The following is a 72089-nucleotide window of genomic DNA, read 5'->3' as shown; positions in this document are numbered from 1 at the left end:
TTTAGCACAGTGTAGCTTTCACCTGTTAGTTGTCTCATCATCAGGTTCTGCTTGTGTGACAGTCTTGCCTGGGCAGCCTCTGCGCAATAAGAATATAACATAAAAATAAGGATTTTGTTGCATGAAAAATTAATTAGCTCTGCATAAAACACAAGATAACAGATTAACTACAAGTCAAAAATAAAGTCAAAATAAAATAACACATTTAATGCCAAATGAGTAATAAGTTACCCAACAAGTTTACAAAGGGATAAATCCACAGAAAATGGTTATGTGTTTTTAATAACTTTAACAGATATTTCTCTAATAGTTTTAAATGTGAACTCACCCAGTGTGTCTCTCATCCGCTCTGCTGTGGGTGATCCTTATTCCACAGATCAAATACCATCACGCCCCCAACAGATGGCGCTGTCCATATTCATGTATTAATTTAACTTTTTTACACTCAGGTGCATGTAACAGTCACGACCTGTAAGGTGTGGGACTGTGGGCATGGTGTTGAGGCATAGACGCAGAGGGGGATGATGTGTAAACAAAGTCTTTTAATAATAAAACCATGAACAAACATGAACAAAGGAAGTTGGCTTTACATTGGAGTGTGCTATAAACAGAACTTAAAACACTTAAACATACACAGACTAGGGATTACACAATCTAGTACAATACAGACAAGGGATACAAACCAGACAAGACTAGACGCACTAAACAGACTAGAGGACTAAACATGTAAGGGGCTAAATGCACACAAGACAGGCTTGGCTAGGCCTACTAGCTGTTATGCACATTTGCTGCTAAGCTAACTAGTAGCTAAAAAGACTAATTGCTTACCAGGCTAGTAGCCAGAGACCCAAGGGGCGAACAGACTAGGCACACAGCAGACTAGTTATGAAACAGGCTAAGAACTCTAAAGGTTAGTGGCTAAACAGGTTAGTACCTAAACAGACAATGATCTAATCAGACGAGAAGACTAGACAGACTCGAAGACTAGACAGACTAAGATCTAAGCAGTTAAGTAGTGCACTGATTAGTATTTATATAGACTAAGAACTGGGTCAATATATAATTGTGGGAGATTTTGAGTTTGAGTAATTCTGGGAAAAAATATATTTATTTACAAAATATTATTATCTTCCCTGATAAATCATCCCTGAAATATTTTGTTTTTAGTCATTGCCAAGCTCAGGCATAATTGATTTCAGATATTTAGTTTTAAAAACAAGAAGTTTACTCATTATTTGGTCAACTATGTTACGGACAAAACCTATAAGTTTTAACTTTAAGTAAATGTCAGACATTTAAAAAAATCATTACTCTTGGAACAATATGTGTCTATTTACCTATCTTTTCAATTAAAATACCCAATTAATTAAGAAAATACACATTTTGTTCAATTGAAACCCCAAATTTCAAGTACTGAAGTAACCGGTCTGTATATTTTGTTTCCAAACTGCTTGATTCATGATAATTTTCTTGATGAAATTATGCTGAGGTATATATTTGACAGCTACTCAGTTTCTAAATATTTACTTGGAGATTAGGGAACCATTGAAATACATATATTTTTTAAAAAACATAATGGTAACTTAATTGACAGCCCAGTATCATAGTTGACAAAAGTAACATAGTTGACTGGACATGACAAAGTAGGGTGATGTATTTAACAAAAACAATCCTAAACTGTATCAATTATTATATGTTAGCTAATCTTTTACTGCATTTAATCAAGACCTGTTGAATATTTCATGACATAAAGGAGAAATACAGACACACATCAGTTTACAAGGATCAATCACAACTTTATTAACAAGCACATATATCATAAGCAAGAGATCCTAACATAGAAAACAACAACAACAAAAAGTATCAAAAACAGCACTTACACAAAAATTCCACCATGTAAACATTTTGAAAATCTTGTTTGTGGAATGAAATACAGTAGTGCATTGTATTGAACAAAAAATTATAGTGCACTGCAATAAGTAACGATAACCAATTAGTGTTTTATTCTGTTGGTTAACAGAATAAGTGTGCTGCATTGGATCAAAATTTTAATTGTGCAAACTGTTGTATCTCAAAAACATTCATATGTTAGAACCCAAGTAAAACATTGGCATACCCTCCAACTTCCAGGCACCCATGAAACCGGTGGAGACAGAACACACTCCCCATTTTCTAACCCAAGAACATGGCCAATTATGGTTTGTTTTTCAATGACTTTGTCAAGCTCAATCAAGTAATCTTTGAGTGTGTGTGTGTGTGTTTGTTTGTGTGCTTGTGTGTGTGTGTGTGTGTGTGCGCGCGCATGTCCTTAGCCATGAAGATATGATTTGGCAATATCTTCCCACACATCTCTTTTTATTTCAACATGACGTGCTGTCACGTGCTGTGGGGCAGGAATCAACCTGAGCACATCCTCAAATGGATACCAGAGCGCATCCTCTCGCATTGGCCAGTAGTAACGATTGTGTCCCACTCTGTGCATGCACTTAACATGAACATGTGTCTCACTCACTTCAACAATGTTTCCAGGGTAAACCTCATCGTCATATCTGATGACACACCACTGACCAACAATGTCATCTCTATCCCACTGTACTTCAAGGTCTGGTTGTTCTTGGTGCAATGCAGGAACAGCAGAGTTGACTTTGAAGTCGAAGGCCTGAGCTTGGTAACACTGACATTGCAGAATCTGCCTTGTTGAACACAGGCAGCTCACATCACGGTATGTCAGTTTCCCTGGTTCTTGCGTGATGACCTGGTGAATCCGCATAGTGCATGGTACAGTGGGGAGTCGTTGTGGCATCTGCTGTATGGCCTTTTCCACTGTAGCCTCTTCAATGTAGAAGATCTTGACAGCTGTATTGGTGTTTACCAATGCATTGAAAAGATGTTTAGCAGTGGAAATGTCTTCACCTTGGCTCACCAATCTGTCAGCTGTTCTCTTCAGAAGGCCTCCTACCCCATCGGGGGCACCCTTTCCGTGACTGGCCTCAAAAAAGTTCCAAGTGCCCGCAGTGAAGCCCTGGTTGTACAATTCAGTTGTCAACATGTAAAAGTTGACCTTCTGCCTGTATTGTGAGCAGGGACCATCACTGAAAAAGTGGATAATTGACACTGTTGGGCATGTTTCCTTGAGATGGTTAAGTACTGGGGAGAGGTGTGCCCATATGGCAGGTGGACCCTTTTCTTTGCATGGCGAAATTGTTGTGAAGCACAATGAATGTCAACTATGTTACTCTTAGTCAACTAAGTTACCTTTGCAGAGTAACATAGGTGACTGGTAACCTAGTTGACATTTTTGCTGTTTTTAGGGATAAAATCAAAATGGTTGCCTAGCACCAGACACCACATGGCATTTTACAGAGAGGTTCTTCTAAATATTATATGTACAACTGAGTAAAATTGAAATTCAAAGTTATTTATGAATTCATTGTAGTAACATTGTTGACATATGATAAGTACACATTTGCCCCAAGCACTACTTTAGGTAAAATAACTGAAAATGTGGAGGGAGAACATACCTTGGAGTCTTGCTAGTTTTCTCTTCAGGAGGAAATGACATCATGTGGAGCAGGTCATGTGATTTGGAAAACACACTCTTCCTTGAGGGGTGTATTTGCTACGGGTAACTTAGATGACAGCGACTTCTCGGACACATATTCAATTTGTCAATTTCTATTGAAAATGTGACATATTGCCCAAAAAGACACATTGTTCAAAATTACCTCAACTTAATGTAAATAATATAATTAAAACTGTTTTTGAATAAGTTTTTAAAATGTTTTTTTAGGTAATGAGATTGTGGTTGCAATTCATTTCGGACGGTTATTTAGTTGACATTTTAGGGATATCTAGTAAATTTTTATAAATAAATGATTATTTCCATAATAATTAACTATGGAATTTGTAAAGACAAGCTCATGAAGAACACTGAAGACTTTTAAAATTTTATTTTAATAAGCATGTTTGCGAGATAAATCTCATGGACATGAAATCTCCCTCAATTATATATTGACCCAACTACACATGAAAAGGAGGTTACTCACACATGAGGGTAAACAAAAAAGGCTAATTCTCCTAGAGGCTAATCCTGCTAGGAGACACAGAGACATACTGAATTACAGTAAGACAAATATAAACTTAACTGAAAGCTCCAGAAACCAAAAGGCCAACTATAATTAAACGAACTAAAACAAAACCCACTTAACAGAACTGAAATTAATGCTCAACCTAGTTTCCCAGAACAACCAGCTATTTATAACGAGAGTAATGAGCTACCTCGTTCAGGTGAGCACCCACATCATCTGACCGAGGTGCCTTCTGGGAAACTGAGTCTACCAACAAAAACTACAAACTAAACACAATGCCCTCTAGTGGTGAATGCTCACAGGACCCCGCCCTACTACATGGAATTATTTCCGCAATAGACTTGGGTAGAAGGGGATACTGTATAAAGTGTGTAGGACCTGAAATTTGACTTTGGGGTGATCACCATCACTTCAATTTTTTTAATTAACCCATATATCATATTTGGTTTGGGCCCACAACATGTCAGGAAAATTAGCTATTGGATCATCTGAAACAACCTGTACTAGGTTATCCTGAATGTCAGAGTCAAACTTAATATCCAGGATCATTTCCACAGATCTTTCAGGAGGAACTAACCAATTAAATCATACTATATGCGCCCACTCTTGGGCTGAAACGAACCATTGGGTCTGTGGTGGGTTCCCAATCCCACCTTTTTGCCACTCCAAGGACCAAGTAACCAAGGACCATGTGGACACTGACTCGTACTCAGTGTCTGCCCCTCCCTTACGTATGTGTGCTGTGCAGTGCAGCGCTTCAGGGGCATATAAGCAGTGCAAAACGGGTTGGTAAGAGGATGTGCTTAGTCTGTGAGAATCCGATTCACTGCTCCTATAGCATCACACAGCTTCCATGCAAAGACACAAGTTAGGCTGCTTGGGTCATATTATATACAGCAGTAATCAGAGTAATCTGGATTAGGAGGTGTAGAAAACGTAATGACTGATCTGCCTGCTTCTAAATCAACCAGAAAGGAGACAGGTAGCCTATTTACATAGAGAGTTAGAGTAGGCATTTTAGCATATGTATCTGAAGTATACATCATATACATACTCTTTATACTTCTGTTCTAAAAAGGCTATTTCCGTTTCAATGTGATCTATATCAGTAACAGGATAGGGTGAAGTTACCTTAAGCTAACCCCCAATTAAGCGAAGCCCCTTTTCCTCAATCTCTATTTTGTTTTTCATTCATTGGCCTCTCGTTGGGGCAGTCTCTGGCCCAATGATTGCTGGAGTCACACAGGTAGCATCCATTCTGTCCTCCCCATCCACGTCTTCTGCCATGCGCACTGGAGCAGGGCCTTTTGTCGGCGTTTACAATCCAGCTGACCAGTTTCACTAGAGCTGCCTACATCAAGGCGATCCGATCTCTCAGACCGTGAACTTTCTCATGCAGTCCCTTGTGCCCTCCAGCGGCTGCTGCTGACTCCAGCATTTGGCGTAGCAGGGGGCTCCTCTGGCTGTCTCGCGTCATATATGGAAAAAGCTGGCTGTTGAGAAGGTACTTGTTGTGATTGGTGCTGCTGCTCTGTGGGTAGTGGTGGTGCCGTATGTGGTAGTGGTGCTGTCAGTGTGGGAGGAAACACCTACCACTGAGCCACCAGTGCCCTCACTTTGGTATAATATGGTTACTGTATAATATTTCCAGCTGTGTGACCCTCAAGCGTGCGTTCTTGGAATTGAGACACAGCATGACCAACTTTCTGGATTCTTCACTTCTGAAGCGAGGGGACCTCCAATTAAAGCTGCCAGTATGTTATGGTAAGTTAATATGAATTTTTACCTAAATTTTAAATGCTGTAGGTGTGGTTGGAGCTTATTTTCAAGTTCAAGTAGGCTTTATTGTCACTTCAACTATATACAGTTAATACAGTGAAACGAAACAACGTTGCTCCAGGACCAAGGTGCTACATGCAACATAAACTTACAACATACATTAACAGAGAAGCTAAACTAGCTAACTAAGAGGCCTAGTTAGCTGGCTAGCAGAGACAAGACAGATAGTCCTAACATAAATTACAACATAAATTAACAAAAACTAACTAAAACTAACTAACTAAGAAAGTCTATCTACAGGTTTTACAGACAACAGACAACATAAAGTGCACGTGCAAATGTGCAAACGAGCAACAACAAAGTGACAGTGCGACGACATATCAAAACATAAAATATGGTGTTGAAAATAGGGTAGTAAACATAGCAGCAAGAATTGAGATTAGTGCAAAAAGTAATGAATATTGTGCAAAAGAGATAAATAGTAAAGCATTTACAGATTTGTGTGTACGATAGTTTGGTGGTGTAGGTCAGTGTGTCTGCGCTTGTGTTGATTAGTCAGTCCAGTCTCAATGTTTTGATGTATTGATGTTTTGATGTAGTTGAGTTAAGCTGAGTGATAATGTTTGTGTGTGTGTGTATGTGTGTGTGTGTGTGTGTGTGTGTGTGTGTTTATCAGTTCAGTCCCTTTTTGTTGAGGAGATGGATGGCTTGTGGAAAAAAGCTGTTGCACAGTCTGGATGTGTGTGCCCGAATGCTTCGGTACATTTTTCCAGATGGCAGGAGTGTGAAGTGTGTGTGAGAGGGGTGTGTCCGATCAGCCACAATGCTGGTGGCTTTGCGGATGCAGCGTGTGGTGTAGATGTCTTCAATAGAGGGAAGAGAGACCCCGATGATCTTCTCCGCTGTCCTCACTATCCGCTGTAGGGATTTGCGGTCCGATATGGCACAATTCCCAAAGCAGACAGTGATGCAGCCGCTCAGGATGCTCTCGATAGTCCCTCTATAGAAGGTGGTCAGGATCGGTGGTGGAAGCTGGGCCTTTCTCAGTCTTCTCAAAAAGAAGAGACGCTGTTGGGCTTTTTTTGTGCAGGGAGCTGGTGTTGAGGGACCAGTTGAGGTCCTTCTCCAGGTGGACACCCAGGAATTTGGTGTTTTCGACAATCTCCACAGAGAAGCCGTTGATGCTCAGCGGAGAATGGTCGCCTCGTGTCCTCCTGAAGTCAACAACCATCTCCTTTGTCTTGTCAACATTCACAGACAGGTTGTTGTTGTTACACCAGTCCGTTAGCCTCTGCACTTCCTCTCTGTACGCTGACTCGTCGTTCTTGCTAATGAGACCCACCACGGTCGTGTCATCAGCGAACTTAATGATGTGATTTGAACTGTGTGTTGCTACACAGTCGTGAGTCAGCAGTGTGAACAGCAGGGGACTGAGCACACAGCCTTGTGGGGCCCCAGTGCTTAGTGTGGTGGTGCTGGAGGTGCAGTTCCCGATCCGTACTGACTGAGGCCTTCCGGTCAGAAAGTCTAGGATCCAGTTGCAGAGGGAGGTGTTCAGGCCCAACAGGCTCAGCTTCCCGATCAGTCGTTGGGGGATGATAGTGTTGAATGCTGAGCTGAAATCTATGTACAGCATTTGAACGTATGTGTCCTTCTTGTCCAAGTGTGTGAGGGCAAGATGGAGTGTAGTGGAGATGGCATCGTCCATTGAGCGGTTAGGACGGTACGCAAATTGCAGTGGGTCCAGTGAGGAGGGCAGCAGGGTCTTGATGTGTCTCATGAACCACTCGAAGCACTTTATGATGGTGGGTGTAAGTGCAACGGGACGGTAGTCATTGAGACAGGACACAGTAGACTTCTTGGGCACGGGGACGATGGTGGTGGCTTTGAAGCACGTGGGAACGACGGCGCTGCTCAGAGAGATGTTGAAGATGTCGGTGAGAACATCTGCCAGCTGTTCAGCACATTCTCTGAGCACTCTGCCTGGGATGTTGTCTGGTCCAGCAGCTTTACGTGGGTTGACTCTGCGTAGAGTTTTCCTCACCTCAGCTGTAGTGAGACACAGCACCTGGTCGTTCGGAGGAGGGGTGGACTTCCTCGCCGCCACGTCGTTCTGCCTGTCGAACCGAGCGTAGAAGTTGTTCAGCGCATCTGGGAGGGAGCCGTCACCGTCACAGGCAGGTGATGTCGTCCTGTAGTGAGTGATGGCTTGTAAGCCCTGCCACATGCGCCGTGTGTCGCCGCTGTCCCTGAAGTGATTGTGGATTCTCTGGGCGTGTGCGCGCTTTGCCTCTCTGATGGCCCGAGATAGTTTGGCCCTTGCTGTTCTGAAGGCCACCTTGTCTCCCGCTCTGAAGGCACAGTCTCGGGTCCTCAGAAGTGCACGCACTTCCGCAGTAATCCACGGTTTCTGGTTGGGTCATGAGATGATGTTCTTGGAGACAGTGACGTCATCGGTGCACTTGTTAATGTAGCTGGTCACTGATGACGTGTACTCCTTCAAGTCAGTGAAGTCACTGTAAGTTGCAGCCTCCCTAAACATGTTCCAGTCAGTGCTCTCGAAACAGTCCTGAAGAGCAGAGATGGCTCCTGCTGGCCAGGTTTTCACCTGCTTTAGAACCGGTTTTAAGCGCCTGACGAGTGGTCTGTATGCTGGAATTAGCATAACAGAGATGTGGTCTGAGTAGCCGAGGTGGGGGCGGGGCTCTGCCCGATATGCGCTGGGGATGTTTGTGTAAACAAGATCCAGCGTGCTTTTCCCTCTCGTTGCAAAGTCCACATACTGATGGAATCTAGGAAGCACTGACTTGAGATTTGAAATCTCCAGCAACAATAAACAGTCCATCCGGGTGTGTATTTTGCAGTTCACTAATCTTTGTATACAGTTCCCATAGCGCTTCCTTAGTATTAGCGCTAGGTGCAATGTATACTCAGATAATAAAAACAGTGGTGAATTCCCGTGGTAAATAGAAAAGGTCTGCATCCAACAGTCACAAACTCCACTAGCAATAAGCAATAACTAGAAACTAGCACAGAGTTCTTGCACCATTTCGTGTTGATGTAAACACACAAGCCGCCACCGCGAGTCTTACTGCACAGAGCTGCATTTCTGTCGACGCGAAACGAGGCTAGCCCGTCTAGCTGAATAGCGGCGTCCGGTACTCTGTCGTTGAGCCATGTTTTCGTGAAAACAAAGACACAGCAGTCTCTAACCTCACACTGTGTAGTCTGCTGTAGTTGAATGTAGTCCAGTTTATTGTCCAGGGAGCAGACATTGGATAGGATGATGGATGGGAGAGCTGGCCGGCTAGGGTTTGTTTTTAGCCTAGCACAGACTCCCGCCCGCTTGCCGCGCTTCCGCTTCCTTGCGCACCGCTTCCGATGTCCCCTTCTCCGGCCGCCGGCATCAGGCAACGCCGAGGCTTTGAGGCCTGGTTCGCGCAGCAAGCCGAGGTCGCGTAGCTTTTCCCGCAGCTCATCGTGGATGTCGTTACCCGAGTTATTTAGGAACAAAAGTGTCTGTCTGTTGTATGTACGGACACCAGTCGCGACGTTATCCATACACGGAGAAAAATAAACGCGTTACACACAAATCGTAAACAACGTAGCATTATTTTGGCTCCGGAGCGGCCGCTGCGTGCTACTGCCACGCCGCCATCTTGGACCCAATCCAGTTACAACAAGCACAGCCATTTTTATTTTGTATTTTTATTTGCTTTTAAGTCACACTTTGATATTGGGGTGTGGGGAGTTCATGTTATTATATTCTGTGCCAATAGTCGGCTATACTGTATTTTATGAGAAAAGTGGGTTTGTAGCACACATACATAAAAAAACTAAATTTACTAAATGTAATCTTAAATGTAATTTTAGGTAAATTACTAGTAATCTTAACTAAAGTTGTGTGTGGAACGTCTGTTGGCATATTTTGTAATATTTTATAGTTGTCAGAAGAAGCAATCGGGGTGTGTTTATTGACAGTCTAAATTTGTCTTCTGTTTCTGTATGTTTTTTAAAAAATGTTGCGTTATTATTACCCAGCTGTTGGTTTATTCTTTGGTAAACTTTCTGGTTTCTTTACTTCTGACTGGATCAGGCATAGAGCACTCAGTATTTTATGGTAACTTAATGTGAACTTTTATCTATTATTTTAGTAAGGTAGGAGCAAGCATATTTTATTGTTTAAATTAAATGCTTTGATATGGTGGTGTGGAATTAATATTTTTTTTCATGCTGTTTTTTATATAAAAAAAAATGAGAATGTGTCATCGTTAAGTCTACATCTGCATTCTTATGAAATATTTATTATAATTTGTAAAATCATTACTTAGGATGTATATCTAGTAATTGTTAAGAATTTGAAAAGGGGTGAATGTTTTATATTATATCCAGATGTAGTGCCATATCCTGTTATCCCTCACAAGTTAAATAGTGAGGTAAATTAGTCAGAAATTCATGTTCATATGTATTTTTTTGCATATTGACAAGAGAAAAAAACGTCTTTTGTATTAAATACATATGTAGCTGTACGTCCATAACAAAACTGCTTGATGTAAATGTTAGTTATATTGCAACAGTGTGAACTTCCAGATGAATAAAGTATCTATCTATCTATCTATCTATCTATCTATCTATCTATCTATCTATCTATCTACAGTGAAACCTCGGATTACGAGCATAATTCATTCCGGAAGCGGGCTCGTATTCCAAAACAATTGTAAATCAAAGCACATTTTCCCATAAGAAATAATGGAAATTAAATTTATTTGTTCCACAGCCCAAAAAAATAAATACATAAAAATAATTAACACAAAATTTAAATTAAAAATAAAACAAATTAACCTGCACGTTACCTTAAAAAGAGTAAAAATTTAAATCCCGACAGACAAGTGTTTCTATTTATGCACACAGGCGCTGTGTGTGTGTGTGTTTTTCTCTCTCATGCGCTGCTGAGAGTGTGTTATGTGTGTGTGCGAGCGTAATTTGACACCGTGCCAGTTGTGTGTGAGTGAAGCACCCCCTCTCTGTTTCTCTCTCAAACACACACACACACACACACACACACATTAAAGGCAAGAGAGAGACTCCCTCTGCCCTCCGGACCTGTCTGACCCATCCTGGTGCCCCGCTTCTGGCTAAAGATCTCGTCACATGAATGCCCCGTGTGTCTCTCTGGGATGCGTCTGGTGTCTGGGAATGATTCTCTCTACCTAGAAAATGGTTCTGGCCTTGACTGGTGTTGGCAACTGTTTCTCTGGGGACTTGACAGTTCGATAGTTCATGACTGGAACTTCTTACAAGTCTACCTGGGTCTTCAATAACTACCTGGACTCCATATTAACATCAATTAACATCAGCTATTATAGCTGAACTGCCTCCCACCCTACACACTGTATACATGCAGATCATTTACTGCTTTCTGTTTCACCCAAATGAGGATGGGTTCCCTGTTGAGTCTGGTTCCTCTCAAGGTTTCTTCCTATTACCATCTCAGGGAGTTTTTCCTTGCCACTGTCGCCCTCGGCTTGCTCACCAGGGACAAACTGACCATTTTGATTCATACAAATTCACATTTCATACAAACCTAAATAATTCTTTTGACTATGTAAAGCTGCTTTGCGGCAATGAAAATTGCTAAAAGCGCTATACAAATAAAATTGAATTGAAATTGAATTGAGAGAGAGAGAGAGAGAGAAAACCGGCACGGTGTCAAATTACGCACGCGCACACACATAACACACACACTCAAACACTGACACACACTAACGACGAGAGGGTAAAAACACGCAAGAGAAAAAAAAACACACACACATAACACACACACATTCCAGCGCAAGAGAAAGAAAACACACACAGACATAACACACACACTCAAACACTGACACACAGTAAAGGCGAGAGAGAAAGAGAGCGTGTGTGTGTGTGTGACCGGCGCAGTGTCAAATTATCCGCGCACACACATAACACACACACTCTGCAGCGCAAGAGGAAGAAAAACACACACACACACGGATGTTGATTATACCAGTAAGAGACGAGCATTAAGACCCAGCAGGGAAGATGAATACCCGCAGCGCCAGAGAGCAAAAAACCGTTGGCTCAGTTGTGATGACGCGACGCTCTGTGTCAAAACAAAAAGCGCATGCGCTACACATGATACTCGGTGCTCGTAAACCACGACAACGCTTGTTTTTGAAGTTAAAATTATTAAAAATCTTTGCTCGTCTTGCGGAACACTCGTAAACCGCGTTACTCGTAATCCTCGTAAACTCGTATCTATCTATCTATCTATCTAAAATATCTTATCATTTTGTGCCTTGGGGATGAGACAAGAGGGACCTGACAGTTCTTTAGTTGGAGGCAATGCTATTAATACAGTCTCTTTGGTAGAGGATGTTGATATTTGTTTTAAAGTTTTTTTTTTGTCTTTAATGAAACGATGAAACTGCGAGTTTCTCCAGCATACTGTAGATCAGATTGAAGGACATGTAAAATATTAAAAGTACTGTAAAAGATTCCCAGAGCACACCGGCAGAAATTTGTTTTCCATTAGTTTATATAAAACAAATATTTTGCATTTTGTAAGTATTATTTTTTACGTCTGTGAGGCAAGTATACATGGAGGTTCATTTTCTGACGTGCTCAATTGCAAAAAGGCACTTGGTACATCAATAAAACTGCAGCAATCATAAAGCTATAGTTTTTCAAGTACATGTGGATTGAGGAATTAGTTTTCTTAGTAACCCATCTGTTATTGCTTTATCTGGTGGTTCAGCCATGGACTGATTCTTCTGATCCTGATCCAGGTTTATAGAACTTCCTAATCTGTGGTGCTCAGATGATCTGAAAAGATGCACAGGTGATCACTGCACTTACATCACTATGGAAGCTTTAGATATATTTTCTAAATGCTCATATCTTAATTTTTAGACGTTATATAAAAGGAATATACTTATGACATTACAGCTCTGGAAAAAAATAAGAGACCACTGCAGCATAATTAGTTTTTTTTTCTTACCAGTGCATGTATTGGCGGAAAAAAAACAGGTTTGTTTCATTTTTTGTGAACTGCTGACAATATTTCTCCTAAATTCAAAATATAGTTTTACGACAACATAAAAAAACCTAGATCATGCAGTACTGTATATGCAGAGCTTTAATAACTCAAATAAAACAAAATGCAAATAATTTGTGAACAAATTGTGTTAATGCTTTGGCTAAATAACATTTTTTTTTATTATTATTTGGTGTAATAAAGCCGATTTGCAATTACAACTTTTGGCATCTTCACCAGTTTTTTAACTTTATACCACTCTTTTTGCAAAAAAAAAAAAAAAAGCAAACAGCTCAACCTTTCTGACTATCCACCATGCTCTTGATGACATTCCAGAATTTTCCAGAGTAAATTGCAGTGCTCCCTTATTTTTCCCAGAGCTGTAATATAATTGGATATGTTCTCTGGTAATGTGTTAATTTTTCCTGTCAATAAGTATGAAATCTTACTCTGTTATTCTCTGTTTCCTGTAAAGTCTGGGGAAAATATAAAGTGCTCCCACTAACAGTGACAGCAGGATAATGATTTCAAAAAGCCACACAGACACAAACACCATGAAACCTGAGAGAGAGAGAGAGAGAGACAGAGAGAGTGTGAGAGAGAGAAAGCAAATTAAGAAGAACATTTTAAACATGGTGGGTCAAACGCCGAGTCGTTTCAGTGGCTTTGTTCACAAATTATATGTTTACAGTAGTTTTTTTGTGTTCTCAGCACATTTGTTCCCTGCCATCAGTTTAAATTAGAATGAGAACTAAAATATTTTTAGCTTGTCAAATTTTGGTTCCCTGGCCAAGAAAACACCCCAGAACATAATCTTATTGACAACTTATGGTCTATCCATCTCTTGAGGACAAGAATTGTCCCTCATTGTGGACAAGAATGGGCTGACATCAGTCAGGATGTGGCCCTGACGTTGATTGACAGCATGCCAGGGCGAGCTGCAAAGGTTCGTCTTTATTCCACTAATGCAGAACTCACACCATACACATTAGGTAGTTGTTGTTGTAGTTTACTTGTAGTTTAGAATCAATTTACATTTATATGTGCATGTGTGCAGTCAAACTGTAAACACAATTTTTCACATCACCTATTGCACTAAGCATTTTCACATGTGATAATGTGGATTTTTTCTGGAACAATCTTTATGTAACAAACTTGAATTAAACTTTAATCATCAATCAAATGTAATTTTACTTTTAGTAAAAGTATTTCAAGAAGTAACATTATAACATACAGTCTATGTCTACACAAACAGCAAAACACAAGCATACCGTATAATATTGTTTGTTCACAAATAGTAATCTAGATAGCATTATATTAGAAACATCAAATTACTTAAGCAACAAAAACATTTCTCACCATGCTGGGAATATGTAGTTCAAATTATATTTTCAAATTTAAAGTTCAAGGTACAGCTAAACAACATGGCCTTTTTCTTTTAGCACTCTCTACTTTTCTCTGCCTTTCTCTGCCTACTGAAACAATATTCTTAAAAGTGCAGCATCTAACAAAAGGTCAACACTGCAAATATTGACTCTTTGCAGAAACTCAATAAAAGCCTTTAACACTAATAAAATGCTTGTAATTATACTTCAGTATACCATATTAATATCTGACAAAAACATCTAAAAACACTGAAGTAGTATATTCAGGGTTGCAGGGGGCCTGTAGCCTATCCCAGGAGGCTTAGGGCACAAGGCGGGGTACACCCTGGACATGGTCACACTCTATTGCAGGCCAGACACACATACACTCACTTACACACTACGGGCAATTTAGGAGCGCCAATTAGCCCACCCCTCATATTTTTGGACTGTGGGAGGAAACCGGAGTCCCCGGTGGAAACCCACCAAGCACGGAGAGAACATGCAAACTCCATGCACACAGAGACTGGCCAGGAATTGAACCCGGACCCTGGAGGTGCAGGCGAGAGTGCTAACCACCGTGCCGCCTGTGTATCCTTGTCATAATATCAAATTAGTATCATTAGTAAAAATCCATTCATATGGGAGTACTTTGCGAATGTCATAGTATTATTGCTCTATTTAAAATCTGATTTTATTCATTAGGAGAAAAATGCAGGAACACAGTCTTACCTCCACTCAATGTTGCAAAAGATGATACAGTAGTAGACTCTAAACATAAAATAAAAAAATAAAAGATAATATTTTAGTTATTTGTATGCGCTGGATAATAATGTTGTGAATATAAAATCAATGTATAATTAGTTGTGTAGTAGCTTTTGACTGGCATTGTTTTTATTTTATTTATTTAAAAAATAATGATTATAATTTACTTATTAAAAAAATAACATTTTTTAAACAAGTTTTATTTAAATTACACTTAATACAATAAAATGATATTATTTATTTAAATGTTTTTTTTTTTTTCCAGCCCTGCATGTTTTACAATTACCCCTACATGCATCACTGCTGATTACCTGTATCACCTGTGTTCAGTTACTAATTCACCTCGTCTTTCCCCATTCCACCCTCACCCTCAGATAGTATCTTCCAGCTTCTGATTGACTGGACACATCTGATCCAGGTAATCAGCAGTGAGTAGTGCAGGGCTGCAGCTCTTGAGGACCAAGCTTGGCCACCCCTGCTATACATGATGTATTTATTCATTAATCATTTAAGAACCAACTATTTAAGGACATTCACTCTCATTCAAGGGTCTTATTGTCCGCTTATATGGTGGACAATTTGGAAAATGGCAATCAGCCTAAAAAGCATGTCTTTGAACAGTGGGCGGAAACTTGAGTATCAAGAAGAAAACCACTAAGCACGAGAAAACATGGTAAGTCCATGGACACAAACCCAGTGGAGGCATGAAAGTGTCCTGTTCTGCTGATGGAGACAACCTTCACTTTAACTGTACTTCTGACCTCTCTCACCTTGATGTATTTAGAGTCTTAACTTTCTTTTTTTCTCTTTTTTTCATTCAATCATTCACACTTAGTAAGAGTTAAAAAGGTTGTTTCTGTTTGTGTGTTCACAAATTGCTGCATAGTCTTTTATTTTTAAAATCATTATTTATAAAAGACAGACTCACCAGGACATGGAAGGAGTTCAGTGGTAATGTGATGACGGCTGATATGATTTTCTACATAGCAGGTGACTTTTCCATGATAGTCTTTATCCAATATAAGAGTGCTGGTCCCATTCTCCAGGTGAGAGAGGTTGTTTAAATCAGAAGTCCAGCTGAAGTGGAGGTTGTCTCCATCAGCAGAACAGGACACTTTCATGACTCCAGGGGACACGCAGCTGTAAGACACTTTCACTGAGGACACCTGAGCTGTGGATTAGAGATAAATACCTTAAAATGATTTACTACAGAGGCCCTTAAGATCTAAACACATCATCAAACCAAAAATGCAACAACAAATCAGAAACACAACAACATTTATAATGATAGTGTGTGCAAATAAGTCATTTTAATATACTTATTGATATTTATTTTAACCACATATATAAACAGTAAATACCACAACAGGTAAAGAAGAACCAATAGATTATATTGTATTTTAAAACTGTTTATCAAAATTGGCCTTTTCTATTTTATTTATTTTTTTGGCCTTCACAAAATATAAAACCACAAATCTCCATTCCTATGTGAAATGCATTTAGTAAATGTTACATGTTCATTCCTTTTAGTAATTTAAACAGTAATGTAGAGAATTTTCCATAAATGGTAATTATTTTTGGGTTTACATGAAACATGACAAATATTTTTATGATTGAATATTCAATATATATATATATATATATTTGTAAAAGGTATTAATCTAAGAGCTTCTTTAAAGACAAAAGATTTCAGCTTAACATAATCAAAAAGTCAATTGTGGCTTTGTTCATATTTAATTGGATAAAGCTTCATTTCTATAAACAAATGTAATTTGTTAAGATATAAAAAAAAAAGCAAATGTTAAGGGAAAGACATTTGTGGGGGAGTTCCATGTGTAAGACTGGTTATATTATAAGAATCTAACTTGTAACTGTTGTTGCGTGCTGTGTGATGTGATTAGAGGGTGTGTGGTCCTACCTTCAATGTTCATCTGGAGAGTATAAGCGCCTTTACTTTTGCCACCTGCATCAAAGGTCTCTAACCTGTATGTTCCAGAGTCTCTCCTCTCTACACTGGTTAGTATCAGAGTTTTATTATCATTAACAAACTGCCATCTTTGAATATTTGGTGATGGTGGATTACTTTGAGTTTTTCTATATTTTAAAAGTGAACGATGACCAAATGTCTTGTCTGTGATCGATATGTCAAATCCATCCTCCAGGGATATTTGCAGATGTAGTTGTTTTCCCAGAAATGCATAACACTGATTACTCCCAGTAAATCTACAGACAACAGGGTCCTGAAATAGCAAACCTGCAGAAGAAAAAAATAATAAATCAGAAACATTCTTTGTATTATTACACACTGATATTGTAACATACTGTACAGTGCTTCGGATTGTGAGTATTTTGGTTTTGAGTGTCACATGATCACAACTGAGGCAATGGTTCTTCTCTCTCACGCGCTGTGGTTGCACATGCACTGTTCACTATATCACTGTGACCATGTGTGTGCATTTGTAAAGCATCTTTTATTTTGTGTGTGTGAAAGTCATCCTTTCACACACATTCTTTAACATGCATCTGTACTGTTTATTATAACACGTGTGAAGTTCCCTGTTAAAGGTCCTCTTTCTCTCTCTTTGCCAGACTGCATTGATTCCGTTAGTGTGTACGCATACGTGCACCCTCAGAGTGTGTGCCTCTTCTTGCCTTTACACATACACACACACACAAACACACTTAAACAGAAACACTGCTCTGCCGCAATTCTTTTCAAAGGTATTGTGTAGGTGAATTTTTTTTTTTTTTACTTTACAGCAGTGATTCCGTTAGTGTGTGCGCTCAAGTGTCATTAGAGAGGTTCCTTGTTAAGTTTTTTCCGATAAAGCAGTGTTTCCATTAGTGTGTGTGTGTGTATGTGTGTGAAAGTTGTCCCACACAGTAGCCCCCTCAAATAAGAGAGGAGGGAGGGCTACACTGTAAGACGAGAGGAGGGAATGAGTCATTCCTCCTCTCGTCTTACTTTACTGTAGCTTCACACACGCACACACACAAACAAACACAATAACAGAAACATTTATCTGTCAGAATTTATTTTTACTTTTTTCAAAGGTAAAGTGCAAGTTAATTTATGTTATTTCGACTTTATATTTTGTATTAATTATTTTTATTATATATAAAAAACGCAACTGGACCCTAGACAGTCTCACCCTCAGCACTAGAGTTCCTCAGGAATGCATTTTGTTCCCTCTCCTATATTCCCTTTTCACCCATGACACACAGCTCACAGATGACATCATTGTGGTGGGCTTGATCAGAGGTAACGATAAGTCGGGGTAGCAGGGTATGAGAACAACTTATAACTCAACACTAAAAAGACAAAGGTGGTCATTGTGGATTTCAGACGAGCTGGCAATCATACTCACACTCTAATTTACATCTCTGAGGACCTCATCTGATTTCTGAACTCTCTTTTCTTTATTTTTTTAAAGCACAACAGCATCGGTACTTTCTGAGAAGACTTAAAAAGTGTGATAAAGCCCTGCAGGGGGTGGAGAAAACTGTCCAACGAATTACTGGTATCCCACAACCCCCACCTTTGACAACATTTACAAGAAACAAGTCTGCAAAGGGGAGGAGGCATTAAGATACCTCTCACCCCAATCACTTACTCTAGTGACTATTCACTCATCTTCCATCGGGCAGGCGGTACAGATGACTCACAGCCCACACCCACAGACTGATTAACAACTTTTTCCATTTGGCTATTACTGAACTGAACAGCTGATCGTGCAGTGTTAACTAATACACCACTCAACTTATTTTGTCGATATTGCACTGCTTCATCCAGTATGCATCTTTGCACCATCCATAACTTATGCTTATCATTGCTCTAATGTATATTCCACCTATTTTTATTCTGTATACACGGTATCATTCAGATTTTATTTCTGAGCATCTTCTAGACCTATTTACTGCTGCACAATGTTTGCATAGTTAAACTGCATTATTCTCTCTCTATTTTATATATATATATATATATATATATATATATACAACTGGTATTCTTTGGTATAATACAGTTATAGTATAATATATCACGGCCGTGTGATGCATCCTGTACTCTGTGTTCCAGACTCTTTGGTGGAGGCTGTTGATGTTTATTTTATTTATTTATTTTTTTTGTCTTTGATGTTAACTACACAAAGCAGTGTCTTCCCACCTCATCTGTTAAATTTTTGAGAACAACAGTTTTTTCAGCCCACATTTAATCAATAATATTAAAAAAGTTTCACTGTTCTTAAACTTTTTTTTAGAAGTAAATTAACAATGGTTAAAATAGTAAAAATAATAGTTTAATGGTTTAAATAGTTAAAATATTAAGATGGGCAAAGTTTGATGTCATGTGGGCATTATAAGATTTGTATTGAAAACTTCTAAATAAAAAGTGGCAGCTGGCACGCCTAAAAATAGATGCAAGATTATTTTTATAGTCTAAATAAAAATGCGTTTTTAATTGTGGGCTATTGCTGTTTACTTACAATATTTGTTTAAATTTAATTTAAATGAGGTTTGGGCTCGGGGTGTTGAGCCAGCAACTGGCGTAATTCTCCTCTTTAATCTCCTATTTAGTCTAATCAACCAAATGCATAAAGTTTTTCAGAGCGCAGAGAAATTTTGTTGTACTTGTGTTACTGTTATTTTGTTGTTGTAATTGTGTTACTGTGTGTGAATGTCAGACAACATTCAAATGCAAATAATTCACCCTCCCCCGGTGTAAATCAGCAGTAAAATGCACCCCTCCACACTTTAAGACCCTCTTGGATCTGGTGTCTCTCTGAAGACCTGCAGTGCTTCACGCCTTTTCTTAAAGTTGTGTAAATTTCAAATCTTCTGGATTCTAGATTCTTAAATTGACATTGTTACCATTTTTAATCCATGGAATGAAAGAAATTAAGATTTTCCTTCCTGTTGCTGTCACAGATAAAGTATTTTTGTTCAGAATATTTTTTGGTCACATTTTAAAATACATTTTTTGTTTGTTATAAATGGTCTGTAATACTTAACTTTGTATTTGGAATCGTTCATTTGATTTATATGATATGAAAATTGTGCCACCTACAGGAGAAAATAAGTAGCGCTACACTGACCAGTCATGTGTTTTTATTAGCTGTGTATACACAAAAGACATGAGGTTGCGAGTGTGTCGAGAGTGCAAGATAAAGAAAAGTGTTGTTTAAAATGTATCTCTTAATGTATCCTGAATCCTGATTGGAAGGCACACGGTATGTTTGTTTATATTTTGATTAGCATGCCTTTGTAATGTACAGTACGGTAAATTTTCTGATTAATAATTTGTGATTAATTGAACTGCGTCATGGCGCATTCACTTCACAATCTGTCATTTTGATTGTAATGATGTTTATTTTCATATTATAGTTTTTTCACAGTGGCCATTTGATGTTTGTAAAGTTAACTGTCCTCACTTTTGAGAAGATGACATTAAAATTTGAAAGCATCGAAGGCATTGAATATATGGGCACAGGACCTTTTCAAAAAATTAGCATATTGTGATAAAGTTCATTATTTTCTGTAATGTACTGATAAACATTAGACTTTCATATATTTTAGATTCATTACACACAACTGAAGTAGTTCAAGCCTTTTATTGTTTTAATATTGTTGATTTTGGCATACAGCTCATAAAAAAACCCAAAATTCCTATCTCAAAAAATTAGCATATCATGAAAAGGTTCTCTAAACAAGCTATTAACCTAATCATCTGAATCAACTAATTAACTCTAAACACCTGCAAAAGATTCCTGAGGCTTTTAAAAACTCCCAGCCTGGTTCATTACTCAAAACCGCAATCATGGGTAAGACTGCCGACCTGACTGCTGTCCAGAAGGCCATCATTGACACCCTCAAGCAAGAGGGTAAGACACAGAAAGAAATTTCTGAATGAATAGGCTGTTCCCAGAGTGCTGTATCAAGGCACCTCTGTGGGAAGGAAAAAGTGCGGCAGAAAACGCTGCACAACGAGAAGAGGTGACCGGACCCTGAGGAAGATTGTGGAGAAGGACCGATTCCAGACCTTGGTGGACCTGCGGAAGCAGTGGACTGAGTCTGAAGTAGAAACATCCAGAGCCACCGTGTACAGGCGTGTGCAGGAAATGGGCTACAGGTGCCGTATTCCCCAGGTCAAGCCACTTTTGAACCAGAAACAGCGGCAGAAGTGCCTGACCTGAGCTACAGAGAAGCAGCACTGGACTGTTGCTCAGTGGTCCAAAGTACTTTTTTCAGGTGAAAGCAAATTTTGCATGTCATTCGGAAATCAAGGTGCCAGAGTCTGGAGGTAGACTGGGGAGAGGGAAATGCCAAAATGCCTGAAGTCCAGTGTCAAGTACCCACAGTCAGTGCTGGTCTGGGGTGCCATGTCAGCTGCTGGTGTTGGTCCACTGTGTTTTATCAAGGGCAGGGTCAATGCAGCTAGCTATCAGGAGATTTTGGAGCACTTCATGCTTCCATCTGCTGAAAAAAATTATGGAGATAAAATTTCCAGCATGACCTGGCACCTGCTCACAGTGCCAAAACCACTGGTAAATGGTTTACTGACCATGGTATTACTGTGCTCAATTGGCCTGCCAACTCTCCTGACCTGAACCCCATAGAGAATCTGTGGGATATTGCGAAAAGAAAGTTGAGAGACACAAGACCCAACACTCTGGATGAGCTTAAGGCCGCTATCGAAGCATCCTGGGCCTCCATAACACCTTAGCAGTGCCACAGGCTGATTGCCTCCATGCCACGCCGCATTGAAGCAGTCATTTCCGCAAAAGGATTTCCGACCAAGTATTGAGTGCATAACTGAACATAATTATTTGAAGGTTAACTTTTTTTGTATTAAAAACACATTTCTTTTATTGGTCGGAAGAATTTTGGGTTTTCATGAGCTGTATGCCAAAATCATCAATATTAAAACAATTAAAAGGCTTGAACTACTTCAGTTGTGTGTAATAAATCTAAAATATATGAAAGTCTAATGTTTATTAGTACATTACAGAAAATAATGAACTTTATCACAATATGCTAATTTTTTTAAAAGGACCTGTGTATATATATATATATATATATATATATATATATAATAAGGTGCGAACACCTTCACTCCTGCGCCGATCCCGCCTTCGCTTCCCCGCTGCCGAAAAGGAAAAGGCCGCAAGGAGGATTGCATTAAGGCCCCCGATCCCAGCCAACAGACGTCAGCGAGAATCAGCCTGAGGCCGCGCCCAGAGAGAGCTAGGAGGGGCCAGGCCAGCTATTGACAGTGGGAGAAGAATCGTTGAGAGAGTGTGCAGGAGCGCTGCCTCCGCATGCTCCATTCTGCCACTCCGCCCACTGCCACCTTTCGCCAGCTGCGGTTCTTCATGCCAGCTGGGCACTGCCCCCTGTACCTGCATGTGCACAAGCACACGTGTTTCCTTTCCTTTCTTTCCATCCTCCCTCCTTTAACCCTTTCCTTCCCTATTTTTGCTAAATAAATTATCCTTTTACCTATTAAACCTCGCCTCGTGTCCGTGCTTCATGGTGCCGCCCATGCACATAGGGTTGAACCCGTTACAACATATATACAGCTCTGGAAAAAAAAATCAGGAGACCACTGCAAAATAATAAATTTAAAGGAAATGACAACATCACAACATATTAAAATAACCCATGATCATGCAGAATTCGCAGAGCTTTAGAAACTCAAATGAAATGGAAATAATTTGCAATTACAGCTTTCATGCTTTTTGGCATGCAACACAGCGGTTTTTCACATTGCTGTTGTGTGACTTTATATCACTCTTTTTGCAAAAAGGCAGCAACACAGCTCAGCTTTGCTTGGTAGTTTATGATCATCAGTTTGTGACATTCCAGAAGTTCTCTGGAGTAAATTGCAGAGGATCACATCTATAATTGTACAGTTTACTTTATATTTACATTGGAACAAATCTGGATGGTTGCCAGAGATTAGTTATTCTTCAACAAAAGAAGATCAGGGTTGTGGAGGAGTGCCTTTGTTTACAACCCTGACTTCCTTTTGCGGTTGCTCTCATTCTGTGTGTTGGAAACCGCAAGCACTCTGCGCCTTTTGATCTCGTGCAGCCGCTCTCACCCTGCGCATTGAATAAGCTCTGTAAGCCCACAGGCGCTCTACCTGCTCAACTGTCCATCCCTAATTGAAGTATTCTATATTTTGCTTTATTTCTACTTTATCTGCTTCCAGCGCACTTCTCATTAAAAACATTAAATTCAATGTTAGAATTCTTTTGTATAAAAAAGGGGTTATTTCTACTCTTTTGCTCTCTTCCCCATAGAGCTGATATTAACATGTTAAATCTTTCCTGCTGCTATCTTTCAGTCTCCTCTTGCATCTGTTCTTAAAGCTGTGAATGCTCCCACGCTCACCTTTTAATTCTCTTTCTATGTCTGCCTCTCTCTCCCCCTATTTACAATGGTTTATTGTACTTGTAGTAACATATGTCAATGGCACTTTCTTGGTCAAAGATATAAAAACCCCATCTTTTGTTGTTAATAAAGAGAGACCTTTCTGACAGACAACGTACGTGTGTAGTGAGTCTCTCCTGGCACCAGAAAAGCTTACCGAAGCACAGTGGACAGACCGAGCAACTCGCTTCTTCTACTACACAACTACGTAAAAACTTTACACTCAAACTAATCTGTTATGTCTTTTGTGTCCTCCACCCTGCCCGACACAGGCACCCCCGTGATAATTAGTTTAGAGTTTCTCTAAAAATAAATAAACAAAATTACCCTCCAGCCTCTTGTCCACATTTTATTTGCATACTGTAAATATGTAAATATATATGTTTTATTGAGTTTTTGTTCACATAGTCTTTGTCTTTAAGTTCTGTTAATGCCAAGGGGCTTAGAAATAACGTGAAGACAAAAGCTTTATTTTTGTTTTTAAAGGAGCACGAGAATTATTTTATTCATCTAAGGAAGATAAAAATCTTTGGAAATTACAGTGTGGTATTAATGTATGGCTGGTGTCGGTAGGGACTTTTATATTAACCCTGAAGAAGTTCTTCAAGCAATCAATAGCTTAAAAAATAATAAATCATCAAGACACGATGGTATTACTGCAGAGTTCTATAAAATGTTTGCACAACATTTATCTCCTTTTTTGACAGAAGTCTTAAAGAAAGGTATATAAAAATAGATCTGGCATCATCTGATACCTAAACCAAAAAGAGATTTACTCTCTATTGAGAATTGCCGTCCTATAACTCTCCTTAGTAATATTTATAAAATGTTGGCCTTACTTTTTGCTAAACGAGTCCAAGATATCTTGCTTTCAATGATTTATGAAAAATCGACACATGGTAACCAATATTAGGCTTATTTTAGATTTATTAGATTATTGTGACCTCTTTGACACTGACAGTTTTATTTTATTTTTAAATTATTTCCACAAAGCATTTGATTCTGTGAGCAGTTTTATTCTGAGAGCACTGGAAAAATGTAGCTTTGTGCCCTTTTTCTGCAAAAGTTAGAACTTTTTATAATAATAATAATAATAATAATAATAGCAGTTCTATTACAGTAAAATATGGAACTTCTCCTTTGTTTAATTTATCTCATGGCATCAAACAGGGATGCCTAATCTTTCTTTACCTTTTCCTGATTGCTTCCCAGTTTCTGGAAGTTTCTTCATATATTCCCAAATATATGGCAAAGTGGTTTAAGTGGCATTAGGGTGGCAGAAACACATTTTAATTTCAGTCACCTGGCTGATGATATCGCTCTGTTTTTGCAAGACGCATCTCAAATTCTTCTAGCTTTAGATTTGATTGATTCATTTTCAAAAGCTTCTGGTTTATAGTTAAATATAAATAAGTGAGTTAATGGCAATAAAAACTGCACAACTTCATTTATTTGCAATCAGGCGACATACTTAGGAGTTGTTAACCAAAGACTGCAAAACAAGATGCCCTTCAATATTTCATCCAATATTGAAAAACCTCAAAAGAGAGTGAATTTATGGCTTCAGAGAGATGTATCTCAAAAGGGAAGGATTTTGCTCTCTAAGACTGAAGGTCTCTTCAGACTCACAGATGCAGCGCTCTCTTTATACTGTATGTTGATGGTTCTACCTTAAACATTGATGATGTTATTGGTTTTGTGTGGAGGAACAGGGTTCATTACATCAAAAAATCTGTTTTAATGAATGCAGGAAAGTGGTGGCATGAACTTCATAAACTTCACAACTTTGATTCATGCATTTAAAATAAATTGCCAGAGGCTGTAATTGGAGAAAGCCTCATTAGTGTGAATAAATGTAATTTTTTAAGATATGTGTTGTTGTTTTTTTAAGGGAATGTTATAGATAAGACATTTGAGAGGCATTGTCCTACCGTCAATGTTTAGCTGGAGAGAATAACTGCCTTTACTCTTCCCGTTTGATTCAAAGATGTCCAGAGTGTATGTTCCAGAGTCTCTCCTCTCTACACTGGTTAGTATCAGAGTTTTATTATCATTAACAAACTGCCATCCTGGGATATTTGGTGTTGGTGGGTTACTTTGGGTTTTTCTATATTTTATAATGACACGGTTGGTAAATGTCTTGTCTGTGATCTTTAGGTCAAACCCATCCTCCAGGGGTATTTGCAGGTGCAGTTGTTGTCTCAGAGCTACATAACACTGATTACTCTCAGTAAATCTACAGACAACAGGATCCTGAAACAGCAAACCTGCAGAAGAGGAAGATATCATGAACATTCTTAATAATATTATTACATAACTGATAGGATTATTATTATTATTATGACTACTACAGAACGCTGGATTAAGTACTGTATTACAGGAAGAAAATCAAAATGGAAATAATTGCAACTAGAACAAATCTGATGCTGTGTGTTCTCATTTTAATTATGTACTTATTTGCTTAATTTAATTGTGAAAATGAAAGAAAAATACAACACTGATGACAGCACAGGTGTTATCTTGAATAAAAATAAATACGATATATAAAAGATTATATATATATATATATATATATATATATATATATATATATATATATATATATATATAAAACTACATTTTTTTTCCATTTCATTAGGCATAGACCTTACATAAATTAAAAAGATAAAACCTACCCATGGCGGCTTGTGTAAAAATCATTAGGATTTCTAAGAAGACCTGGATTCTCATTTTAGACCATTTCTCTCTCTCTCTGAAAGTGAGCTCTTGGTCATGAGTGATGAGAAACTACAAAAGCAAGATTATGCTCTTTTCTTTGTGAATAGAGGAAGTTGATGTTAAAACCTCAAACTTCCTGTATACAGCTTACTAGACAAAAAGAAAGAGAGGTTTGGTAGTCACCAATGACCATGTTCTACAGTGTGTAATATATATATATATATATATATATATATATATATATATATATATATATATAACACATAATTTACACACAACGTCTGTTTTTACAGTGTTTTTATTTTGATATTAATTTCATACTTTTGCATATTTCTCATATTCTGCCTTAATTCTATGTTGATATTTATCTTTCTTATATATACCTATTCTTTTGTATACCTATATTTCTTTCTTTTTTTTATTCAATTTTTATGCTTATTTTCTACTTTTTTAGTCGCATTCATTAGGGGGACAGCAAAGGAAGAATTTCATTGTACAGGGGGCAACATGTTTCTTTATTGTGCATATGACAATAAAACTTGAATATCTGCAATAAGGTAACTTCCCTGATAAAAGAATGAAAGGGGATAGACTATGTAAACAATCAGCTATTAATGGACTAGTATTCAATAATTTGGCAACTACATGCAGGGGGAAAGCTAAAAAATAAAATAAAAAATTAGGATGTCATCACAATTCTGCATGATTAAAAATAGGCCTGATTTAAAGATCATCCTAAAGAATTCTTCCCAGCATTGTTGAACTCCACCCAGTCCTGCCCACCTCTGCTATTCTTGGGTACAACAGTGTGAATTGGGATTACGATTTGGCAAATTAGTTATCATGCAATACAAAGCATTACAGAGAAAAGGAATCCCGTGACTTGCCGCGGCTGCGCACGGCAAGCTGTGAAAATGCCCTTCATTACCTGTAGGGGGCAAGCCGAAAATGTGTTCTCTCTCTTAGGCGCCCATTGACAGCAAGCGACAGAGCTCATAAACGTGTTGAGCCCAAACCAATATCTCTCCGTGCAGATACACCGTGCAGGAAACAACTTCACTTTGTAATACACCTTGCCATAAATAAAAATGAATATTTAGGTCTAAAAAGATGCTTTAAAATTCATCTAAAATTCATTCATCGGCGTGTATAAACCCGCAACCATAACAAAAGGCAGCGTTTTGATCAAAGGGATGATAAACACGTGCGGAAAAATACAGAAAAGGTATCAAACTGGTTTCGCTGATGGGGGAATTCAAGTCAAGTCAAGTCGCTTTTATTGTTACAATTGAATTCGCAGAATAGGGGGTTTTAAAACAAAGACCGAGCAGATGTCTCTGCCTAAAATGTTTTGCACCAGCAAAACACCTCTCTCCCTCTCTCTCTATAGAGAGAGAGAGAGAGAGAGAGAGAGAGATTCTGGTTGACTTTTCAAATGCAGATTGACCTGTATATCAACCTACTGTATATGTGAAGCGCGCGTCGACACACACAAATTCTCCGTGCACGCGCACACAATCTCTCCGTGCAAAAACAACCCGAGTAGCCTATATACAGTACATGTATTCATCTTTGGTGCATTTCTGGCCAAGAATGTCTGCATTTTTCTCAATGAAACGTGCGCGATTAGCAGCCTTTTGAAAAAAACGCTGCTTTTTGTAAAGTGAAAGTACGAGGGTTTCCACACAGCAAAGAACAGCTTTATTTATTTTAGTCATAAATTCATAATCACGTTCCAGCTCTTATTCCCAGCCGTGGTCAAATAATGGATGAAATAAGTATTCAATGCTGGACACAAAGAGCAAAAAACATGATGAAAAGCCCTAAGCACTTTTGTGTTCATAAAATAATATTTACTTAATATGATAAAATTATATATATTATATTATATATTTTATATATATATATATATATATAGTTCATTCATGTCTATTTATGATGGCGACACATTTTTACGTTTTTTACAGTCTAATCAGCGCTCAACCGCACCAAAACGTTTTCCCGAGCGCGGAAGAATGTTGTTGTACTAAATAATATAAATGCAGTAAGGGCCTCTTTGTCATGCACACTCGGAACGCGACCGGCACTAGGACCCGGAAGTTAAGCGGTCGCAAACCAGGAAGTATAAAAGAGGTAAACAAACCATAGCACCTCGCTCAGTCATTGAGTTTTGCCGATGCCACGTCGGATTCCTACACCTAACTGTGAGTACTCACCTTTTTGGTTTCAATTCCTGATCGAGTGTGTATTTATAGGACGCGGGTTAGATTGTATCTTTCCCTTACTCCCAATCTGTGAGAGTCCTTAGACTAAAAGCGTGATTATCCTGCCTACTCGTGTTTCATCCGCGTTTGGGTTTACCATTCACGCTACAAAGGGCTAACCGCTAAAGCTACGTCTTCTGGTCATCTCAGGTTAGTTCTTGACAGAATGACTGAGCCTTCCGCGGTGAACCCAGCGGATTACGCGCACCTCTGCGATGTGGTTGATCAGCACGCCAAGCTCATCAACACGCTAACCGGGGAGATCGCTAATCTGCGCCGGGACCTCCAAGACGTCGCGGCCTTGCGCCGCGAGGTCGCGGAGCTCCGGCGGGAGAACGCGGATCTCCAGGCGGCTGTGGATAGCGCGACTAGCCGGTCTCCCGTCGCGGCGGCCGCGGCGCCGCACCAACCCCCCCCCCCCCCCTCCTTCTGATGTATTTTTGGCACTCCCGGATAAATGGGACGGCACGGACGGGAAGTGTAATGTGTTTCTAACAGCGCTTGATCTGGTGTTTAAGTTCAATGCCACCAGGTACTCCACCGATCGGCTAGGCATTGCGCTTCTGGTCTCGTTGCTATCCGGGCAGGCAGCTGAGTGGGCCACGGCAGTTCTCCGGGCGGATTCAGACACCGCGCACTCATATAATGAGTTCACCCGCCAACTCAGACTCACATTCGAACACCCAGCGGGCGAGGTGGAGACCGACACCAAGCTCTACCATCTGCGGCAGGGAGGATCGTCCGTGAGCCGGTACGCTGCTGAGTTCCGGACCCTCGCTGTGGCTTCCTGCTACCCTGGAGGGGATGATCCAGCTCTCCCTCCGTATCGATCAACGCATCCTCTCTCACCCGAAGCCAGCCCCTAGGACCCTGCCGCCTGCACCCACCTTCTCCTACACCACGCCACGACCACCTACTGCTCTCCCCACCTCCACTACTGGACCTGTCGGATCTCCACCTCCTGCCGTGGTTGACACCGGAGCCGGGGAACCCATGCAATTAGGACGCGCCTCCCTGACCGTGGCGGAACGCGAACGACGGTATCGAGAGGGGCTGTGTGCCTACTGTGGGTCGGCGGCGCACCACCGAGCTATTTGTCCGATTCGCCCGGGAAACGCCCAGCCCCGGTGAGTGGAAGGAGAGACTCACCGGGCCCCCTCCACCTCTCCTCCACAATCGACGCCACCATCTCACGTTTCACGGTTCAGGTAAACCTCCAAATTGGCCACAAACGAGTTCGAAGCGCCGCGTTCATCGACTCCGGTGCCGCGGGTAACTTCATTGACTCTAATTATGCCAAAGATTTGGGGGTGAGGACTGAGGCGTTATCCCAGCCGGTAAAGATCACTTCGGTCGACGGTCGGCCCTTGTCATCCAGCCCTATCACCCATCAGACCCAACCCATCACGCTCGCCATAGACCAACACCAGGAGCAGATCCAATTCCACCTTACAACCATCTCATCACCGCCCATCATCCTCGGCTATCCCTGGCTGTTACAGCATGACCCGATCATTTCGTGGACCCCACTCAGCAGCGATACGGGGTAGGGGACCGCGAGCTGTTGGGCATAAAGTGGGCTTTGGAGGAATGGCGTCACTGGCTCCAGGGCGCCAGTGAGCCATTCATCGTCTGGACCGATCACCAGAACCTGATCACCATCAAGAACCTCAAGCAGCTTAATCCACGACAGGCACGGTGGGCACTATTTTTCGAACAATATAATTTCCATCTTTCTTACCGTCCGGGGTCGAAGAACACCAAAGCCGACGCCCTATCACGCCAGTATGAGGACGATCTCCCCCGGGCGGAACCCGTGCCTGTCATCCACCCATCCCGAATCCTCGCACCCCTCCACTGGGATTTGGAGACCAGGGTCCGCCAGGCACAGGCGGCGGAGACCTAACCGGCAGGTGTACCGCCTGGACGACTCTACGTACCCCAACAGCTGCGAGCGGAGGTTCTCCAATGGGGGCATTCGTCCACCATCGCCGGACATTCTGGGGCGCGTCGAACCCTATCATTTATTCAACGAGCATTCTGGTGGCCCTCCTTGAGGAGAGACGTCCTCGAGTTCGTTCAGGCGTGCCCGGTGTGCGCCAGGGCAAAAGACACAAACCAACCAACTCCAGGAGAACTCCAACCACTCCCAGTTCCTCGACGGCCCTGGACGCACATCGCCCTGGATTTCATCACGGGCCTGCCGGTTTCAGAGGGTAAGGACACTATTTTAACCATCGTTGATCGGTTCTCCAAGGCCGTGCACCTGGTGGCCCTAGCCGGACTCCCATCAGCTAAAGACACCGCGGAATTGATTTTGGAACACGTAAACCGACTGCATGAGTTCCCAAAGGACATCGTCTCGGACAGAGGGCCCCAGTTCACAGCCCGGTTCTGGAAGGCCTTCTGCCGTCTGATCAATTCCACCTGTAGTCTGTCATCCGGTTACCACCCCCAGACTAATGGTCAGACGGAACGGACCAACCAACAACTGGAGCGCTACCTGAGATGTTTCGTGTCCGACCGCCAGCGCTAATGGGCCCGCTACCTCAAATGGGCCGAACTGTCCCACAACCTACACGTCTCCTCAGCCACCAACCTAAGCCCATTTGAGGTGTGCCATGGTTTCCATCCTCCCATGTTCGACCATCAAGAACCGGAGGTTGACGTACCATCGGCCCAACAGTTGGTCCGTAGGTGTCGGCGGATATGGAATCAAGCGAATCGCGCCATCCAGCGAGCCAACACCAGCTACGTCGCCCAGCATCGCCGCCGACACCCGCCGGGACGGTTGTACCACGTAGGTGACAAGGTATGGTTATCAACTAAAAACCTCCATCTGCACACCGAATCAAGAAAACTATCACCAAGGTTCATCGGACCATACCGCATCACGTTACGGATTAACCCTGTCACCTACCGGCTCCAGCTGCCTGCGGCGCTCCGGATCCACCCAGTCTTCCATACATCACAGCTAAAACCCTTCATCACTTCACCTCTGGTTCCACCCACCCCTCCTGCTCCTCCTCCCCGAATCATTGACGGCGGTCCCGCTTACACCGTGCGACGAATCCTCGATTCGCGACCTCGGGGCAGGGGCACCCAGTACCTGGTCGATTGGGAGGGCTACGGCCCCGAGGAGCGATCTTGGGTCCCAGCACGGTTCATCCTCAATCCTGAGCTCATCCGGGACTACCGTCACAGGGTATCCTCCACCTCAGGACCATCTGGAGCCGGTCCTGGACAGGGGGGTACTGTCATGCACACTCGGAACGCGACCGGCACTAGGACCCGGAAGTTAAGCGGTCGCAAACCAGGAAGTATAAAAGAGGTAAACAAACCATAGCACCTCGCTCAGTCATTGAGTTTTGCCGATGCCACGTCGGATTCCTACACCTAACTGTGAGTACTCACCTTTTTGGTTTCAATTCCTGATCGAGTGTGTATTTATAGGACGCGGGTTAGATTGTGTCTTTCCCTTACTCCCCATCTGTGAGAGTCCTTAGACTAAAAGCGTGATTATCCTGCCTACTCGTGTTTCATCTGCGTTTGGGTTTACCATTCACGCTACAAAGGGCCAACCGCTAAAGCTACGTCTTCTGGTCATCTCAGGTTAGTTCTTGACACTCTTATTCCTATTAATCCTGGGTTTTTGTTCTTTTAGTGTCATTGTGTGTGCTTAACAATGCCAGACAACATTCAAATACAAATTATTCACCCTTCCCAGGTGTGAATCAGCTGTTCTCACCTATACATTCAGAGAAACTGAAATGCACCTCTCCACACTTTAAAAACCTCTTGAATCTAAGGCTCTTCTGGAGACTTTCAGTGATTTAAATTTGTGTAATTTTAATCTTCTGGATTCTAGATTCTAAAGTTGACATTGTTACCGTTTTTTATACCTGGAATGGAAGAAATCGAGATTTTCCGTATGATAGCGTAAATTGCATCGTTTTTAATTACTCTATACACAATAATATTCTTTGGTATTTTTATTCAAAAAATAAAAACCCCAATGGGGCTACCTTGGTTTATTAATCCTCGTGCCTGGTTTAGGTTTAGTATTTAGTGCGCACCGTTTATACATCTGTTATTTTAACTATATCATAACACTCAGAAAGACCTTTCATTTGGGGTTAAGTGACTGATCTGCCTAACATTTTTTAGCAGATCATCTGTTTCACTAAATAATCCTTGACTTTTTATGAGTATGTAAGACCTCTTGACACCTCTTTCTCTCTCTCTCTCTCTCTCTCTCACACACACACACACACAGCAGACCAAATCGTTATTAGCACGTCCCTCCCCCAAACGTCGCAGCCATTTACTTTCTTACCATTTACTTACATCTGAACTGAGTCGTTTACATAATTCATTCATCAATAGCTCATCATATCAATTTATTTATACTGTTTCTGTTTTACATGAAAAGTTACAGGTTTGTTACAGAATGATTTATTCTGACAGAGCCACCATAACAGTGGCAGCTGGAACACCTAAAACACATGCAGGATTATTTTATAATCTAAATAAAAATGCTTTTCTAAACGTGGGCTATTGTGTTTACTTACAATATTTGTTAATTTAATTTAAATGGGGTTTGGGCTCCGGGATGTTGAGCATCGTGATCCTCAACTTTACTTTCTGTGACGGCGTGCACCTCTGATGGGTGTGCGCCCAAATCTACTATCGCTACTCGCTCACTCTGTAGGCTCCCTGAATAGGCGGCAAAGGGACGGAGCTGCCTATTCGTGCCGGCTGGCGATAATTAACGTTAAAAAGATTGCGGGCTTATAGAGTTACTGCAATATGTTTCAAGACATCCTTAATTGAGATTTTTCTTCTAATTATATGTCCACAAATACTGACAACATACTGTAGCGTTTTTACGCTGGGAAGAATGCTGGAGAGACGAGTGAGCTTATTTGCTACCCAAGCAATGGCTGGGAGTACTTTATTAAGCACACAGCATGTAAGGCATGAGCAGCACCTTCACTCAGGAGCCTACATCCAATTCAGCGTCAGCCTGAACTGGAGCACATTTCACACGTCACAGCCCCCTCACACACAACAGGGCCGAAGCCACTAACCCAAACACCTTTCCCCATCATGGTAAACACACCGACATTCCCGCAAGGCATGCTGGTCGTCAGCCGCCGCCCCGCCCACGCCACACTGCCCCCACCCGAGCTGTGACCGTCCCTGGTCACCATGACGAACTTTGCCTTGGAGGCGTGGAGGCGGTCGGCGCTGGCGGTGGGAACGCCGGCGTCCTTTGGCAGATGAGGGATGAACGCGAACGTAGTCCTGAGGCGGTCCGGCCTCCACAGAGTTCGATGCTTCCCCGGCGTGCGGCTGGTGAGGCGCAAGACGGTCCCGGTAGAGCAAAACTCGTGCCCGCCCTGCCAACCGCACCCGGTAGATGACATCAGAAAGCCGAGCTGGCTGTGAGTGTCCACGCCCCTTCGCCCCATAGGTGCCCCCACCCAAAAGTCTTGCAGCGGTGCCCGCGAGCGCTGGGTGGGGCCCTTCTGCCTGGCGATGAGCGGTTCACAGTTCCACAACCCGTGGGAAACAGTGGAGCCGGTGTCCACGAGCGCCCGCAGTAAGACGCCGTCCAGCCCACAGTCGATGTAAAGCCCCGCGGGGCTCCCCAATCGTCCACCCGGCGCTAGTTTAGCGGCTGCTGGTGAACGCTGTCCCTCAGGCCTGAGAACGTTACAGCGGTAGTCCGGCTGTCCCTCAGGCCTGATAACGTTGCAGCGGTAGACCGGCGGTCCCTGGCCTCGGCGTCGTCGCGGAATCTCGGAAGCGGTGTCGAGGCCTAGCCGCGACGGGTAGCCCTGTCCCCGGCTAGGTTCACCTACCAAGCGCCACTGAGCTGCGGGCGGTCGCTCGGCTCTTTCGCCGTGATGTGCCGCCATTATGGGCTCAGCGCGCTCGGCCTCGCGCAGCGCCTCCTTACGGTCACCCGAGGTTGAGCCGGGATTTTCTGCTTCCCGCTCCGCGTTGGTTGACGTGGTGTGCTCGCGCTAGCTCCGCTAGGAAAGCGCTTCTTCTGCGCGAGTAGTCGCACCGCTACTCGGCGGCCCGCTTGGATTTTTAGAAGGTCCTCCTTTGTGCGCTCGAACCCGTTATTCTCCATCCCACTTCTGACACCAATGTAGCGTTTTTACGCCGGGAAGAATGCTGGAGAGACGAGTGAGCTTATTTGCTACCCAATGCAATGGCTGGGAGTACTTTATTAAGCACACAGCATGTAAGGCATGAGCAGCACCTTCACTCAGGAGCCTACATCCAATTCAGCGTCAGCCTGAACTGGAGCACATTTCACACGTCACACCCCCCTCACACACAACAGGGCCGAAGCCACTAACCCAAACACCTTTCCCCATCATGGTGAACACACCGACATTCCCGCAAGGCATGCTGGTCGTCAGCCGCCGCCCCGCCCACGCCACAATACACTTATCAACTTATCCACATACACTTATCAACAGAAACTCTCTGTGTTATCATGAATTGTATTTTATATGAATGTTACATATGAGACGTGCGCACAAACACATACTTATATAATACAAACATATACTGTATACACATAAAAACATAATATATTCACATATATGAACATGTTCATTATGAAATATCTGTTGTAAAACAAAATAAAATATATCTTTGCTTTAGCATTCATAAAGTCTCGCTTCAAACAATAATAATTTAAAAAGCAAATGATTCATATTTATTGTATAGTATTGATACTAAAATTGGTTTAAGCTTCTAGAAGCATATGATCTGTAAGAATTGTTGCTTAAATTGGTTTTAGTAAAAAGCAAAAAAATTAAAAATCCGTAGTAAAATATCTTAATATTGCATTTTAGAATAAAACATGTTTTAGGTTTATGTCTTAAATTGGCCAAGTTTCATCTAAGAGACAATTGAGATCATTAAAAGATTTGAATAAAAACAATACAGACACTACATGAAATTGTATTTAGCAAATGTACTTCTTTTTGTCTGATAAAAATATGAATATGTGTATGCATATTTACAGGAAAAAAAATGCGTCTATGGGGAGATAAGATACACTCCCTGATAGCAAAACTACTCTGGCCTAGATCTGTAACAAGATTTATTTTCAGAATTAATATATAATTAAAACCTGTCTTGCACATCCAATGTAAATCTGTGCCAGAGTTGGGCCAGATCTACCTTAAATTTTATTACATTTGGTTTAAATCAGTTTCAGTAGCAAAGCTAAACTGGCCTAGATCTGGCCCTGAAGTTTTTTCAAGATTTGATCCAGCTAATCTTTGCACAACGGGCCAAATACAGGCCAGATCTGTCCTGCACAACTGATGTAAACCTGTGCCAGTGCTGAGCCTCCTTAAACTTTAATTTTATTACATTTGGTCCAAATTACAGTAGACACAGTAGCAAAACTCTACTGGTCCAGATGTTTCCCAAGATCTGTAAGCGATTTGGTAACTAGATTTAACCTGGCTTATTTTTGCATAAAAGGACAAATACAGCATAGATCATATAGATTATAACGAAGCTTTTACTCTCATAACTGTGTTCTGTTATTCCACACAAAATATTTCAACTAAGAGCATTTCTATAAACACAATGAAAAAAAAAAACACTGGATTGAAATTAAACAGCTGTGTGTTCATAAAAAGATTGTGGTCTGATGAGTCCAGATTAAGCCTATTCCAGAGCGATGCACACATGATGCATACAGGCCACTGTACTGTACAAGCCTCTGGAGGCGGATATTATAAAGGGTTGCTTCAGTTGTTCAGGTCTAGGCTCAGCAGCATTATGTGGCAAAAAAAAAAAAATGAATGAGCAGGGTTTCCCATCAATATTTTTTTTTTTTTTTTTTTTTTGACAGCACATTAACTGCATTGAAAGATTTTAGGATGTGCTGGAGAAGACTTCTTGATGCATTCTGACTTTCCCATCATCAATCTCAAGCCAGAAAATAGTGCAGCTCAATGTAAAAAAAAAACTAACGCTGCATGAGTTGGTTGAACAATGCCATCATGAATAACTATTAATTACTGATACTACAAATTATTAGACACACATTTTTTTGAAGGGGGGGGGGGTGCAAGCAGTGTATGCACTTTAACATGTGTCAAATACAAAACTTTAATACTCATGCAAATCTTAATGTAAGGAAGAGAAAAAAGTCAGGGTATGTGTGTCATTAAATGACAAAAGCAAGTGTGAAATTGTGTTAGATGAGTGCCAGTGTGAGAGAAAATTCATGTTTGTGTGTATGAAAAAGTTGCAAAGAGCATGTTTAATAATGAGGTAAGTGTGTATGTGTGTAAGAAGAAGGAAAATTTATTGTGAGCATTTAAGACTAAGACGCAATGCTGCGTAAAAACGCTATGGGGAACATCTTTTCGTGTTGCCGGTTATGAAGCATGTGTGTATCAAACACTCCAAATTTTGGCTTATATAACCTCGGTCAGGTGACGTCAAACTGGAAACATTCCTCAGATGTTTTGTCTTCACTGCATTGTGCGCGTGTGTGTACAAGCAAAGCACATTAAAAGCAAAGAAAAGTGTTAACTCACCTATGAAATGGCCGAGTTTAAAACAAGATGTCCCCCTCCTTGCAAAAATTTTTGCTTTGAGTGTTTGGGCGAGAAGCACGCTCTCCGTGGGCTTCACGGAGACAGCGAACATTGTGATCTTGTCCCCATGAAGGTGCTCCGCGCGCATCGCATGCTTTAGAGAACCACGAGCCGCGCTGCACTCCTGGGGCTCACAAGCCGATCTGGCCGAGGCGCGCGAGATGGATTCTCCTCTCCTTTTTCTCGCCCTCTCTTGCGATTGGAAAGTCTCTCCTTCCACTTCACAAGCGCCCTCCGGTGCTTCTTGTGAGTGTGTAGAAGAGACTTGCTCTCTTGCTTTTGTAGAAATGGAAGTAGCTACCTTAGAACGCTCCTCTAAGGAGGATAGAGAATATGAGGAGCTGCTTGAAGTCATAATGCATGCGGTCGAACGGCGGCACATTGATTGGCCGCAGGAGCAAGCCTTCCCAAACATTCTAAATTAGACGACAAATTCCTGTCGAGTGAACAGGAGATGGAGCCACAATGCCACTCTCTCCCCTTTTTTTTGGCGACCTCCAAAACGAATTAACTCATTCTTGAAGCAAGCCTTATACTTCCCGTATTTTGTGCCATTAACTTAGTTTTATATCGTTGATGCAATAACACAAGGTTATATGATAATGCCCCAGATAGAAGAGACGCTCGCGGGCTATCTCTCCACTGGTACATCATCATCACTGAAAAAGCCAACACTTCCCTCCAAGCTGTGTAGAACTTCTTCTACCCTGGTAGGAAAGGCTTTCCAAGCAGCAGGTCAGGCCGGCGCTTCTTCGCACACCATGGCGGTTTTGCAGGCGTATCAGACTGATCTGCTAAAGGATTTGAGCATGAGAAGAGGCACCTGTGGTTAAACTTGACAGGCATCAAGAATAAGGATCAAACATTCGTCCTTGATGCCCCAGTCTCACCTTCCGGCCTGTTCGGCGATGCTGTTAATTTGGTCGCCACAAGGTTTCGGGAAGCTAGGCTATATGAAAAGATTTTCTGGAAAATTCTCCCACGCTGTGCTCAAGAGTCGAATCTGTCGGCCACCCAGTCTCGACCAGATCTGATGGTCAGACGGTAGGCGCAGAAGGAAAGGGTCAGCAGCCGGGCACCCCCTCGTAATGAATGGGGTATGGCTCGCCGCCCCTCACAAGCCGCTTCAAAGAGATCAGAACGCCGCAATGTCTTCTTTTAGAAGAAGTCGTCCTGAAGCTTATGCGCCAGGACCATGGGGGTGACTCTGGGGCTAGACTTTGCTCCTGGGCTAGTCAGGGCCATTCTGCATCCTCACCAGAACTATCTTCCGAAAGTTCCATTCTCAACCATGCACCCTGTTGTTCTTGAAGCCTTCTGTCCTCCGCCTTTTATAGCTCCAGAGCAGGCTTCACTTACTGTGTCCAGTACATGCTCTTTAGATTTACGTCCACCGTACCTGCCAGTGGTGTAAGTCAAAGCAGCTCTATGGCGTCAGATTTATGTCAAAAGTCACGAGCGCGTAAGACATGCTCACGAGCACATTATGTTATTTCACACGCGCAAAAATGAACCTTCAGGTGGCATGATAAAAGTACTCGCGCACAAATTCAACAACCCGGAGGTGTACAGGCAGCTGCGCGCGAGCGCCTGGCATACTCTCATAGGTTAACTCTGCTCGCGCAGTGGAATCCTGCTCGCGCGCAGCGGGCTTCTGCTCGCGAAGCGCTGTTTTGCTCGCGCAGTGGATTTCTCCTCGCTCAGCTGATTTCTGCTCGCTACTGACTCTCTTATGATTGGTCACTTTCATCGTAATCACACCCACAGGGACATCCTTGTACCTTGATTGACAGCTCTCATTACAGGAAGGCACAGAGTTGGGTTAAGTTACCACCGAAGAAGAGTGGGAATTAATTTTCTAATATACATAAACTGTCTATCCACGTATAAAATGCTGCGCAGATCATAGTTAAATCAATTACCATATTTTTGAGCAATAAGTAACGTAACTAGCTAGCCTATTCGTTCTGTAGCTAACGCCTTAGCCAACACTTGTGATGCTGATCGCCCGACACTCATTTTAAAACTTGTAATCTTTAAAAACTGCATCTTAGACAACTAACATTAGGCCAACTGAATCATAACATAATTGTTTTCACATGTAAAAGTGCTATTCTTACTGACACTGATTTAATGCATTTGATTTTGCAGGCTAACACCTTGTCCCTTATTGTATTTTTGTGTTGATCCAGCTCATCTTGCCGTTTATAGATGTAAGAGAAAATGGCGGACGCAAAAGAGGAGGTGAACTATTTTCTAAAATGTTTATTACGTTAAAGTAGTTCATTTGTGGTGGTATTTGTTTCAGTTACATTTCTTTATTTCTCCCCATGCCTCTAGGACGATTTGCGCAATATGGCCCTCAATTTGGTGGCCAGGCTGAGAGCCTCATTGAATAGTCCAACACAAAACAGTATGTATCATGAGTAACTATCTTTTCTAGGTTGCGTTGCCATCTCTAGACAACATGTGTGGTTTGATTACATTATGTTGCTTTCCCTGTTTACATATAACAATATATAAATACTGTTTGTGGAACAACTTATTGCATTCGTCATGGAAGTGTTGCTGTCAGCAGCTCACCTATTCATTTAGCCTATAACACAACAGAAGTTACATGATGTCAGTGAATTAATTATGTTGAATGAACAATGAAGTTCAGGGACAGTGCAATGCACAGTCAAGCTCAGCCAGGGTATCAAGACAGGACACATCCCAGGAACCACAAGAGCACAATGCGGTGCGTGGACCTGCACAGCCACCTTCAGGGACTGCAGTTCAAAAGAATATGGCCAGGTTTGGATGTTGTTCAAAGGATGCATCTCAGCTATTTCAACAACAGCCCTCTTCAGTTCCTCATACAGTTGTTTTACTGCTGATTCAAATTAATTTGAATTTAATCTACTCCTCTTTCTACAGGTGTTTCCCTGGACTATTTAAAGATAAGCAGAAATGTAGGCCTCCTTCGCGATTGTCTAAAAAAAGGTCCGGCACCAAAACAACGCCAATCCAATTCTTTCTTCTGGACAGCCCAACAGAGAGAACCCCCAAACCATCTGATGAGCTAATGCTTTTACAGGCTGGGTTAGGAAGAAGGACTGTAAATGTTCCAGAGGATGCTTGCCATAATGAGGTATGTGCTATGACACTTGATGAAGTAAGAACTGAAATTTGCACAAAATATTATTAACCTATACTAAAACTACATATCCAGTGAAAACAGTAGCCCCAATCTTAGCCACCAAAACCATATCATTTATTTTTGGAATGCTGCCAGTAACTCTAATGAACAGATTTGTCTTGAGCTCATTGATTTGATAAATATTTGCTAATCTTACTCACACACTTTAAATTCATAGATTACACACATTCTTTCTGAGACGTATCCGAAGATGTCAGAACTGGAGGGTGCCTGGATGCTGCACAAAGCCATGGGTAAAAAGCAAGAGATTAAAGTTGACTTTTTTCTTCAAGCAAAGGAAATTTATTAAATCTTTTTGTTTGTTATAAAGTTGTCATGTTTGAAGGTATGATCCTTCCAACAAGGGGCAGACAATAAATATTTGTTTAATATTTGAACTTAAACAGGAGGATCAGGTCAACGGAAACTCAACTTGTTGACACCTGAAGAGGAAGGATACACAGGGGCCAGCCTTGTAAAGAGCTGGGGAGGCAAGGGCTGTCTCTACATTATGCCCATCCAGAACACACTGGACATTTCTCCCCTACCCTTCACAGCTCTGGAGTTCCAGGCCATGCCGAAATCCCGGTGTGTGTCATGCCAGGAGTATGTGCCTCTGCAGCTCCTCGGTCTCCATGTCAAGACATGTATCCAGTCTAAAGTCAAGGTTGAGGTATGGCTTGCTGATTTGAAACTATAACATTGATGTTCTTTTTCCTTATTTGATATACAGGTTGGTTTCACAGCAACTATTGGATGGTGGGACCATGTTAGCAGTGTCCCTTTTAGCTTAACCAAAAATTGCTTCTGGCACTGTTGTTTATAGCTATTGTTTTTCTGTAAGTCATCTAGTCTTGATATTTAATTTTATAGACCCACTGTGATGATGACATTGTCATCTTGGATGACGAAGTGGTAAGCTATCAATACAAATGAAGAGATCATACATAGCATTTTATATTATTGAGCCATATATTTATGATTTTATTACAAATATATCTGATATGAATGACCCAGAAATGTTTTACAGGCATCTGGTGATGTGCAGCCATCACATTTGGAGAGTAAGGTGAGCATATTGCTTCTGTTTCCTCTTAAGATTTAGGTTTTAAGAATTAACCAGTGAAATGTTTTACATGATCTGTTCTCATCAAAGAGCATTTTTACATCTGACCTCTGAAAGAGTACATCTGCATTTTTAATGGATATTTAACACTGTTATTTTCATAGGTTGCTTGTCCATTGTGCAGTCAACTATTTACAAGAGATGACATCCATGTGCATGCAAGTGTCTGCGGGGAGAGGTAAAAGCTTTTCTAAGTTTCTTCTTAGTATCTTACAAAGTCTGTTGCATTTTGTATCCACTTGCTTAAAATTCATAATCCCACTGTAGAGTCCCCTCATCGTCCCCCCTTTTATTAAAGAATTAGGACAGATGATGGATTAAGGTTACCTGTTTATGGAATTTTTGTTATTGTTGATCTTTACAGCAACACAGATGAGGGAGATACAGATATTAGAGAGGACACCGATGAGCACTTCGGCAGGTATGCTGTAGAATAATTTTTAATGGGATTGGATAATGATGCTTGCCTTGTTCTGTAGCAATTCTCAACAATATTGTTTTAATATTGTTGTGTAGCGTATCAGACATCCTGATGTCACTTGAAAAGAAAGTTGACACATCCCGGTCATTTAACATCAATGTGACAAGAGAGGACCTGTTTCAAAGGGGGCTGAAACAGTGGGCCAGGCAAAAACAGGCCTCCCCAAAGAATCTCCTCAGGGTCTCCTTCATTGGAGTAAATGGAATTGACCAAGGCGCTCTTCGTAAAGAGTTCCTTACCGGTATGTGTGCCCCACCAAGGTCAACACACATGATGAAAAGCACATTTAAGAGATTATCATTGTGAATAATATCTAATACATATCTAATACATTTGACAAAAGCAGCTCTTTGTTCTTTACAGAAATGGTGTGTGGAATTGAAGCACGTTTTTTTGAAGGAGATGGGGAAAGGGGCAAAAACCCTAAATACAGTATCTGTGACTACCAGGACAACAGTTTCAAGTATGTGCCACAGTCTGTCATAAAAAATATATGACTTTGTATTGTTTAATTAGGTAGTAAAAGTCCAGTGCCATTTTGTTCAAAATAGCTTTTGTCTTTGTCACAAAAGGACTTGTGGGGAGATTTTTGCCACAAGTTTGGTGCAGGGGGGTCCTGCACCAAACTTCCTTTCAAGATGGTGCTACCATTTCTTGTGCCATGGGGAGATGGACAAGGATGTTGGTGTACTCGAAGTCACTGATCAGGATATTAAAAATCTGATGACAGAGGTATTTAAACAGTGTAATGCATACATTTTTCCAAGTCAGGTGTATAAAGTTATCAGACAATGTTTGTCTCTTTTTGCAAATATCAAGGTTGTGTCTCTACTTTCAGGTGGAAAATGCAGAAGGTGGAGAAAGGCTGATAGATTTATCAGATGCGATTGTGGCATGTGGCTACACTGGGCCAATAAATGTTGACCAAAAAAAGGCCATTACAGAGTAAGTTAACATAAACATAACACATAAATATTTGTCACAAAATGCTTTAGTGTTAACAATTTAACTCTGAATCAATACAGTATTATTTTCTGTTACACTTTATTTTAAGGTGTCCTTGTTACAGTGTAATTATATATTTAAGTACAGAGTAATATTAAGTAACTACATGTACTTACTATAGGAACAGGGTAGGATTAGGATTTGGTTGAGGGTTAGTCGCATGCAATTATGCATCATTTACTGTTATTACTACGGTAAGTACATGTAACATATGTAACAAGTACACTGTAAAATAAAGTGTTACTTTATTTTCTTACTGTTTATTAGTGCCATCGCTTTGCATGCACTGGTGAGGCTGATCCCGATCTTGAACCAGTTGCGTGAGGGATTGAGGCTCTACGGATTAGATGAGGTGTTAGCACAGCACACCCAGATGTGCCAGCAGCTCTTTGTCCCCGGCCACTTACAGGAAGTCAGTAATGTTGTGAATGAACAATCATTTTATTAGAACAGCCACTGTTAGAGACACTGATGACTTGCTCTTATGGCATATTCTGCATTTTTACTTTAAGCTGCCTTCAAATTTGTGTTTAAAGAGCTAACTGCTACAGGCCAAAACATAAGATGAAACTTTAATGTAAATCTGCAATCCTTACTGTTTTACTGTGTTTAAGCATTTGATTTGCTTCCTTATTTTAGGTGAATGTAGACTTCCTTCTGCTTGCGCTATCTCCTGATTTCAGTGAGCAAGGGTCTGTGAGACGGCAGCGAGAGATGCAGATCATCAATTTTCTGCAGGATTTCTTGCAAAAGTTGGAAGACAGAGGTAACACACTGCTTAGCACCTTTTTCTATAATCCTTGTCCATCACTCTTACCATACTATCATACACTTGTTTTCCACCAGTTTTATTTTATTCTATTTTTATTAGTTACTCCCTCTTTAGGTTTATATTCGTATGTGTATTCTGTCAAACCCCCACCATGTATATGACGAATGCATTTGTACTAACAGAAATGTTGGAAATTACTTATTTGTATGTGTCTCTGAGAAGAAGCAGACAGCCAAGAAGAGGGCAGCCCTGAAGGTCAAAGTCATGTGACAGCTGTGCACGGAACAAATGGTGGGGGGAAAACGCCTGTCAGTCCGGAGCTTCCTTCAGTGGGTCACAGGTCAGGCACATGTTCCACTGATCGAATCCAAGAGAGAGGCATTCAAGATAACTGTTAATTTTGATCATGACTGCGACTCCCGCTATGGGGCACATAGCCTTTGTTACCCCATTGTCAATGCTTGTGCTGTTGCCATTACATTTCCTACACGCCACTTAGCCACCTCCCAAGAATTTGAAAACAACCTAACCGAGGCAATCTGTGGTGGTTACGAGTTCAGCAGACACTAAAGTAGCATTTAAAGGTCCTTGTTACTTGTTTTAGTTACTTGGTAACTTTGTTACCCTTTTTGTGCTTTGTTTCTATTTTCTACTGTGTACAAACAAGTGTACAACAAAGTACTTCTATTGTTAAAAATAATAAATCTAGAGATTTAACTGTGGTTGTTGTATATTTTATTTACATCACTTTCAGATCACAAAAACAAACATTAAACACCTGATAAAGCCTGAAGCACATATTCATGACATAGGAGGTAAAGGTCTCTAGTGTCAGTGTCTCCATTTTCTTCAATCAGCACCTGAAGCTCTACTAGCTGCTGTTCATTCAGTGAACACTCAAATTCAGGGACTACTATCACACCATCCACATCTTCTCCATAGTCAGCTGCAACATCCCAGTCAATGTCCGGCTCATCAATATCCTGACATTTGAACAAGACAGAAAAATACCGCTATCATTAGTCAGTGTTTACAGCATCTAATGTAATCTGTTCATCCCAATTGTTTGGCTTTTCAACATTAGCTGAAGATAAACCTTTAGGGTTTGTGTAACTATGCAACAAATTGATTTGATCAGGTGCTTAAATATTCGTATCGGTGTTAAACAGTACAAGTGTACACATGAAGAGGTTACTGAGTGCATATGAACTGTATTAACAACATTTGCATCAATTGTGATTTTTTCACCAGCTGAAGATGTGTTACACTGCTTAGAGCCTGGTGGGCCATTTCAAGGTTACATTAACAGCTTATTTTGGATATAAAATTTACTGTAGCAACTTAGTTGTTTTAAAAGGAAAAAAAAAAGAACCTCAAGATTCTCTGGCTGGTCAATCGGTCGAAGCATCATTCCTGAGTGCCAAAGCTGCTCAGGAGTTTTATTCCCTTCTGTTCTCAGTGGGTGGTTGTTCCAACCTTCCACAAAAGCCTCCAGGTCTGCCTTCAGTTTAGGAAGGAATGTCAGGTGGACTGTCAAAAGATCTTCTATAAAGGGACAGGGTAGGAGTATGTTACTTTTCACAGGTGAGCTTTGAAAACATAACAATCATTGAATTGCCTTTCGTAAATACATCTCATTGGTTTATGTTTTTTTCCATTAATGTTTATTAAAAAGTGCTTCAGGCATCTGTTAACCAATCCAATTGTGTTGAAATTGACCAATTATAAGGACGCCTGCGCCTTCCTTGTTTTCCACCTCAAGTCATGATTATTATTATACCAGGCAAGTTTTTAAGAACAGTTACTTTTTTACAATAACGGCCTGGCAGGGGACAAAGACCTCCTGTATGGAATGGGTACTAGGATTAAATAAAATCAACAACAAACCTTACAAACCATGCAAAAACCAAATAATAATAGAACACAGACACAGGAAACATTTAACTGACCAAGACGTACAACAATCTAGAGAAAGTAGATGACAAATAGCACAATATGATGTGACAAACCCTTACCTCTGGAGGACACATCAAGAAGGTGATCCATGTCTAGGCTGTGGAGTGCGTTGTAATATTTTGATATCACACATGTTCTGACATCCCGCCACAAACGTTCAATCCTACGGATTTAGAAATAATTATTTTAACAATCAAGGACATGATAACATGTTAGTATGTTGTGATTTTACACACATTAGACCTCTTTATTAGCTTGGTAAAAGCATCCAAAATACAGAAAAAGAAAAACCTTTGATTATGGACGCTTTTTCCTGACATGAAGCTTCCTCGATCAGTTCCACGGACAGTGAACATATATCGGGCTATTTCAACATTCTCCACTCCCTGATCACCTCTCACCCTGAAGGGCACACACAGATGACCAGTGTGTTAAAATCTGTCAGTGATGTACAATACACAGAAATAAAGTGCTACATTATGTCAGAATAAACGTGTTCAGCGTGGAGGGGTAAGGCTATGACTGGGAGAGTATAAGGAAGTAGAGTGTTGTGAGGAAACATTTAAAATTATAATCCTTGAGAACCCTGAGTTTACAGTAAATTATTTCTTAAAATATAACATCCATAATGTTTGTGTCTGTACCTTGAAGCCTGTAAAAACTTACCTTGAGGGTATTCCATGCCTCTCAGTAGCTTTTTTGAAGGCAGTGAATGCGGTTGATGCACGATTGTTTGTTGCAGCATTCAAGCACATCACCTGTGTAACGAGACATTTTCATAAATGTACATTTACTATTTGTCAACATCTTACATGTACAATTGGATTACACTCTGGTCCCTTCATGCCTCAGGGAATCTGATATTTTAACACACCTTAATGACTCTTATTACCATGCGGCACCCTATATAATAACTTTTTCTCCCACGTCAATAAGGTAGTATTTCAGCCATCTGAATGCAACATGTAATTATTTGGTGTACATCATAGCAAATTTGCTTACACAGAAGGCCAACACATGAAAAGACCCAATGAAATGAAATCTTACCTTCCGGGAGTAGCCGTCCACTGCACCAAAAAGTACAATGTTGTACCTGATAGGAACAAAATAAAGACCTACATTACCAGTTTCAACCTGGATTTTTATTGTAGAAATGTCATGGAAACATACTTATGCTTTGAGATCTATCAGTGTCTGCATCATTATATTTAACAAAATAAATACAGTACTGACCTGATAAGTTTGTGGTTAGTGTCGACATGCCACAGTGAAAGGGGCCCCCTGACAGAGTAAGTTCTTCGCACAATGCAGCCCAGTCCAGTCAGTCTAGAAAGAATCCCAAGCGAGTCCACTCGATGCATTGATGCAGTAACTCTCCTCCACTAGACGTGGATTCCCATGGACTCTAGCCTCCCTTTGACCATCCGATAGCCTGCTGTGGGCATTTCATTTTTGATGCGTTGGACTGCATTATCAAGCTCCTGGTCAGTAGCATTGCTGTAGTTCTGTCTGGCAGAGAGACCAAACTCCCTCATACGTCTGTTGACTGTACTGGCTGAAACGCACATTAACTTTGCGATGCAGTCCACAGACAGATTTATCTCCAAAAGCTCAACAAGTCTCTCCTCCTCTAAATTGTACCTGGGACGCCCCATCTCTCCAGCTACAGTTTCAACAGTACTGCTGGTAACTTCAGCATTTTTAATGTGGTCCATGACCAGATGGAGGAAATCTCTTAAGGCCTGTACAATATCTTGGGGGACATTTAAATGCCTTGACAGTGCTTCCCATAGGTACAGCTCCTGCCGACATGCAAACTGTAAGAAGTCCAAGTCAAGAGGCGTTCTTGAAAGCGCTGACTCTAATTTAATGATCAGCCTGGAAGTAATCTCACGTCTGACTATGTCCTGTTGAAGTGGAAAACAACATGAAATTAACACTGTACAATATCTTGGGGGACATTTACATGCCTTGACAGTGCTTCCCATAGGTACAGGCTCCTGCCGACATGCAAACTGTAAGAAGTCCAAGTCAAGAGGTGTTCTTGAAAGCGCTGTATGTTATAGTAACATACAGTACCAGTCAAAAGTTTGGAAACATTACTATTTTTAATGTTTTTGAAAGAAGTCTCTTATGCTCATCAAGCCTGCAGTAAAAAAAAACAAAAAACAGTAATATTATGAAATATTATTACAATTTAAAAAAATGGTTCTCTTTTTTAATATATTTTAAAATGTAATTTAATTTTGTGATGCAAAGCTGAATTTTCATCAGCAAGTACTCCAGTCTTTGGTGTCTTATGATCCTTCAGAAATCATTCTAATATGCTGATTTGATACTCAGTTATTATCAATGATGGAAACAGTTGTGCTGTTTAATTTATTTTTTGGAATACTTTTTTCAGGATTCATTGATGAGTAAAACGTTAACAGCATTTATTCATAAAAACAGCATTTATTCAAAATAAAAACATTTCTAACAATATACATCGTTACCATCACCTTTTATCAATTTAAGCATCCTTGTTGAATTAAAATACTAATTTCTTTAAAAAAAATAGTTATTGTTCCCAAACTTTTAAACGTTAGTGTATATTGTTACAAAAGATTTCTATTCGAAATAAATACAGTTCTTTTTAACTTTTTATTCATCAAATAATCCTGAAAAAGTATCTCAGGTTATAAAAAAAAAATATTAAGCAGCACAACTGTTTCCAACATTGATCATAAATCAGATGAGCATAAGAGACTTCTTTTAAAAACATTAAAAATAGTAATGTTTCCATACTTTTGACTGGTACTGTACATGGTCACTAGTTCAACTAAAACACTTGCCATGAAAAGTTTGGGAACCACTGGCCATACTTTACGTTTTGTTTTACACATGCAGCACTGACTAAAACGCTAGTTTGCTGAGAGACACCTAACGTTAGCCCCTGCTGAGTTTGCTAGCCTAAAACTTGCTAGTTAAGGTGATTAGCTTATGTCAGCTACTTACATGTTCCAAACAAATTTCAGATTAAATTGCTACATTGTCAAACACACAGCCCCCTTCATAGATCAATATCACTTACGCCTACATCTTCAGGTGTAGCCGCCATTCCGTCCACTGTGCAGTGTTAACTGAATGACTGAACTCCGTCAGATACTTTGACTCCGTGCCTTCCTGTAATGAGAGCTGTCAATCAAGGTACAAGGATGTCCCTGTGGGTGTGATTACGATGAAAGTGACCAATCATAAGAGAGTCAGTGCCCTCCTTGGTTTCCGCCCCCAAATTGTCAAAAGTCATCTAGACTCGAGCGAGCAGAAATCCACTGCGCGAGCAAAACAGCGCTCGCGCGCAGCTGCCTGTACACCTTCCGGTTGTTGAATTTGTGCGCGAGTACTTTTATCATGCCACCTGAAGGTTCATTTTTGCGCGTGTGAAATAACATAATGTGCTCGTGAGCATGTCTTACGCGCTCGTGACTTTTGACATAAATCTGACGCCATACAGCTCTTTATATGCTATGGGGGCCGCAATCGGGGGGCGGCCGCCACTACACAGACTCTGTCACACTGAGAGATGCTATTGCCCTCTCCTATGAGGCGCCTGGGCTCACTTCGCCTCTAGGAATTAGGGCTCATTCAACTGGGGGATTGCCTCATCTATCGCTCTGGCGAGAGGTGTTCCCCTGCAGCAAGTGCGCGACGCGGCAGGTTGGTCCTCTCTGCACACATTTGTTAGATTTTATAGCCTGAATGTTCCTGCTACTCCGGGCTCTCGGGTCCTCGAGTTAGCTTCCCAGAGATTGTTCTGAGACCTCCTCAGTCTTTGTGCACACACGCTACACAACCCGGGGGTCCAGACACTTGCAATGCAGCGGCATTGGTATTCTTGTTTCCATAGCGTTTTCACGCAGCATCAAGTGTAGCCTTTGAAAGGAAACGTCTCAGGTTCAGGCTCTATATTTCAGCTTATCTCACATTTCCGCGTTCACGCACATTGGACTGCATTACCCACAAAGCACTGCCTGCACTGGACTACACTCCCGTAAACAGCTGCCGTAAAATTAACCTCTCTCCCGCAACAGCGGGTATAATTGTGTAAACTCTTGCTCTCGGCATGAGAGAGTTCTTACAATGACTCACGTGGTTATCCTGCCTGTTCGCGCTATTTCTGCGTTTAGATTTACCGTCTACTCTACAAGGGCTAACTGCTAGTGCCACTAGTCTTCTGGTCCGCTTCCGGTTTCCCATGACAGTTGCATTAACAAAGGCACTCGCTCTCTGGTAACCTAGCAACGTAGGGAGTGATACATTAACGTCAATCATGTAACAGTATGTTTGGTTGTGCCATGTCGTTGTCTCATGCTGGTCTGCTAGATTTCTCTTCAAAAGCAGAAAATGCACCTATTTTACTACACTTTATTAAGCATTTCTTACATTTTCTTTTATTTTGCACCTTAAATGTATTGTTAAGTGTTCATTGTGACTTTAGACTTATGTTTACATTTTAATTATCATGGTTATTAACATTTCTGTCTTAATAACTGTCCCCTCAGTTATTAAGACAGAAATGTTAATAACCATGATAAGATCTGATCATGATATGATCAGAGGAAGGTTAAGTTTAAAATAAAAATGTTTAAATGTAATATATTTTTCTCCTGGTCCTTATTTTAAATGGGTCGTAAAAATATCAATAATTATCGATATCGACCGATATAAAACACTGATATCGTGATACAGTTTTCAGCCATATCGCCCAGCCCTACGTCTCGGGTTACTTTGCTGTAACCCTGTTCCCTGAAAAGGCGGGAACGAGATGCTGCGCTCCAATGCCGCACTGCCAACGTGACCGGACGTCCCCTCAAATCAATCTGAGGAATGTTTCCGGTTTACTCCTATTTATAACCTGCAGGTGCGTCTCATCAGATGGCGTCACCTGACCGAGGTTATATAAGCAAAACAGCTTAAAAAACAGACTCTGAAGAAATCTGCAGGAATCATGAGGCCAGTTTATTTTTTATAAAGTAGATGTAAAAGTGTAATTATCTGGTATTGATAATTATATATTATCTGGTGGTTTAGGGTTGTTGAGTTGCTGCATGAAGTAGAGCAGCCATGGACTAATTCTTCAGATCTTATTCCATGTTTGCCTAGCTTCCTGGTTGGTGTGAAGAAATTATGCTCAGGTGATCACTGCTCTTACATCACCATGGAAGCTTTAGACATTAGATTTTCTAGCTGCACATGTTCTTCTGTCTTTACTTTTAAACATTGTATAAAATTAATATATAAAATTATATAAGTAAATATGGTATTTATTGATGTGAGCATTTTCAATGTTATTAAAGCTCTAAGTCTTACTCTGTTCTTCTGTTTCCTGTAGTGTTTGGTGTAGATATACTGTAAAACACTCCCACTAACAGCGACAGCAGGATGATGACTTCAAAAAGCCACATAGACACAAACACAATGAAATCTGCACAAGAGAGAGAGACCTTGTCTTGCAACCCTGCCACAAGGGTCTGCTATATAATCATAAAGGTCAATGTGTGTGTGTGTGTGTGTGTGTGTGTGTGTGTGTGTGTGTGTGTGTGTGAATACTTTTCTATTTCATATACAGAATAAACATAAGCAACCACAAACAGTAAGAAACAAGCACATTAAACTACTTTTTTGGTCAAAACTTTATCAAAATGGGCTTTTTTCTATTTAAAGTATATCTAAAAGCAAAAGTCCCAGTTAATTTCAATACCTGGAAATGGCATAAATATTTTTCTTGCAATTTTCTAAACAATAAGTAAACAATGAATAAATTATTTTAAGGAACATTACTGTTAAAGACTTACTTTTGAGAGCTTCTAAGTCAATAACAGATTTTCTTTTAACAATATCAAGAGGCTATTATAACTTATGTGCATCATCCATATTAAATTAAATTAAACCATGCTTGTACAAATAAATGTAACTTTTTTAAAAAGATTAACAGAAAAAAATGAACTATAGTGTTTAGAACTGTGTTAATATACTAACTACTAGGTCAATGAACCAGGTTACCCCTATATCTGCCCCAGCAACACGAGTGGTGATCTCCAACGTCTCCTCATTCATCAAGGATGAACAGATAATGGGAGCTGGCACGCTTTGGAAAATTCACCAGCCCCATGAAACCCATCGGCCTCGGGCGTAAGAGTTCCTGCATGATACACGTCTTGTCCAGCCGCGGGCAAGTTCTAATACTTTTAAACGACCAAGAGTGACCATTAAATGTAACTTTTAAGTGTAAGTATGGGAATACCAGCTACACTGACTTCGCCACCATGAAGCAGTTGAGGTGCTTCGAGTCCAGTGATGTCGGCACAAAAGGCTGAGCTGTCCGCACGGAGCTGTGCAGATAGGGAGCTCACAGGGCGACTCGGCCAGGAAACAGCAACACACCACAGTCTCCACTCAAACAGGTCAGTCCTGAACCACAGACACCGGCATCACAGAGAGAAACACTGCACCTGGCTGACAAACACAACACAGACACCGCAAGTACAGTACAACACCAGATTTCCCCACAGACACCGCTAACAGTAACCCTGTCCCTAACATCTGATACACGAGCGCAAGAGAACAAAAAACAACTACTGGAAACTGACGGACCACAAAAAACTACAGATCAATGAATTTTTTCAGCTGAAGAAGGCACTGTGGTTAACACACTATTCCCAGGATTACGTAAAATGCTCAAAACTCTCACAACAGGAAATAAGAAACTGAAACCAGCTCCAAGCAATGATCAAATAAAGGTAATGAAAATGGAAAGTAAAATGTAAATGTAAAATTGTGTAGCGTAATGTAAAATGTAAAAATGAAAAAACAGCTTTTTCCTTAAAGGGGTCATCCAGTCCCATTTTTCATTAAATGTTAATATGATTCTTATATCTAATAAAAACTTTATAATATACTTTACTTAAAAATTCTCAATGGTTGTGTAAAAAAATACTACTTTTACCTGGTAAAAACTAGCGCTGTTCTCAGCAACCTATTTCAGTGCATGTTCTTTTAAATGCTTATGGTCTCTGCCTAGCCCGCCCCCCCAGTTCTGTGGGGCGTGTCTTCACAACACACGTGGGGTATAGCCACGGGAGTGTAGTCCAGTGTGGGCAATGCTTTGGGCTGCATTACCCACAAAGCATTGCCCACAAAGCAGTGCGGGCAATGCTTTGTGGGTAATGCAGTCCAAAGTGCGATTTTCTGGAATATAGAGCCTGAGCCTGTTTTCTTAAGTAGTTTTTGGTTTGATTTAAGTACGGAACCCACCCAGAAGTTTGTTTTAATTAAAAGAATGGACATGCATCGACTCGTTTGTCTTTCTCATCACTGCATGGGCATGAATTAACGGGCTGTTACGCTGCCGTGAGCAACGACAAAAAAAAGCGGAGAATCTAACATAGGGTAAGCAGCGTACTGAGAGAGATACGAACGCGATGTGTTTACTGATGTGTTTACATGACTTCTTTATCATTGACAAACACTTATAAACCATCCAGAGTTACAAAGGCATAATATAGTTTTCCGACTACGTACACAGTTTGCAACTAGACAATCACCTTAATGCATTGTTTATTATAAACGTGCGATTAGGAATTATATAGAGATGAATGTACATAGAGAAGACGACATAACCATGTTCTATTAGACTGTAAGTTAACTTCAGCATTCATCGTGATTATTAGAAAAGGCGATCTGCAAAGATTCATAGAAAAAGAAATCACACTCACCGAGCCTGGTGAAGATGAAGCAGGAACACGAAGCGTTAGTACAGATCCATTTTTTAGGAGCTGCTTTCTTGCAAAACCTGCTTTATATTGACCATCATTTATAAAGCAGTCTGGCGACATTTTGCTCCAGCGTTGAAAAACAATGGCCGACAGCTTCTTCTCACTCGGGGCGGGTCTTTGCTAAAACACCAGTGTCAATCAACTATAGTAGGAGCGGCCTCTGTTGGTGTGGCGTCACATCGTCAGGCATTTGATATTGGCCTGATTTCAGAAGGGGCATCTTATTTTAAAAAATGAAAAGAAAATCACTCGGCGACTCTATCATCGTAGAGTGGTTGTGTACACACTCTCCTAACAGACATTTCAGTCCAAACAGCTTGAAAAAGTGCATGTAGGACCGTATGACCTCTTTAAATTGTTTAAAAATAAAATGTGTACAACAACAAAAACTCCAACTCTCCCTCTTTTTCTTGTGAATTACAGAAAGTGCTAAATAAAATGATGACTGACATACTCAAGTCTAAACCCTCTTGCTGAAACTACATTTTTAATTTCATTAAGCATAAACTGCACAATTAATAAATGAATGAATCCCATATTTTAGGAGGATAAAACCTACCCATGTAAAGATCTTGTGTGAAAATCCACAGGATTTCAAGGAAGACCTGTATTCTCATTTTATCCAGAGAACAGTCCTTGCTTTGTGCTAAAAATCATGGTCATGAGTGATGTGAAACTACAAAAGCAAAACTTGAAACTACTTTTACTGCATTCATATTACTGTATATTTATTGTGTTATAAAGGAATTCCATAGTTAGCTAAAATCTCTCACATCCTGTACAGTATATATGTTGTTGGACAGAAAGTAGAGCAGGATGAAATTCAACAGTAGTAACATTTTAAACTCGTCACTTGGGCAACAATATGGTTTGGAAGCTGGTAGGACCATGGTGTACATTGTCATGTCACTTTTTATGTCACATCTACACCATGAAGGAAATACTTGGACACCTGGTTTCTTTCCTGCTTTTCAAATTCATACTCATCCAGCACCTGGCTTAAACAACTGGCAGCACACATAAAGTTTATGTTATATATTTTCTAATCCCATCATCAAGCTCCACTGACCATAGACCCACATTTATAATATAACCATTATGGGACTTACTTGAAAGGGACCTATTATGCAAATTCACTTCTTGAGATATTCAGAAGGGTTTCCACTCAATGCGAATGTAACCAGACTTCAATCAACCACTTAGTCCATACAAAAGTAAATTGATAAGAGAACATCTCAAGTCTCTATGTCCAGGTAGCATGATCTATGCTAGCTAGTTACCTCATGCATAACCTTTACACAATTACTAAATAGGTCTTTAGAGTTTACTGATCCTATTCAGAAAAAAAAAACGACACATACTTAGTCTTTATGAAATAATGCACTTTTTAATATTGGGAAGGTGAACCTTGAAGTAAACTTGAAACTTGGAAATTTAAAAAGCTACAAAGTTCTGTCCGTCAAAGACATCAGCGGCGCCCATCTTGAGTGTCACTTTGTCCACAACCTCCGACGTTGAGCTGAACATGGGCATCCACCATTTAGCATACGACAAGCACCATCTTGACCGCGTTGAACCTTTCCAGACTTTATACAAGAAATGACAGTTTTGAACAAAAATAAATCCCAGGCTAAACACGTGCACCGGAGAGCACGCTAAACTTTCTCTCCTCTCTGACATGCAGCAAAATATATATATATATATATATATATATATATATATATATATATATATATATATATATATATATACTTCTTTTTGTTCAAAGGAGGTGAAGAGGCGGGTACTGGCGGGGTTGGAATGGGTGGAGAAAAGTGTCAGGTGTGTTGTGCGATAAAAGAGTATCAGCGAGAATGAAAGGAAAGGTGTACAGGACAGTGGTGAGACCAGCAATGCTCTACGGCTTAGAGACAGTGGCGCTGAAGAAAAGACAGGAGGCAGAGTTGGAGGTAGCAGAGCTGAAGATGTTGAGGTTCTCCTTGGGAGTGACAAGGATGGATAGGATCAAGAATGAGTTTATCAGAGGGACAACCCACGTTAGATGTTTTGGAGATAAAGTCAGAGAGGCCAGATTGAGGTGGTTTGGACATGTTCAGAGGAGAGATTGTGAATATATTGGTAGAAGGATGTTGAGGTTGGAACTGCCAGGCAGGAGGTCTAGAGGAAGACCAAAGAGGAGATTTATGGATGCAGTGAGTGAGGACATGAAGTTAGTTGGTGTGCAAGAAGAGGATGCAGAGGATAGGGTTAGATGGAGGCAGATGATTCGCTGTGGCGACCCCTGAAAGGGAACAGCCGAAAGACAAAGAAGAATATACTTCTTTTATAAAGTTCATAAAAGTTACATACAGTATATACATTCCAAACTGTAGCAATACCATAACGAAAACTTACTGGAATACATAAAAAATTTTTTTTACATCATATATTAACAATATGGATGCTAAACATTTGACTAGCACTGTAGCTAATACCCTCTACAACCTCAAAACTTATCTCTTAACATTTTATAAAACAAATTCAAGGAGGAAAGAAAAAAACTAATACTTTTGTTGCTTACCTATTTACAAGAAATGACAATTTTAAACAAAACGAAATGTTAGTCTGTAATGGCTGCACATGTGCAGGAAAGCATGCTAAACCTTCTCTACTCTCTGCCATGCAACAAAAAAAGAAATATAAAAAGAAATATAAATAAATATAGAACGCTCAATGCTGCCTCTAGTGGTTACCAACGGTAACAGCCAGATGCTGAATCAAATTAAATGAAAAGTAATAAACATTAAAAAAAATCATGGGATGGCTGCTCGAAAATAGGTAATGAAAATCATACAGTATTTTGTTGATGACAGCTGAACATTCAAAGGAGAAAGCTATCTTAACTTACCCCAAAATTTGGGTAGGGTTACACGAACACACAGAAAACATGAGATATATATATATTTGTGGTGTTTGTTTGACTTCAGACATTTTTGGGATAGGGAGGCAATTGTATTGTCATTTTGTGTTTTCCATGTAATGATTTCATTGTGTACAGGTGTGCCTTATATTGGAGCCTATCCCAAAAGACAACCTTTTTTAATGTGGCATCAATTTCAACATTTTGTGGGTATAAAAAGCTGATATTGTCAGTAAGTCATTCCAAGTTTATCATTCAAACAGCCATGAACACACAACGTCACTTAACGGACAAGCAGCGCCACGAGAGTGACAGACCGCAACAATGACCAGTACCTAAGGACCTATGCACTCAGACATCGTTATGCAACTGCCACACAGCTGCAGGCCTGTTTACGAAATGCGAGGGGTTTCCACACAAACCATTCGCAACTGCTCCACCGCTTTGACTCCACCGCTTTGGCTTGAATGCCAGACGACCGTTGCAGGTGACTCAACTGACACCAAGACACAGCCGTGAATGTTTGCAGTGGGCACAAGACCATGTGACCTGGACAATGCAGCAGTGGTTGGGTCACCTTGCACAGAAATGATTGTTGTCAGCGTTGCTGGAGAAGGCGAGGTGAGCGATATGCTGAGGTCAACATGGTCCCCAGGGTTTGCTTTGGTGGAGGAGGTGCAACAGTCTGGGCAGGCATCACCAGTCAGCGCAAAACAGATTTGGTTATTGTACATGGCTCAGTCACTGCACGTTCTTACCTTAGAGACATCATAGAACTCATCATCATCCCCCAATGCCTCCAGCACACCCCCAACTTTCTTTTCATGGATGATAATGCTCCACCACATCGTGGCAGAATTGTCACAGCTTGACTTCAGGAAGTTGGAGTGCCTCATACGTTAGTGGCCATCAATGTCCCCTGACCTGAACCCCATAGAGCACGTCTGGGGCCAGTTGAAGCAGAGACGATCGTACCCCACCGCCACGTGAGCTGCGTGAAGCACTTGTGGAAGAGTGGAACGCATTGCCTCAGAACAACATCATGAGGCTAGTGAGGAGCATGAGACGTCTCTGTCAAGCTGTCATTGCAGCAAATGGTGGAAACATCCGCTACTGACATTGTCAATTTTTGTTATTTGTGGCTATCCCTGTTAAAATAATGAAAATGGTGTTTCTTTTCATACATTATTAGTAATATCAAAGGGAACTTTTACTTTTTCATTCAAATCCAGAGCAAATAGGAAAAACACTCATGTAAATAACAATATCCCTAACTTATTGTAAGTAGTGTATATTGCAACAGTCTTTTTTGCCAAAAGATGTTAACACTTAAGCATTGTCTTGGGAACTGAAAAAAAGAAGCTCGCATAGAGATTACTGCCTGTGAAAGTTGGGTGTTAGAGAGAGTGTTAAGTCAGGTAGTGATGGCAGGTATACTAATAGATGAAGATTTGGAAAAACCCAAACAGGTTATTAAGGGTGGTGGCACGTGGTGTAGTGGTTAGCACTGTCGCCTTGCACCTCCAGGGTCCAGGTTTGATTCCGGACCAGACTCGATTCCTGTCTCGGTGTGCATGTTCTCCCTGTGCTTGATAGGTTTCCGTCCAAAGGCCTGTAGATTAGGCTAACTGGCGATCTCAAATTATCTGTAGTGTGTGAATGAGCTTGTAAATGTGTTTATGGAAATTATGCGTGTATGTTTGTGTGCCCTGCAATGGATTGGCACTCAGGGTGTATCCTGAAAAATCTTTCAGATTTAACACTAGTCAACTACAACTTGTTAAAAATTAAGTTGAAATAGTAGGTCTAAAAAATAATAGTGATCACAAATATATATATATATACATGTGGAATGATGTTTCTTAATCGCCTGGAAAAAAAACAGTGATTCCTGGAATGACTCGAGTCCATACTGAGAGTATTTTAATTAAAGAGTTTTTCCTAGTTGACCTGGATGCATTATATCTGATACATAAATAATGTTTCGTGCTTAGCAAGAAGGCTGGCAACACTACTTTTTATGCGAGATATTGCACCCGTGCTTTTAGCTTTACAGTTGGAGTACATAAAAAAACCACATTGTTTGTTTAATGTGTCCAACAAACACTGTATTAAATTCAAATGATGGAACTAAGTATAACATTTTTGGCAGTCTAAAGGGAAATGAAATAGTAGACAAAAAAGTCACAAACAAACAGAGCATGGACTGAAACCAAGAACATTATTAAGAAAGAGGCTGAAGAAAGGATGGCAGAAGCAATGGGACAAAGAAGGAAAAGAACAATGGTTTTATTAGATTTAAAGGGAAGTAAAAGACAGAAGATGCAGAGGAAGGATCAGATAATAATAAGTCTCATATTTGGATGAACCATACTAAACAGTACTTTATTTAAAAAAGGGAAATAAAATGCAGGCATGATAATCTTGTGTGGGGAAAAAGGGAAATTAGAACATACACTTGTACTGTACATTGTTTCAGAGTTGCCCCCTAGTGGTGCACTATTGTGGGCAATGTATTTTAGAGGTACTGTTTGATTTTGTAGCTTTGATGCTTTCTTCTTTTACATAAATTTGTAAGGTGTCCTGAAGTTCTGAGAAAGCTGCCTATAAATAATAATAATAATAATAATAATAATAAAAATAATAATAATAATAATAATAATAATTATTATTATTATTATTACTATTATTATTATTATCTTTTTAAATTTCTTTGTTATATATCCACACTTAAATGGCCATTAACTAGCCCAAAGAAATATTAATAAGTTCATGTTTTCTTATGCTAAAGTGAGGTACAAAGATTGATTGGTAATTTTGTTTGTCTACTTGTGATGAAGCATTGTTCCCTTATTTCCTACACTTCCTACACTAGAATCCTATTTAATATGTCTGAATCCCCTGTGCAGTCAGAAACATATAAACCAGTTAGTTTAGTTAGTTAGTTTAAAAAATGTTTAGTATTGTTAAAATGTATGGAAAATAAATAGAAAATAAATAAATAAATAAATAAAGCACTGCGCCTTGCACCTCTAGGGTCCGGGTTCGATTCCCGGGCAGGCTCGATTTCCGTCTCTGTGTGCATGGAGTTTGCATGTTCTCCCCGTGCTTGATGGACTTTCATCCGAGTACTCCGGTTTCCTCCCACAGTCTAAAGCTATGCAGGTTAGGCTAATTGGCGTTCCCAAATTGACCGTAGTGTGTGGGTGTGTGAGTGTGTGTGCCCTGCGATGGATTGGCACCCTGTCCAAGGTGTACCCTGCCTCGTGCCCTTAGCCTCCAGTGAGAGGCTCCAGGTCCCTGCGACCCTGAATACAGGATAAAGCGATATAGAAGATGAGTGAGTATAAATAAATAAATAATCATATTCGATCTAAAAAAAATAAATCACAAGTGGTTTTTATGTTTGCATGATACACAAAGACACAAGATTATATTATATAATGGATTTATTTACACAAATTTACATTCATTATTATATACATCCAGTATTATATTATATAACTTTAAAATTAAAGATTAATCGAAACAATTCTAAACAAGTAATTGGTTCAGTAAGAATGTGCAGGAGTCATGAGGCTGGTTTAGTTTTTGAAAAGTAGATAAAAATTAGAAATGTGATTAGTTGTGAATGTAACACATCTGTTATTGTTGGTTATACATTATGTGGTGGTTCAGGGTTGTTGAGTTGCTGCATGAAGTTGAGCAGCCATGGGCTGATTCTTCTGATCCTAATCCAGGTTTACAGAGCTTCCTGATCTGTGGGAGAAAATGATGCTCAGGTGATCACTGTCCCTAAATAACAATGGAAGCTAAACATTCATCCTTTTTTACATTATATAAAATGAATATATAATATTATATTTCTGAATATGAATTGAATATGTGTTAATTTTCCTTGGTGGTAAATCTTACTCTCAGTTATAGTTTGTCTCCTGTAGGGTCTGGAATAAAGCCCTCCCACTAACAGAGACAGAAGGAGAAGCCACACAGACACAAACACCAAGAAACCTGACAGAGAGAGAGAGAGAGAGAGAGAGTTTGTGTCTTGTTACCCTGCAGCAAGTTTACATACAGTACAAGATACTTAGTATCTGGTACATAATATAATAGCTCAGTGCCACTGTGTCTGAAAGCAAAAAATAAGTATCGAAGACCGTCTTGCTAGGTTCTGTTAGTATGAACGATGTATAATGTAATCATTTCAGGGATAGAATTACTGTAGCACACACAGAAATATAACAATAAAAAAGAGTCTTACCAATAGTATACTGTGTGGAACTGGTCACTGCAGAAATAGAATTATTTATGATTAGTTTATATATTTTTTATACAGAATCTCTTCTTCTATCATGACACCAAAAATGAACTATTTACTTGTTTCTGTATATTGTACGAAAAACAAAGAAAAATCACCTTTTCAGAAGGGTCAAATTATTTAACTAATCAAGCAAAGAAAACAACTAAAGAGATTGCTGGAAATAGGTCAAGAACCCTCAAGACATTATCAAAACTTGGAAGGATAGTAAAGGAACTTTACTACACGCTCAACATTATGGAAGAAAAGTGGTCAGAAAAAATTAAGTAAATAAAGACACTTAAACACTTGGTGAAGTTGCATTATAAAAAAACTGTAAAGTAAAAATCTGTGCCATATTTAATAATGAAAGTAAGAACATTTCCCTACACACAATGCAATTAGAACTCACAGGATTAGGACTAAACAGCTGTGTGGCCATTAGAAAACTTATTACTAAAAAAAAGGTCTTAAATTGGTTAGGGAGCACAAGGATTGAACTTTGGAGCAATGGAAAAGGCCCTGTGACCTGAGGATTTCAGATTGAGGGGTTTATATCTTTAAGGGTATTGAAGGGTTTATATTAAAGGGTGTTGAAGAGTATTGTGTGTGACTTTTCACTGGCTGGCAGTGTAAATTCACAATACTGTAAGTACAATTTATAAAAATTTACGTATCAGTGAAATTCCCACTGTGCCCTGTCAGTTCAGTGGTTTTATTCACTGATTACTTGTTTACTTTCTTTATAGTCATGTTTTTTTTTCTCACAGCATGTCTAGCTGTTATACCTCTTAAGCTGTCTTTTCTTTCATCATAATTTAAAATTATTATCATGAGTAAAATCCTTATTAAATATGAGAATTTTTTGCTCTATTTAATGTGATTTTTTTCATTGTTATGGATACGCCAGGCTCTGCCCCAATCAACACTCCCAATCACCCGAATATTAAACACACACCTGAACCTCATCACCAACACGCTACAAATACGCCTCATTTCCCGTCACTCAGCGTCTGGTCTCCCCTACGGACAAGGACTTTCCATGGCTCATAATCATTACAAGCAATCTTCCTATGCCTCTGCCCTCTCATCTCATTGTGTTGATCATTCCTTTTGTTCGTGATCATCCATCCACCAGCTCCAACACCATTTCAGTTAAGACACTCCGGTTTAATCTTTTTATCTTTCCAACCACATCTCATCCGGTTAAATTTGTGTAAATTTTGTAAATAAATCGCCATGTGTGGGTGTTCTGTGTTTTTGTCTGTGGAGTCTGTCATTCCATAACATTCATGAGCACATGCAGACATAAATATCAGAAAAATGCAGGTACTGAAGGTCTTGCATTCATTAACCTGTGCAAAAGCAGTACAGCTGTGAGCAAAAGTTTTGAGAACGAGACAGGATTGAGGGTAGCAGTCAGGGTGAGACTACTGGCGTGAATTCACACTGGACTAACACACAAAACACAATTAAGTTCACAAGATTTACTTTACTCCTGTCTCGAGCAAAGCTCTGATATAAAGCCAGAGAAGCATATGCTTTGTGATGCATTTCTGATTCACTCATGTATCCGTAAGTAACTGCTTATTCAGGGACAGGATGGTTTGAATTAGTAGTATGCTCATTTTAAGAAAAATAGTCAACTCAATGAATAGTAAAAATATCACATTATTATAATACTTAATAATATTAACTGAACAAGCAGGATATATTTTTTCATGCCAACAGCATGCATTTATATTTGAGATCAATTACGAACTTGATGTATTGTATCTGACAATCAAAACCACTGAAAACACACAGCTTCTATTTAAATGTGTAGCTTAGCTCTACTTTTTATGTATTTGGAGACTTTTGTCATTCATCCATTCATTAATTCAATCATTTTCATTCCATTTGCCAAATTTATTTGTAAATTTATTTACAAAATTTACACAAATTTTGATAAAGTATTTTGTTGTTTTTTTCTGTTTGTTTTTTTATTGCTGTCTCTGAGTTCACAAAATGCTTCATTGTTTTTTGTTCATCGTATCATTTAGAAACAAAAAAAAAAACATACTCACTGGAACATGGGTGGAGTTCAGTGGTAACGTGATCACGACTGACATGATTTTCTACAGAGCAGGTGACTTTTCCACGATGGTCTTTATTCAGTATGAGAGTGCTGTTCCTGTTCTCTAGTTGAGGGAGTGTGTTTAAATCAGAGATCCAGCTGAAGCTGATGTTGTTTCCATCAGCTAAACAGAACACTGTCATGACTCCAGGGGACGAGCAGTTGTAAGACACTTTCACTGAGGACACCTGAGCTGTGGATTAGAGATAAACACCTTAGGATGAATTACTACAGAGGCCTTTAAAAACTAATTACATTTAACCACACATTAAACAAAATTACTTATATTAATAACTTACATAAAATGTTAGTATATTTTTAAAACTGTTTATTAAGAGGCCCTTTTCTATTTACAGTATATCTAAAAGTTTTTAGATGAAATGCATTTAGGCCTATTACATGTCACATGTGCATTTCTTACCTAAGAGGACATTTTGTAGACGATTTTCCCTTTTCGTAAACTTTGTATAAAATATACAGTATATTTTTCCTATATACTTTTATATAATTCTTTTTTAACCAAACATTTTTTAACAACGTTTTATTTTCAGAGCTTTCTTAGAATCAATTATAGATTTTATTGTAATTACAACAATAAAAGATCATTTTTATGTGAATTGTTCATATTTAATTGGATGAAGCCTAAATCAATCATTAAAAGAGTAATTTGAGAGGGACTTTAGAGTGTATTATTATTTAAATAGTTATGAGCTGACTTCTGAAAGAAGTGTGCTGTGTGATGTAATTAGAGATTGTGTGCTTCTACCTTCAATGTTCAGCTGGAGAGTATAACTGCCTTTATTAGTCCCGCTTGCATCAAAGGTCTCTAAAGTATATGTTCCAGAGTCTTTCCTCTCTGCACTGGTTAGTGTCAAAGTTTTATTTTCATTAACAAACTGCCATCCTGGGATATTTGGTGTTGGTGGGTTACTTTGGAATTTTCTATATTTTAAAAGTAAACGAGTGGTAAATGTCTTGTCCATGATCATTAAGTTAAACCCTTCCTCCAGGGGCATTTGCAGGTGCAGTTGTTGTCTCAGAGCCACATAACACTGATTACTCTTAGTAAATCTACAGACAACAGGATCCTGAAACAGCAAACCTGAAAGAAAAGTGAGGAAGAAAAAATATCCTTGTATTATAAAACACTGATATTATTACACACATCTTTATCCTTAAATAAATGACACTTCAATATTACAGATGGGCTGAATTTAATACTGTGTTACAGCATTTAATAAAAAACTATATAAGTGCACATATCTAGTAATATTCATCAAGACGAAACCTGGTGTGTGTGTGTGTGTGTGTTCTAGTATACTGTAGAATCAAATTCCATACATCCATCTTCAACTGTTTATCCGAAATTAGGTCACGGGGACTGTAAAATCATATGTTAGGGCCATATTGTCTTTATGTATTGTAATATAATGTAGCATTTTGGCAGATGTTGCATCACTACATTTCACTGTGAAAACTGCACTTGCTTTAGACTCCTGCATGTTAACAGAGATGATGGAAAAGAACAAGCCGGCACAGGGTAAAGTATTATTCCGATTCTACGTTAACATCTATTTTTTAAAAGATTTTAAACCATTTAACTTCAGTGTAAGTCTTGTTTTTTCTTATTGTTTATCTGTACTTTCTTACTATAACACAATTTTACTAATAAAGACACCCATTAATATGGGTTTGAGTTTTCTTTTTTTCTATTTTTATTTAGTTTAACAGTGTATACTTAAATTGAAAAACACTGAAATTCTGAAAGAACAAATATGGAATTATGTAGTCAACAAAAATGCGTTAAATAAATAGAATAGCATTACATTTTCATTTTACATTCTTATACATTTCCATGACAACTTTTGCTTGCACGAAAGCTTTGCATACCCTTGTACTTCTCTCAGTTAGCCTCATTTGGTAAGCACCTGGAAAGGTTTTCCAACAATCTGAAGGAGTTCCCAGGAGGTTTTGAGTAATTGTAGGTGGTTTTTCCTTCCCTCTTTGGTAAAATTCATGCTAAACCATCTCAGTTGGATTTAGAGTGTGTAATTTTGGAGGCTAGATCATCTGATGCAGATCTCCATCGCTCTCCTTCATAGACAAAAATCTCTTACATAATCTAGAGATGTTTTTGTGTTCATTGTCCTTTTGGAAAACAAATGATGGTCCCACTAAGTGCAAATTAGATGGGGTGGCATGTCATTGCCACAAGCTGTGGTAGCCATACTGGTTGGTTACTTACCTAAGTAACCAACAGTGTCACCAAGAAAGCACCACAATACCATCACACTTCCTCCTCCATGCTTGACAATAGAAACCACACATTCAGGAACAGTCGGTTCCTGTAGGTCGGGAACAGATGAACCAGTCAGAAAGTTCTAAAGCTTCTCTGTGGACGGTGCAATATACATGCTTTATTGTGGTGTAGCAGTGACAAGATTTTTGTCTCTGGTGGGTCATGTAATGTGTTGGTTGAATTCAGGCGGTTCATGTGTAAGGTTTATTAAAGTCACCAAGAATAAGTTTAACAGTGTATCAGTGTTGTTGCTCCGCGTCTGTGATCTGATCAGCAAGTTGTAGCAGCAGTATGTTACACACGCTTGTGGAGGAATGCAAACACTCACCAGAATAAATGAGATAAACTCCTGTGGCGTAAAGAAAGGCTTACAGTTGATAAAGAACACTTCAAGATCGGGAAACCACATTTTCTTCATCGCTGTTACATCTGTACTTTACCTTTCCTTGATGTAAAAGCATGTTCCTTCGCTTTGTGATTTTTCGGCTGATTCTCGTCACAATCCACTATGAACAGCTGGAAGCCCAGCAGGTGTAGTGTGCATTTACAACACAGAGCAGCAGAGTTTAAAAAGTCTTTATTTACAAGGAAGAGCAGACGAAGTTCCTCCATTTTGTTGGATAGAGAGTGAATATTTGCCAGATGGATACTAGGCAGCGCAGTTCTTAAACCACACTGTAGGAGCTTGATAAGCACGCCAGCTCTCTTCCCCCACTTGTACGTCTTAAAGCATTTAAACAGGGCTGTTAGAATGTTCAGCAAAATGTCAAAATAATTGATAACCATTAGAAAACAGTTTGGTTTATTCTGCCGAATGTTCAGCAGTTCCTCTATGGTATAACTGATTACATTTGAGAAACAAAAACAAAAACAAAAAAAACAGAACAAACTAACAAAAACAGTAAGACAATTAAAGAGCTCCCTACCTAGATATGCGGTGCCATCATTCTGTGACTTTTACTAAAATGTGGAAAACTTTAAAAGTCTTTAAAACATTCTGTCAGCATTGTGTGTGTGCGTGCGTGTGTGTGTGTGTAAGAGGAGTAACTGATGTCTTCAACTCTCTTGCTTAAACTACAATTTTCATTTGATTAAGCGTTAAACTGTAAATGAAATAAATAATTGAACCATGCATTATAAGAAGATGAAACCTACCCATTGCAGCTTGCATGAAAATCCACAGGATTCCAAAGATGATGTCTCTTCTCATTTTACCCAGAGAACAACTGTCTCTGCACTTGCTTGAGATCTTGGTCATCAAACTACAAAAGCAAGATGACGTTCTGTTTACACTAATAATAACTAAATAGAGGAAGCTTTATAGTTATTGCTAAAATGTCTCACTTCCTGTATATAATTTACTGGGTAGGAAAAGAGAGAGGGACAAAAGGCAACAATGACCTATTTTTAAGTAGTTACAGTATGTACAAGTAAAAATGTGTTTTTAGCTGATCCATTTATAAAAAAATCTTTCTAGTTAATTCATAGAGTTGGACAAAGAACAGATCTCTGTTTACTGTAATTAAGTATTTTAATGTGCCCCAGCTAGTTCCCTTGACGTGCAAGTGAGAACTCATTACATGTGCAGTCAGCAAAATTGTGGTTTGAAAACTCAACATTGGTTTAGGAACATGGTGTCCATTGTCATATCGAATGAATTATAATATGACAATGAAACTGAAATGCGTGGTTTTAGACCACAGTAATTTATTAGTATGGTGTAGGGCCTCCTTTTGCGGCCAATACAACATTAGTTTGTCTTGGAAATGACAGTTACAAGTCCTACACAGGAGCAAGAGGGGTTTTGAGCCATTCTTCTTGCACAGTAGTGGCCACACCGTAACTTTACCGGATGTGGGAAAGACAGTACAAGTTTTACATTGTCCACAGCCCAAGATTTTCGCTGCTGGCACCATTGAAACTGACATTTGGCATTGGCACGAGTGACCAAAGGTTTGGCTTAAGCCTCCACAATTGACCCTGTGAAACTCCTGACAAACTGTTTTGGTGGAAACAGGAGAGTTGAGGTGCACATTTAATTCTGCAGTAAGTTAGGCAGCTGTGGTTTTATGTTTTTTTGGTACAATCTGGGTTAGCATCCGGACATCTCTTTCAGACAGCTTCCTCTTGCATCCACAGTTACTCCTGTTGGATGTGGTTCGTCCTCCTTGGTGGTATGCTGACATTACCCTGGATACCATGGCTCTTCATCATGGCTCTACATCAAAAGGACTTGCTGTTTTGGTCACAGATGCGCCAGCGAGACGCGCACCAACAATTTGTCCTCTTTTGAATTCTGTCACCCATAATGTTTTTGAATTTCAATATTTTAAGCAAAACTGTGATATTACTTTGCTAATTAAACCTTCACACTTTGCTCTTACTGGTGAAATGTGCAATTAATAAAGATTGGCCACCAGCCTGGTCAAATTTAGCCATGAAACCTCCAACACTAAATTGGCCAGTGTTTAATTTAATTGTTCAACTTCTGTAAATAAATAAATACACACAAGTTTTTCTTTTAATTCTCTATTTGATTTACTGTACTGTATATATCCTTTTTCCTAGTTATTCTTTTTAGACCTATATACATATATATTTATGCTTATTTTTACTTTTTTCATTGGGGGACAGCAAAGGAAGGATTTCAGTGTACGAAGGAACATGTTTCTTGTGCATATGAAAGTTAGCCCTTGTTCACACCGGCATTAAAATCAAGCGTTTTTCTGGCGTTCGTAGCATTCAGTGAGCACGGATCAAGCGCCAAGGGTTTTCACATACCGTGTAGTAAAATCCACAGCAACCCAACAGACGCCGAGCTACACTCCCCGCTGTATTTTAAATAATTTCTATTTGTTATCACCCCAATGAGGATGAGTTCCCTGATGAGTCTGGTTCCTCTTAAGGTGTCTTCTTATTGGGGAGTTTTCTCTTGCCACTGTTGCTATCACCCTTGGCTTGCTCATCAGAGACATTTCATTCATTATTCATCTCATTATTATCTAGACACATTTTGTCACACATGCACACTTTCAAAATGTTTCTCTTTTTTTGTGAAGCTGCTTTGAGACAATGACTATTGTTAAAAGCGCTATATAAATAAAATTTATATTTATATAGGTGGAAGCTCGGAGTCATTGGCAAGGATAGCTCACCAGCCGTGCCTAATTCCGCGGTCCTTCGCATATCTGAGGGGGAGGCCGCCTAAGTAGTGAGCTTCGGAGTAAGCCATGACAGGCAGGAAACCTGTCGTCCTCAAAAATTTAACCATAAATGAAACAAAACTCCATGTATACTTAATATAAAAATATATACTTATAGAAAGCAAAATATCTGCTTTTATATAACCTAATGAAAAAAAATGTGGATGACGTAATTCGTATGAAAAGTGGGTTTTTGGCGCATTTACAGCTGTCATCGCCACAGCCGAAACGAAAGACGCACAGTATACTAAGCTGTTTAAAAAGCAGACACTGTTTCTTTTTTTCATTTTGAAATCTTTCTCGTGTTTACATTGTACAAGGTATATCATTTTTTTCTTACTTATTGCTGTAAATAAAATACATATGCAGTTATTGATTTACCAGAAAGAATGTTTTTGTTTTTTTGTCCTAAACTTATATTGATAACTGTATTTCTATCACCTTCAGTCTTCTACTCAAGACCCTACTTGACCTTCTCTTCATCCAGAAAGCAGCAGCTCAAACTGTATCCGTACTGTAACTCTACAGAATACATCAATCTTGTTCTTCAGCAAATTGACTAGGTCCCACCAGATAAATTTTAAGATTCTGTTTATCACCTTTATTTCTCTCTAAACTCATGTATATATACTTAACCTCTCTTAGATCCTCTTTTGCTGTTCAACTCACTATATTTACTGCCAATCTTCAATCACAAAGTGTATTCTATTAAAATATGTACTGTATAATATGTTAATGCATTATTTGATCAATTTACAATATATATGGAATTGTTCATTAGTAAATTACTATTATAAATATTTAGTTTTACACATTACTACTGTTCTGGCCTTGACAATTGACTTGACTCGAAATATATTTTCAGATGTTTTAGTGACCCCTGCTGTTTTTTATATATATATATATATATATATATATATATATATATATATATATATAAATGACACAATGTGGCAGGAAATGTCTGTGTGTTTCATTAAGTAATGCAGTGAGAGCAATGGTAGAGCATGTTGTTGCCCAGCAAAATTCCTTGTACTTCTCATTTGTTGTCCCCTGAAGAGGCATTTCCTGTAAATGAATCTGATGTTATATTGACCATGTTTAGTTTGCATACATCTGAATTGTGAAATGTCATCATTATGACAATATTCTGTTGGCTTGTGTAAAATTGATAAATATTGAGTTTTTTAGTATTTAAATTGTTTTACAGTCAACCGTTTATAGTGTAAGGAATGTAAAGAGTGTAAATACTTATCTGTATAGTCACCTTTGTAAATATTCATTACATTGTGCCTTGTTTTCTTTACTTTTATGACATAAAGCACTTTGAACATCACATCCTAGTCCCAAGACTGTTTGTATGGAGGTGTTTAGCTTGCTGGGTAGGTGAATGGGAGATTCATTAAGGCCAGTTTTAACTACCATATATAGAGGCTCATTCTTTAATACTGGTACATTTCATATTAACCAAAAAATTGATAAAACAGGATAGTTTTTTGATAAATAAACTAGACATTGCTGTAACATCCCCCTAATGTGCTAAAATCATTAATTGTCAAGCTAAAGCTCTAGTGACTTTTTAAATGTTTAATTATGAATTATATAACATTTAATTCATTATTTTGTCAACTATATTATGGACAAGTGTTGTGTTATATAAAACTTGCATAAAGTACTACACATTTGGTAAAACTTTTTTTTTGGTAAAACAAGTTTTTAGTCTATTCTCCATTGGTTTTAAGATTTTCTGTGTAACTGATTTGAAAAAATGCATTTTAAACCTTGTAATGGACATTCTGTGGGATATTATGATGACAGATATTTAATTATCATGCTTACAATTAAAAGATTTGAAACACAGAAACAACACGTAACACAGTTGACAGACAGATTAACATAGTTGACAAAAGTAACAAAGTTGACAGGACAAATTAGCAGAACAAAAGAAACCCTTCTTTAAGACAAAAGCTTTGTGTTACGCCATTAAGCTAATGAATCTAAATGAGTGGAATTAAAAATCATTACAGCAATAATCAACAATTTATTAAACCTCAAACATGGCAAACTTAAAGATTTTAAATCCATAGGTCCTCTAGTGTCTCTTTAGTATGATGTGTGTGTCTAATTGATGTCTATGTAGTCCAGATGTTGACATTTTAGGGCTTATTGTTAACTGCAGACCTCAGACCATTCACCATAGTACTGATAAAATATTGAAAAGGCGAAGTAGAAATTTACCACACTGTCTTCCAATCTCCCTCCTAAAAAGGAAGTGACATCACATGATGTTGGACATGTGACTTTGGAGCAAACCATTGCTGATTACAGGGAGTTTTCCAATCGTAACAGTTGAAAGTGGATGATTTCATTTAAATGAATAAGCAAAATTGTTCTTAAAACACATTTCCCATATTTTAATCATTATTTTAAACAAACATTTATGAAAATTGTATACAAAATCTGAAGAGGCAAACCCGAAATGTAGAAGATAGGACACCACTAAAATAGCAAACTCAAACTTTTTTTTTTGCAAATTAAATGATGTCATCTATTGCCTTTTTTAATTAAATGAAGGAGAAATATGGTCCTATATAAAACTCATCATTGCTAAAAGTAAGTAGTAATGAAAATGATAAATACAGCCTATGGACATGACATGTACCCCTAATTAGAGAATGAGCCTAATAGTAAAGATTGATTAATTAAATTTTAATTAAAATAGTGAATTAATTACACATTTTTATTGTGTCATTTATATTATGTCATCCTTGAAAATAATGAATAGTGCATGAGTTTTGTGTACCCTGTTGTTGTCACTGTCCACTTTTTAAGTGAAAACTATGAAAAATGGCAGTACCCCAACTCCATCTCATTTCTTTTAACCTGGAATATTTCGTTATATTTTGCCACCATTGTGACACATGTTGTCATGTGGGAAAAGTACTGGCAATGATAGATTTGATTCGTTAACAACTAGGTTTATAAGTACAGTAGCTACTGTAGCTCCCCTATTTGGTAAAGTTAAATATAACACATCCTCATGGATTAAACCAAGTGTTTCCAGCCTTGTTGGCTCACATCTTCCAAATGCAGCATGTAAACTGGGTCACATTTCAGACATCTGAGTTCTTAAAAGTGCCACCAAATAGAGATTAAACTTCTATAATTCCATTTCAATAAATCCATTTACTCTTTTTTTCCTTGATTGATCTTGTTTCCCTGAATATAAGACTGTAGATACATTGAAGGAGTTTAAAAATAGGTCCAGCTCCAGTAGCTACAACAGTTACGTCCTGCTTCAGTATGTAACAGTATGTTCAGTCTAATGTTTTAGTATTAATAATCGAATTGTGTCTTACCGTATATAACATATTCATCAGTGGGACTGAACCAGTACTTTAACTTAATATTTTAATATTTGTTGCAGATAATATTTACTGTTACTTTTTGGTTACTATTAGTCTTAGAATCAGATTACTGGTTTGCTAAAAAAAAACAAATATACCTCTGCGGTGAATCCCTGAACACCATCCTAAGGATGTATGAAAAGCAACACCATGGCTGAGGTCAAATATTAAGGTCCTTGTGTTTATCTGGTAGGCTTGTGGAACCTCATGCAGGGTTGTCTGCACAGTTTTCTCCATGCCCAAGAGCACTGTGTTTAAGTCCACCAGGGAGGTTATGATGTCTCTCCTGTACCACGAGACCACATTATTAGGCAAGAGGAAAGAAAAGCTGTGGGTAAACCTTTCAGATGGCTTTGGTAGCAGGATGTCCCCACAGCACTTCTCCCCCAGATCTCCCACACCACCCCACTTCTC

At 39.6% G+C, this 72089-nt stretch overlaps 2 protein-coding genes across 2 annotated transcripts; one reads left to right on the top strand and one right to left on the bottom strand.

Moving 5' to 3' along the window:
• Positions 1-42550: 42550 nt before the first annotated feature.
• Positions 42551-44079, top strand: LOC128544242 (uncharacterized). The gene is made up of 5 exons (XM_053514302.1): positions 42551-42636; positions 42743-42849; positions 43177-43321; positions 43549-43675; positions 43904-44079. Exons 1-5 carry the CDS (start codon positions 42574-42576, stop codon positions 44077-44079), a joined length of 618 nt encoding a protein of 205 aa, XP_053370277.1. The 5' UTR covers positions 42551-42573.
• A 372-nt stretch (positions 44080-44451) lies between these two features.
• LOC128544241 (uncharacterized) lies at positions 44452-46997 on the bottom strand. Its single transcript, XM_053514301.1, has 7 exons — positions 46871-46997; positions 46685-46730; positions 46304-46395; positions 45929-46039; positions 45697-45800; positions 45054-45226; positions 44452-44664 (listed from the first exon to the last, which is right to left on the bottom strand). The coding sequence occupies exons 3-7, from the start codon at positions 46390-46392 to the stop codon at positions 44452-44454; spliced, it is 690 nt and encodes a 229-aa protein (XP_053370276.1). The 5' UTR covers positions 46393-46395; positions 46685-46730; positions 46871-46997.
• Positions 46998-72089: the final 25092 nt, after the last annotated feature.

The sequence above is a fragment of the Clarias gariepinus genome, chromosome 16 (genome assembly GCF_024256425.1).
Source record: "Clarias gariepinus isolate MV-2021 ecotype Netherlands chromosome 16, CGAR_prim_01v2, whole genome shotgun sequence".
In the NCBI taxonomy this organism is placed as follows: domain Eukaryota; kingdom Metazoa; phylum Chordata; class Actinopteri; order Siluriformes; family Clariidae; genus Clarias; species Clarias gariepinus.
The sequence above is the reverse complement of the archived record's forward strand: the minus strand, read 5'-3'. Positions and strand labels throughout refer to the sequence as shown.

Excerpts from the sequence above, each read along its gene's own strand:
- LOC128544241 (XM_053514301.1), bottom strand. The coding sequence starts at position 46,392 with ATGTGCTTGAATGCTGCAACAAACAATCGTGCATCAACCGCATTCACT. Across the intron at positions 46,040-46,303 it reads AGGCATGGAATACCCTCAAG|GGTGAGAGGTGATCAGGGAG; the intron begins GTAAGTTTTTAC and ends TGTGCCCTTCAG. Across the intron at positions 44,665-45,053 it reads ACCAGCCAGAGAATCTTGAG|GATATTGATGAGCCGGACAT; the intron begins GTTCTTTTTTTT and ends TTCAAATGTCAG.
- LOC128544242 (XM_053514302.1), top strand. The coding sequence starts at position 42,574 with ATGGACAAGGATGTTGGTGTACTCGAAGTCACTGATCAGGATATTAAA. Across the intron at positions 42,850-43,176 it reads CAAAAAAAGGCCATTACAGA|TGCCATCGCTTTGCATGCAC; the intron begins GTAAGTTAACAT and ends ACTGTTTATTAG. Across the intron at positions 43,676-43,903 it reads GCAAAAGTTGGAAGACAGAG|AAGCAGACAGCCAAGAAGAG; the intron begins GTAACACACTGC and ends GTCTCTGAGAAG.